This window comes from Saccostrea cucullata, unplaced genomic scaffold (genome assembly GCF_032062105.1).
Source record: "Saccostrea cucullata isolate Sc308-1 unplaced genomic scaffold, CSIRO_AGI_Scuc_v1 ctg1771, whole genome shotgun sequence".
Classification (NCBI taxonomy): Eukaryota; Metazoa; Mollusca; class Bivalvia; order Ostreida; family Ostreidae; genus Saccostrea; species Saccostrea cuccullata.
In genome coordinates, this window is record NW_026918360.1 from 5,879 (window position 1) to 77,967 (window position 72,089).

Genomic DNA, 72,089 nt, shown 5'->3' on the forward strand with positions numbered 1-72,089 from the left:
TAGTTTAAAGTTTTGTAGCGTGTTTAGTGAGCAATTCGCTAGGTCTACACGTATTCCCGAGTATCGGCGAATACAAGTTTTATGTGCATTTCTTGTCCTAAAAACCGTAAATGCTGAAAATTCATGCATATTATTAAGTTTAAACAGCATTGGCTGACCATTATATAAGTTTGAAATGTTGAAAAGGATAACAGGTAAATTGACCTAAACCACGTATGATAAAATGTAAACGTAGTAAACCACTGGCAGTATGTTTTGTTCTTCTTTCATCGGATTGGACAATGACTAAGTGCGAAATAATAACGGTTTATTCCCACTTAGCCAACATTTTGAAAAATCCTATTCCCACATAGCCAACGTTTTGATTTTTACACCTGAGTGATCGACAGGCTATAGTCTGTTTTTAGGTATAAGTATATATGGATTACATTACATTAGAATTACTACTGTTGAAAATAAAGTGTAAAAATACATAAACCAAAATTATAATTTTAATAAAAATAATTATACCAGTAAAATTAATCAAAAAAATTAAAAGTTTGTTTAAATGTACTTAAATATATAAACACACATTTGCATTTTATTTTTTTGGAAAAAATTAAATATTTATCAAAAAATATGAAATTTGATTTTATAAAAATAAAGTATTTATGATGATACAAAATATTGGAAACAATTTTAAATGCTCTTTTATGTAATTAACATTTGAGACTAAAATTATTTAATATGAGTAAGTAATATTTGATCATGGTAATGCATGAATACAGTAATAAAAGCTGATACAAAGTGATTAATTATCTGATGAAAAAATCAACTTACATATTCACTACATACTTGATATTCACATCACTACTTATTTAATTATAAAGTTTCATTAGTTAGGTCCTCAAATTTAAAACTTTTTTAAATTCCTGTCAATTTGTTTTATTTGTTACTCTACTATAGAAAATGACCCAAAATTATTTAAGAAATAAAAAAAGGAAAAACTATTAATAATCTAAACACATGTGTATATTCAATGAAAAATGCGTTTTTACATGTATTTTATTAAGAAATATATTTAAAACTACATATATATATATACGGCATTTCTGAAATATGAAAAGATATTGAGTGTAGATATACATGATAAATATTATTTTAAATCAAGTTTAAATTTTCACCAATTTTGAACGATAACCCTACGGTTTCTATAATTTAACTGACTTAACTTAAAAACTAGCATTTCTATAGTTTAACTAAGTTAAAGTTAAAATAAATCAATTAGAAATGCCTTTTTTAAACTTTGATTATCTGGTGTTCTTGCATGAACACTCTTGAAATCATGTGCCAAAATGATGTTGATTCTTTGAAACAATTATGTACATTTATTTCTAAAATTAATAGTATTGTCTGTTCTCCTTAATTATCACCTTCTGCTTGACCCACTGTATTATATGTATATATGTTTTACATGTTTTTGTACCTCATGTACCATTTACATGGTTTTGAGAGAATGAATTGAATTGAATTGAATTGAATACATACTCAAATTAATATACAGATTAAAATTAATAAATATTTTATTCACCTTAAAACAGACTATACCCTACCTGTAATTAATTTCTTTTGTTCTCCACCTACACCCCATTCCCACTTAGCCAACACAGATTTACCTGTGTTTTACCTGTATTTTTTCAAAATGTTGGCTAAGTGGGAAGACACCATAATAACAAAAGCCATATAAGGTCTTCTCGGACACGCATATCCCTCTATTATACTAAGACCCGCCCATTCTCTTGCCAAAAAAGAGAATATTCGCACAAACCTGACCGGATTTAGCTGTGATAGGGTCTAAAAAATCAAAGATAATGCAATATTCCTTATAATTAAAATGTGCCTGAACTATTGAAACTATTCAAAAGGTGTCGTTTTTATTCACTCATGTTTGAAAACTACCAACATCGTTGTAGATTAAATATAATTCATCGTGGAAAAAGGGGCCCAAGATAGCAATTATGTCACATCATCCTTTGTCAATATTTTGGTCACATGCCGATGAAAAAGTATACGAAGTAAAAATTATATAAATTTTCACATTACTTTTTAGAATACATAATTCTGTAGTTGGCAGAATATTAATTTTGTAGCTGTATGATATATTTAAAGTAAAAACGCATTGATAAAAGTTCATATAAGCTTATTTTGTGATGTCATACACTTCTTTCCATTGAATTAAAGTGTTTTATGGCCAAATGTTGTTCATTTTCTTTTCATTTTTTCCTTGTATACCTTAAACTATTCATAATAAATGCCATAAAAACACTAAAATTGTTTCAAATAAGCTCATCTTGTAAATATCAAGACTAAACAGTTTTTCCCGATTTGCTGGAATGGGGTTAAAATCGCGGCTTTTTCGATTCATTAATCAGACAATGCCATGCAACAAATGAAAGTAATAATTTATATAACCTAAGGATTATTACTTAGTTATTTCTTGTCTTAATGTTGTTATGGTCGCATTTATTCCAAAATCAATGTTATTTGAACTATGTGTGACAGAGGAATGGCGGACGTAAGGAACACATGGAATTTTCAAGAATGATGGATAAGTATAAGAAAAAAGCGAAACAAATGGTTGTAGCCATATTATCAATGAACCGCACTGAATGCATTTTTTAAAAGCATTTTTCATCTCGTGAATGCTGTAGCTGCGCAGTTCTAACATGATTAATTTTCTACTAATTAAAACAAAATGAACTTAATTATTTACTAATTTTGGTCTCTAACAGTAGGTAATGAGTGCATTAGCACTTTGAGTAACTTTGGGCTTGTTTGGTCGAGTATTAAGCGCATTCTTGGTATTTCTTATTTTTACACCAGACTAGATCCACTATGGCTTGTACATCCCCCTTAATTCAGAAAACCTGCACTGCAGCAGACTTGCAGCAAACGTTTGCATTCCGCGGAATCTCTTATTGTTCTCAATCCACTGGTAGAAAATTACGCGGATATCTCAAGACTCTATATATATGCATTATATTTGCAATAAGTTCGATTGTATAAATTTCTGCGGAAAATTTGTTACCGCGTACATGGCGTAAATTAATACTACATGGAAAAAAATACTTCTACAGTATTTTTAAGCATATCACTTTTATGTATCAAATCAACTTAAAGATATACTCCAAATGTAGGTGACTATAGGTGATTCTTTGGATATTGATACCTGAATATTGGATGCTGACAAAAAAAATGTTAAGGTCATTACGTTGATCATGATATTTTTGTTAGGTTACCATTTATGCCTACTTCCAGTAAAACAACGAACTATGAAACAGATTGGACAAATGTTGTAATATCTTGTATTTCAATTTCACTGGAACATATATTGAAGTTGACATTTAAGAAAATAGTTATCACTTTTTGAGTTTTATTTAGATGTAAAACGGGTTGGTCACGTGTTAAAATCCCATAAAGCCAAAAGGGATTTATCGAAGGTTTGATCATGTGCCAAACCGTTTTACAACATCCCAATAAAACTCAAAAAATTATATCATTACTTATATTTCATTTGTAATTGATTTATTACAAATAATAAGTTTTAAATCCATGAAGGATTTATTTTTTCAAATCTCAACGGTATAAATGTTATGTGTTGATCACTTAAGACGTCATTATGAAATTACGTAGATCGCTTTTGACTAAACAATCAATTTATGGTCACATGACGAACGTGTTTTACAAAGAAATAAAAACGCCTTGTTCAAATAGTGTTATAAAAGGCAAACATTAGCAAATGTAAATATATATATAGATATAACTAGCTATTGTTGATTGATATACCTCCAAGTCGATTTGAAGGCAACAAAAGGTGCTTTCTTCTTCTTGTGTACAAGTGTTTAAATAAATTATGCTTCATAAAGTTCATATGAATACAAAAATGTTTGTTAATAATGAGGTACATCTTACCAACTTCAGAACTCTACTTGTGAGTACAATCATCTGGAATTGTTTTGATGAAATTATGTTTTTAAAGTACCAGTGATTAGATTAATTGAAAAGTTCTATTTTTTAAGATCAAAAAGCAGATGTCGTTGGTGTCAAAGTGGTTGTATAAAGTTTTGTAAAGTAGTACGTTGTGATGTAATTGATTTTGGTAAATTATTTGCAATTTCAAAATATTCGAGGTTCCTTGGAATTGTTGAGTACCCATATCTTGTTAACACTACTTCTTTAAAATGTCGTTGCTTAGTACTGTTGAAGTTTCTGGTCGGTGAGGTAGGTAGCTGAACGAGCACAAGGCTGTTTATATTACCGAGTTAGTCTCAATGCATCGCAAATTGGCCGTTGTTTTGTTTGGCTGACAGTATGAAATACTCGGTACTCTAGTGAATATCTTCAGTACAGGACAGAATGGCAGCTACGTTACTTCTTAGAACTACTGACAGTAAACACCTGATTCCAAACAACAAGCCTAAAAACTTTACAGTTGCAATGCCGAAATGGTTAGCGTTTAAGGGACACTGGACACTAGAACAAAGCGAATTATATACCACGAGCATTGCCGGGACAACTGAAAAGGAGCTCTTTATCTACTTCGATGCATGTGACATGTCTTTGGTGGGTGAACAGTTTAGACCATTATTGAGGCATGTTGTTTTGGAATCTAAGAAGAATCACTCATATCTAAATATGAATTGTAAATATATACTCTGTTCATTGTATTGCAACCTTGACCTGTTATATAGAGAGGGTATTTATAGGCTTAAGCCTGTTGCCCAATCTATTCAGTTTACTGAATAAAAATATTGTTTAAATCAAGAAGAATCAAATCTTCCTGAGACCGTACGCAGTACCGCTACGAATCAATGATTTGAGAACATACGACTGGATTTAAGAGATAAAGATAATAAGCTTGCTACTTTCTTGAATGGTGAGTTGGTTCTGACTCTGATATGGCGACCCGTAGTATTGTCTATTCCAACATAACAACATACAAAAAGTGATATTTATCTGTGTCTCAAACATTCACATACTATAAGACGAAAAATTAATTTGGGATTCTTACAATGCAGCATACCGTAAACCACGAGAAAACGATTGGGGACAGAAGGAGATATTTTTTGTACATTCGAAAGACACTTAAGAGGAAGACTTTAACTCTACAGAAGTAAAGACTAGTTATAAAAGTGCGAGTGTTCTTGAAGATGAGGACAAAAGTACAATTTGAAGACCATGAACCTAACAAACAACACCATGTAAAATGGACTCATTGGCCGTCAAAAAATTTTGTTCTTTGAGTAAAGTCTATGATGTGAAAATTTGCAGTTATTGACTTCCTGACTTTTTAATATCTCATTTGTAAATCAAACGCTTGAAAACAAAAATAAAGGTTCGTTCGAGTTTTTCCCCCAAATGTCTGTAAAATTATATTTTGAAAATCTTGAATTAAGTAAATATCATGGTAACAGTGTTAATGAATAATTTGGTTACTTCCGGTCTATTATTTCATTTGATCAATTTTGGTCAACTGTGATCCCATTTTCCAAATGGTGATGTCATTTTCTATTCGTCTTTCCCTCGGATAAAGGCCTATAACTGAGTCAGTTTAGCCAAAGAGTAGAGTCAATACAGCGTATAGGTCTTGGGATCTCTCGGAATAAGGTGTATAGATGTGGTCGTTCAGCTACCAACATCAGCAGCATCAAAAACAACAATTATTAAATCTCTTAATCTTTCATTTCGTCTCCTTTATTGTATAATGGAATAAAGGATTACATTTGTCGTATTAGTGTTTTCTACACAGTAGTATTTACTTGACAAGTGTATATTAACTCCAGTCATTTCTGTGTCTGGTCAGCCATGGTCAATCTAGCGTGATCGGTCGAAGAGTGGAGACAATAGAGCGTAACGAAAAAGGAGTATAGTCTACGTCAGACCCTGGACAAAGTCTTTAGCCTACGTCAGACCTAGGCACGTAACATCGTTTTTCAAAGTGGTGGGGGGGGGGCAACCAGAGAAATATTTTTTACCTACCCGAAAAAGTTGACAAGAAAAAAAAAAAAAAGAAGGAAATTAAAAGTTTGCCCAAACTCGAAAATCCTATTTCGGTGGTGGTGGTGGTGGTAGGGGGGGGGGGGGGGGTAGTGGCCAACTTTTTCGGGCCAACTTACTATCACTTCCAATTTTTTCCCTACATTCCTTGATATTACAATACTATAGTAACTATAGTAATAAGTGGGGGGGGGGGCAACCATCCTTTCAATGAACATTTACTATAGTAAAGGTAATGTTGGGGAAAAAAGTGGGGGGGGGCAGCCCCCCCCCCCCCCCGGCCTCCCCCGGTTGCTACGTCCCTGAGACCCTAGAGTGTGGTCAATAGAGTGTAATACGTCAGACCCTGGAGTGTGGTCCATAGAGCGTAATGAAACGGGTCTCTTGCTTATAGCCTGAGGACCCACCAAACTGGCTCCAAATGTTACGCCTTATACTACTCTAAGTGAAACATTACATAAACAGGTTAATATGTGTCTCTAATGAGTCAAAAATAACTTTTTCCCTTGTCAAGGATAGACTATTTGACTCTGAATGGAATAAAAGGACTGACAAAGAGCTTGGTTCACTTTATGCATAAAATGGCCCTGAAGATATACATGTACCAATTGATTGATCATGATAAACAATTTATGTTCCATTTGAAGCATTGAATAAAATAGAGACTATTAAACATTATCTCCTACAAGTCCAGGTCATGTAAAAGGGCTTTATGAAAATACAATGTTCTTGAATTTAAAGGTAAACAGGTGTATTTGAATACTTTCTTTGAAGAAAAATAATATGAACACACTCTCTAATCTAAAAAAATAAAACATGTATTTTACTCCTAAGTAACAGTTCTATAATTTATTAATTGCATATTTTAGATAAGAGGTTGTGCTCCATATTAGATATCGATTTTAGCATTAAAATTGATTGACCGTTTTGTAGACTTTTTCAGAATATGAGGAAATTGACGTCATAATGTATTGACTAGCCAAAAAATTACGTCATTTTTTATAGATATGCAAACACAAAAGATCTAGATGATATTCAATGCATTGTTAACATAAATATGCAGTTTTAGTTTTTCAGAAATTCACAGGGCCAAAAAAGGCAAAAGTGAACCTTGTTCTTTATAAAGTGAAAGATCTGTTATTTATTCAATCATTAAATAACCTCTCCTCAGCTGTAAAGAAAAAATGTTTATGCAACCTTTTAGGCCTCTGAGGCTGCGCCCACAAAATGGTTAAAGTATCATAAGAAGAACTCTTTTTTTAAGAATAGCATAGAAATAAACACATTCAATTCGATGCAGTTTCATCCCAAGTACATGTATTAACAAGAGGCCTACGGGCCTTAAAGGTCACCTGAGTATCATGAAACAACTTTCCAAATATTGAATTTGGTTTGTGTTTTAAACCATATGCCATGAAATTCACAATATTGAAAGAAGCACCATTGCTTATCATAATTATACACTAAGAATGCTGACTCTAGTTACTTGATACCCAGAGTTAGATCAGAGTAAGAAAGAGAAAATGCATTTTCACTTTATAACCAGCTAGTGGTGCACCCCACCCCTCAGGAACCACTGACCCTAGGGCCACACATTTCAAAATTTATCAAATTTTATCCAATTTATCCAAACTCTTTTGCGTGAAAAGAAGAAAACACTTGCTGTTGCCTTCAACTCGACATTTAGATATATCGACGACGTATTGTCAATTAATAATGACAATTTTCATTCCTACGTCGACACGATATATCCTGGTGAACTTGAGATAAAAGATACCACAGAGTCCGACACTTCTGCTTCATACTTGGATATTTTACTTGAAAAAGACACTAATGGTAACCTAACAACCAAGCTATATGATAAACGTGATGACTTTAACCTTTCTATCGTCAACTTCCCTTACTTATGCAGCAATATTCCTTCATCACCTGCATACGGAGTATTTATATCTCAGTTGATTCGATACGCAAGAGCATGCTCTACGTATGAACAATTTCTTAAACGAGGTAAATTATTGACAAGCAAGTTGATGAAACAAGAATATCAACAGTCTCGTTTAAAGTCATCATTTCGTAAATTCTATGGTCGATACAATGACCTTGTCAGCAAATACAATTTATCATTGAATGAAATGCTGACTGATGTTTTTCATACCAATTGTTAGTCCATTATTTATACACTGAATTGACCACGGATTTTTTCCGTTATTTCCTGAATATGACAACGAGCACACGGCGGGTGTGACCGGTCGGCAGGGGATGCTCACTCCTCCATGGCACCTGATCCCACCTCTGATGTTTCGGAGGTCCGTGTTTGCTCTGCTCTTATTTTGTATATTTGTTTAATGGACGTTGAGATTGAATACTGTTCGTTATTTCCATATCCTTCTCATCATAAATTTTATTTTATTAAAAATGGTTGATTAATACCACAGAGCAGATTTCAAAGCATTTATTTATCTTCAGACTATGTACTGTATTTATTGTTAACCCCCCCCCCCCCCCCGCCCCGATATCTCTGACCCCAGAGAACATGAAAATTCATCATTTTGCTAGATGCTCCTTTCTTCATCATAAATACAGTAGACCTTCAAATATCCGGACGCCAGATATCCGGATGCTTCAGTATCCGGACGATTGTTCATCGGAACAGAATTTTTAAATGTTATATTTTCTTGTTTCACTGGTGATTCAGGTATCCGGACGCTTCACATATCCGGACAAATTGAAAGGGAACCAAAGCGTCCCGATAAATGAGGCTCCACTGTATATAAACTAAGAGCATTCGCATAACACCTAGGAGCAATGAAAAAGATTTTTAAAGAATTCGTGCATTTTCCCTATATAATCAAAAAGAGTTTCCTCCTTACACCAAAACCCCTGACCTTACACCATAACCCCTGACCAGGGGCCATGACATTCACAAATTTGGAAGAGGCATCTTTCCTCATCATAAGTTTGTAAATAGTTTATTGGATTAATACCCAGGAGCAGAGAAGAAGATTTTTGAAGAATTAATGTTTTTTTTAATGATTTTATACAATCAATAGAAAGCCCCGCCCTTACACCAGAACACCAGAACCCCTGACCCTAGGGCCATGAAATTCACAATTATTGAAGAGACACTTTGGTCATCATAACTATGTTCTTAGTTAGTTTATTTAGTACCCATTTTTTCTATATGGTCTATATAGCCCCGCCATAACTCCATGAATTTCACAATTTTGGTAGAGGGCCCAATGCTGATTACAATGATGTCAACAGTTTGACTGCTTGATCTCCAGGAGTAAAGAAGAAGATTTTTAAAGATTGCATTAATTTTAATGGTTTTGGCCCAACCTCTCAGGCCCCAGGGGGGCAGGAACCATGAAATTCACAATTTTTGTTCCCCATCACCTATAGATGCTGTATACCAAACTTGGTTGAAATTGGTTCCGTGAAGAAGGATATGGAAATAACGAACAGTATTCAATCTCAACGTCCATTAAACAAATATACAAAATAAGAGCAGAGCAAACACGGACCTCCGAAACATCAGAGGTGGGATCAGGTGCCATGGAGGAGTGAGCATCCCCTGCCGACCGGTCACACCCGCCGTGTGCTCGTTGTCATAATCAGGAAATAACGGAAAAAATCCGTGGTCAATTCAGTGTATAAATAATGGACTAACAATTGGTATGAAAAACGTCAGTCAGCATTTCATACAATGATAAATTGTATTTGCTGACAAGGTCATTGTATCGACCATAGAATTTACGAAATGATGACTTTAAACGAGACTGTTGATATTCTTGTTTCATCAACTTGCTTGTCAATAATTTACCTCGTTTAAGAAATTGTTCATACGTAGAGCATGCTCTTGCGTATCGAATCAATTGAGATATAAATACTCCGTATGCAGGTGATGAAGGTATATTGCTGCATAAGTAAGGGAAGTTGACGATAGAAAAGTTAAAGTCATCACGTTTATCATATAGCTTGGTTGTTAGATTCCCATTAGTGTCTTTTTCATGTAAAATATCCAAGTATGAAGCAGAAGAGTCGGATTCTGTGGTATCTTTTATCTCAAGCTCACCAGGATATATCGTGTCGACGTAAGAATGGAAACTATCATTATTAATTGACAATACGTCGTCGATATATCTAAATGTCGAGTTGAAGGCCACAGCAGGTGTTTTCTTCTTTTCACGTAAAAGATTTTGCATAAATTCTGCTTCATATGAATATAAAAATAAGTCTGCTAATAACGGAGCGCAATTTGTTCCCATGGGAATTCCAATAGATTGTTGGAATACCTGGTCTCCAAAAACCACATAGATATTGTCAATCAGAAACTCAAGCATCTTCTTGATGTCAACTTCAGAGTAATTATGTGTGCAATCAGAATCTGTTTTAACAAAATATTTTTTCAAATGACCAATGACGAGGTAAGTAAACTTACGAGTTCCATTTTTGTTGAAGAAGCAGCTGTCAATGATATCAAAAAGCCTGGATTTTAATTTTTCGTGGGGAATTGTTGTGTATAAAGTTGAAAAGTCGTAAGTTTTTATACTGTTGATTTTTGTAAAGTCCTGTGATTTCAAATTGTCCAAAAGTTCTTTAGAATTTTTAAGTATCCACTTCTGATTTACACCACTTCTTGAATATATAGTTGTACTCTTGAAGTTTTTCCTTCACTACTGTCAATATTTTAGTGAGAAGTAACGAAAGAGGCTTGGTTGAACATTTACTGGAACCTGCAATGTATCGTTGTTTGTAAGGATTCTTATGAAGTTTCGGAAGCCAATATATATAAGGTAGTTCAAATTCATTTTGGCTCTGTGGAATATTAAAAGTATTCAAAACTGACAGGTGATTTTGAAGAATTTCTTCCTTAGAAAGAGAAGTATATGTATAAGTAGGATTACCACTTGTAGAATTAAATCCAAGTTCTTCTAGAATGCAATTTATATAAAGAGCCTTACAAACGAAGACAATGTTGTTACCTGCTTTGTCGGCAGGAACCAGTACGTACTGATCGTGTAATCTATCTAATTCTTTTTTCACTTCTGGTTTATTGAACACAGAAGGATAGATGGTTTTCATTTTGCCCCTCAATCTTTTAATACGTGACTTTAACATGGATCTGATACATTTAATCCATTCTGACAAGGTGTCAATGTCTTCTTTTTCATATCTAGCCCATCGTCTGGCGTAATTTTCAACAGAATCCATAATATTTATGAAATTCCGACGCCAGTTGAAGGATCGGGGTTTCCTATATTTAGGACCTTTTTAAAATAAGTGATCTAAGGTCCTCATTATGAACTATTTTTACATCACCTGTAATAACGTGTCCAGCAGGACTATAGTTATAGGGCGAAGAAGAACATGAACACGAAAGAGGATTATTTTTCAGATAGTCGATATCCAGGCCATGTAAAGTGTTTTTGTACCTCCTGAGAAGAATGTTCAGAAGTTTACGAACAAGGTACGACGTCCGACGAACGACGACGGACGAAAACAGATAGAAATAGGTCCCCTGAGTTTGCTCAGGTGACCTAATAATGGTGTGTATTGATAATTATTATAAATAAACTAAAATTTAAGAAAAATAAGGGGGGTCATTAAAGTGAACCTATGTGCAGTGTGGTTTTATTATTGTTTTTAGTGGTTAAAATTAACTTCCGTTATCTTATTATTGTTCCACTGTTTATAATGCTAGATAAAAATATGGAGTAACGTATGAATATAGATAATCAATGTTCAACTACATTGAAAAGGTAAACGATATACGAGGTGCAATATGCCAACAACTTGTGTATCTTGTGAGATTATAATGTGCCGAAAATCATTTGATAAAAGTAAACGAAAATAAATCATCCTGTTCATACCTTACAATATGTATATTTATGTATTCATAAAGTTATCAGAAAAAAAGCTAATTTGAAATTACCCGGACGTTCGATGTCAAACTAAATTTGCAAGGCAATTTCCCTTGCATCGGTATTCCTATAGGATATAAATTGTGTATTAAAATAAAATACTTTTTTGAAAAAATCTTGCATTTCAAAACTGAAACCAAAAATTAATTTTAATTACTTTTTTTTTTAATTATTTAGTGCCACAAATGGGTTCGCCTATGTGCAGTGTGGTTGTATATATTTTTGTTCATTAGTTAAAATGAACTTCCGTTATCTTATCTTATTTTATTTATCTTATTGTTCAATTGTTTACAATTTTAGATAGTAATATTGCAAAGGGAAAAGGTATATGGTGTGCCATATGCCAACAACTTGTGTACCTTGTGATATTACAGTGGGTCGTAAAACATCATTTGATAAAAGTATACAAAGGTAAATCCTTCAGTTCAAACTTAAAATTATGTATATATACATACATTTATATGTTAGCCTATATTCTTTATTTCACAGTTTTGGTTATTCCTTTTCCAAGAATTTTAATTTTGGACTAGTTTGAGACATACCTGAATGTCCGATGTCAAAATACAAGGCAATTTCCATTGGAACTTTATTCCTATTGGGTAAGCAGTATATTTAAATAAAATGCTATAAAACTTCTTATTTGAATTTAAGATGAGAGATTAAAATTTGAAAGTAAAAATTAACTCTTTCTACTTATTAAAAAAATAGTTCATGTGCAAAGAATAGAAATACGTCTTGACCGAATAGTGGTTTATTTTAGACGTCGTTGTTCAACGTTCAATTCTGTGGTTTCTGGCTCACTCGTTCCTACAATGTTGGCAGTTGTTGATTTAGTGGGCTCGTCTCTTTCCTCGTTATTTTCATGTCGCATATACTTTTGTGGGGTTTCTTCTGACACTTTTTATGCGCCAGGATCGATAAATCCAGGGCTTATATTGTTTTTTCCTCTCTGTCTGTCTGTTTGTTTGTTTGTTCCGAACTTTTACCGTCACCATGACTTTAGAACCATAAAAGATAGAGATTCATATTCTGTATGCATACTCAACTAATTCAGTTCTTTCAAATGACACCATGGTCAATGACCTTATGACCTTGACTGTGGCCTATATGCTAAAAATAGCTTTTTTCTGCAAACTTTACCCTTCGCCATAAATTTTGAACAATTAAAAATAGAGACATCATATTTGGTATGCATACTCCACTTAATAAGCTCTTTCAAACGACATCAAGGTCAATGACCTTGTGACCTTGACTGTGGCCTATATGCTAAAATAGCTTTCTTCTGCAAACTTTAACCTTCTCCATAACTTTTGAACCATGAACGATAGAGACTTCATATTTGGTATGCATACTCTACATATTAAGCTTTTTTAATTGACATCAAGGTCAATGACCTTGTGACCTTGACTGTAGCCTATATGCTAAAAAAGTTTTTTCTGCAAACTTAAACCTTCGCCATAACTTTTGAACCATGAAAGAGACTTCGTATTTGGTATGCAAAATCCACTAATCAGGTTCTTCCAAGTGATACCAAGGTCAATGACACTGTGACCTTGACTGTGACATTAATGCCAAAAATAGCTTTTTCCCGAACTTTGTTGCCGTAACATCTTGTTACATCTGTTGCGGGATTTACAATCTGAGGAGCGGTGGTTTCCTATGCAGTTGAAACATAATTTCTTCCGTCTTAAGATGTCGAATCTTTCACTTACCTCTGGTACTTCTTACAATCCCCTGGAAAGTGATTTTCAGTGCAACAATACATGCATGGGCAGCTCTTCATCTCTATTGTTTCGACATAAGGAGTTGAAACTCTTTTGTTTTCTGGTTGTGTCTATTATGAACATTGCGTTGTTTCCTTGAGGCTCGAGTAAGAAACATGATAGCTGTTACGTGGAATACATCGCTGTTTTCAATCTGGCCTGATTTGAGGATTTTGACTTCTTTGCTGATAGCTTTACGAAGATCGTGTAGTGAAATGTTGTCACAATCGTACTCACGTGCAATGTTTTTCCTAATTTCGGCTGGTAGTTTGTTGATTACGACTGGAATAAGTAAAGCTCAGTTCATTTCTTGTCTTTGTCCAAGACACTCTTAACTCCTGATATGAGATTTCAAGAAGTCACCATAATTTCTTAAACTAATGGCGTCGTTTCTGGGAGTATGCAATTCCATTAGTGCTCTCATGTGGGCATTGATATTTTTTTTGGTTGACCAAACCGTTCTTTAAGCAGTCTATGATGGCTGTTTCATAATTAGCGTATATTAAAGTAAATCCTGCATGGTTTGTGCTGCTGCGTCGCGTAATTAAGACTTGAGATGCATGTAGGTAAACTTTTGAAATGGTGTCAAAGAATGGTTGCAATGAATCGCTGATTCGTAGGAATCCCAAAATGTATCCCATTTTAAAACATCCCCTTAAGATGCGGAAAATCTTACCTTGGTATTTGATGATCATTCTTGGCGTGTTGGGATGGTAATGACAAAGCATTTTCCTGGCTACGTTGTGCATCAAGATCAGAGACAGGGAGATTGTTCAGAATACTCTCACTTGAGTTAATTGTAGCTGACGTTATGATCATGAATTTCTATGTTGGGTGTAAAACACTCAGCAATGGCGTTTAATGTTTTACATGGAATTTTTTCTGAGAATTTTTCAGTTTGCCTAATTTTGGAATTTAATTCATACATATACTAATGATCATCTGTGTAAACGATTTCAGCCTCTTCAGATAAGGCCAGCCCTCTAATATACGTTCATTCATTTCTTGAAGTCTTTGCCTTTTCTGTGTTAGAGATTTTCTAATTATATCGATTTCCTCGGTAGCATAACTGGCTGACTTTTCTTACAAGTCCAAAACACGTTCGAAAAGTTTCGTTACTACGGATCTGTTTTCACCTCTAATAACATTCAGTCTTCCTTCCATTGTACGAATTATGTAGACATTCCTTCGGCCACGGCACCAAAATGTTGTTGAAAGAGTAGAAATACGTCTTGATCGTATTGTGGTTTATTTAAGACTTGTTGTTATATATAGAAACGTAACGTAAGGCATAACAATGACGTTAACATTGCATAAACTCGTGGATACATGGTAATCCATGACATTAGTTTTTAGTAAAATTACATGTGTTTGCATTATTCAATTGCCACTCATTAACCCCAGCTATGATAATAAGAAACTTTTCAATTAATCGAGCCAAATAAAGGCTCTAGGTAGCCAAGGGGGTTATTGTAGCAGTTTCGTAAGAATTTGGAAGGTATAGAAAATTCCATGAAATTACTTCTGATAGTATTTTCAACTTTTAAACTAATACAGAATGAAGGTTAGGCAAAATTATATTTCACCCTTTAACAAGTCAAGTCCATATGTTTGCTTGATTGATTTTAAGTTGTTTTACGCCCAATTTCCATAGTTTTAAGGTGCATGCATATTTTCCCGAAGATATTGACTTATATAGGCAGTACGGCGCCGCGTCATGCATAAGACGTAAACGAAGATAGTGATTGTTCCTTCGCCAAGCGCTCGGCACTAGAAGTGAAAGTCACGGGTCTTTCGGATATGACCTTAAAAACGTAGGTCCCGTGTCACGGTAGGCGCTGGCACGATAAAGAACCCTCACTGCTCAATGGCCCTGAGTGCCGAGCATAGGTCTAAATTTGAAGCCTTCACCGGCATGCGGTGACGTCTCCATGTGAGTGAAAAATTCTCAAGAGAGACGTTAAACAATATACAATCAATCAATATATCAATATATAGGCAGTATCTATTTTTTTTATGCTACGAGTGGCATTGATTAACACTGTATTGGAATTTGAATATAGTAGTTCATATAGTTATTCAAATTTTGTATATGTATTGCAAACTTGACTTCAAAATTAACTATACATGTGTATTTTCTTTTCTTTTTATTTTGACAAATCAAGCATTATCACTGACACAAGGATCAGAATATAAGTACATGTACGACAACAATGAAATCTGTATTGATGTCAAGACGGACATTCTGTTTACCCCGAGTGATGGAAATGAAACTGTAAAATTTGATGGAAATAATTTCATTGTAATGAGTGAGGATTGTGCAACGAAAGGAAAACATCAGGCAGTGTTGATACCAAAAAATTCCATTGAAGACCTTCTGTCCTTGACTTTCAATGGTGTCCCTAATTCTTTCCAAAATCATCCTTTGTAAATCCAAGTGTCAGAATTTTCACTATAGTAAATCCAAGTCTTAAAGTGTTTACTATAGTAAAAGTGTCAAAGTTAACACTAAAGTTAACATTGTAAACTAAACTTTTATTATTATGTAAATATCTATTTTGATACTTATTTCAGTTTTTGTGTGTAGTGCTGATCAGATGACAACTGTAGCACAAGAGACAACAAAAGCAACCTCTGAACCCACTAAACTAACAACAGAACCATCAGCATCTAATGTAACAACAGTGGGTCCATCCAATGTAACAACAGAGAAAACAACAGTCGGACTATCTAACGCCACAACTAGGGACATCATCATTGCACCAATAACAGTGGCCTCCAATACTTCACCTCCATTCCCTCCAGTTTCTAGATACGCAGTCGTAAAGAGAGTCTTCATTTTCAACAAAATAATCTGTGTCGTCATGGAAGGAAGCTTCCAGCTTAAAGTGACTTATAGAACAAAGGATAACAAAATGGTAAGATTTTGTTTGCATTTAATAATTATTCAGATTGGTTTTATACGTAAAATTAACTTTTAATAGACCCATCAGGGCAGGTCATTTTCTCTCCGTGAAATTTTTGCCCTTTTAAACTTAGGAAATATTTTGCTTCGTTTTAAATTAGTCCAGTTATTCTTTTTTAAATATAATACTGTGTTTTTTCAATTCGCTCTCCTGTGCATACATCTTTAAATTGAAGTAAGCATTTCTATATTCATTACAGGCCAGTAAGATTGTGAATGTTCCAGCTAGAAGTGATGTCACAGTCAATGGAACATGTGCCAGTGGCATTGACACTGAATCCAGTCTCATGATCAAACCAATAGATAGAGAAATTCAGTCCTTGACATTTATTTTTAAAATCATGGATGGCAAATCTTACCTTTATTCGTGGTCTGCTGAGGTGGATCTTACAAAGTTCCCTGATGCCATTGAGTGTAAGTATTAAAAATATATATTTTCTAAATAATAATAATTAGTAATATTGCAATGAACATAAAATCTACACAGTGCGGATGATTTAAGGAATCACTGTCTAGTTAGGAGACAATGCCAGGGCATCAACGATAGTGGGAAAGATTAGATTACTGGATTGCATAACGGCCCAGGAATAGTTTCCTTCATGTAACTAGACAGTGGTTTTCTTATATTTTCATTTTTACTTGAAATAACAATCTTAAAATGAATCAAAATACCGTCTAATTTAGTCGATTTAAGATGCATGAGGCATTTCATGATATTGACATTCGCTGTTTTTTTTTCTACAAAGCCAACTGTAAAATTAATTTGAAAGTCATTCTCGTATATACTCCCGAGTAGAAATATACAAGGAGAAAAGTGCGTTAACGTGACGTCACAATAAGGCTACAGCGAATGTAGTAAAAGTATAACGATATAGGGCAGCGAGAAATTCAAATACTGAGTATATTTTTGGTGTTTACAAACATGTAAAATGTAAATATAAGGAATATTTTTAAGTTAAAGCTGACGCGCTTCATAAAATATGCCTACGTGACAAATCTTTGTGCTTCACACACCAATAACTCACACAAAACTTAAAAACATTCCTTAATTATTTTCCATTGCTCCGCACCATGACGTCAACTGTTACTATTTAAAAAATAGTCCCATAAGAACACGAAATAAATTTAGTGATTGTTTTAGTTGCTATAGTCAAATATCAACACTTATGAATTAGACAACAAAAGAATTTTAAATTGTCATCAAAGCAATCTTGTTAACATTAATTATATATGTGGCCTAGATTTAGGTCGTTGGAAGCACAAACACGTACAAAAATAGGCCCTATATGTTACTTCACCGCAATATTGAATGCGATGTTGCTGATTATGAAACTGGATTTGGTCAGGAAACCGCTTTAGGTCCAAAGATAAATCATTAATTTTTTTTGTAAAAAGATATCTAATTACTTAGTGAACAATGAAACAAAAACATCTTTTTTTTTCTTCAGTGCATTTATACGCAGGTTGATCTTTGACCTTTTAGTAGTATTTCAATAGAAAAGTATACATACTACTGGTATTACAAAGAAATATTTTTAAAAATGGACTTTTGTAGTTTATCATTAACTTCCGTACTAACTAATAGAGTAACTTAATTCAGGATTCTTTATAACCTGTCAAATGTAGTAAATGTTACTGAACATTGTATCATGAAGTTTCATTGTTTTTATATGATCCAATTTCAGCTGAGTTAATCCACAGTGTAAATGGTACACCAGTGGAGCTGTCGAGTCCTGAATCACATTACAAGTGTATAAAAGGAGGGACCTTCTCAGATGATATCCTGACCCTTATGTTCAGGGAGTTAAAAGTACAGGCCTTTAATGTGGAGGACGGGAATTTTTCAGACTGTGGTATTTGTTTTTAGAAATGCATATCTGATTGTCTCTATATTGTGATATATGGAGATATCGCACAGTATTTGAGCTTAAAAGTTCATTAAACATTACAAAATTAGAGCGGAGCAAACACGGACCTCCAAAACATCAGAGTTTCTGATTGACAATATCTAATTATCTATGTGTGTTTTGGAGACCATGTCTTCCAACAATCTTTTGAAATTTCCATGGGTACCAATTGTTCCCCGTTATTGGCAGACCTATTTTTTTGTTCATATGAAAAAGAGCGAGTGAAAAATCTGGTGGATGAACAGAAAATAACGATAACTATGGCCGTCGACATTTAGATATATATCGACGACATATTGTCAATTAAGGTAGAATTCTTCTCTGATTTCTGACTAGATGGAATATTCAAAGTACATTTGTTGATATGTCTTGTATATTTAGATGTAAGAGATTTAAAAGACCATATTTTTCTTTCCTCATCACAATTACTAGTATACAACTTTAAATAAAAAAGGTAAACTGCGTTTGAAAACTAGCAGGGACTATATTTTTGGCGGAATAGTGTCGTATGAAAATATCTTCTTTTCTGCCTCTCAAAATTATTATAGACTATTCAATTTAGTTATAACTTTTTGCTATCAAAGACTAGACGAAAATTTCAAATGTAAGTTAAATTAATAATAAGGGACTAAAGTTTCAAAATATCTCAAATGAATAAGATTTTTCCTCACAAACTAAAACTATGTTGGATTTTAAATGCTCAAATCTAAATATAAATTTGAGCAAAAAATCAATAAATTTTCTGTATACTTTCCTAGTAAACGATTAAAACTTTTAGTTTTTGTATCATTTTGTACCTTTATGGGACAACTTTACTATATGCGAAAATTGGAAAAAGTTAAATATAGGAAGCATATGAAAATAACTAATAAATCTTACAAATTTAAGAAAACTAGAGGGAGGAAATTTGGATTAGCGAATATCCATTTTATTTAAATTATCCATGTCAATTTGGTAATATCATCTTTAAAATCCTATACGGTTAGTATCTTTTTATGCAAAAAGAATAACATTTAATCCTTTGAATTACAAGAAGGGATCGCATGATTGGAAACAGTAACTTTTTAGGTCACCTGAGTAAACTCAGGTGACCTATTGCAATCTGTTTTCGTCCGTCGTCGTGCGTCGTGTGTTGTGCGTTGTGCGTTAACATTTGAACATTTTCAGCTTCTTCTCTGCAGCCTCTGAACCGATTTCAACCAAATTTGGCATAAAGCATCTATGGGTGAGGGGGAACAAAAATTGTGAATTTCATGATCCCTGCCCCCCCCCCCCCCCCGCCTGGGGCCTGTGGGGTGGGGCCAAAACCACTAAAATTAGTGCAATCTTTAAAAATCTTCTTCTTTACTCCTGGACATCAAGCAGTCAAACTGTTTGCATGATTGTAATCAGCAATGAGTCCTGTACCAAATTTGTGAAATTCATGGCCCTGGGGTCAGGGGTTCTAGTGCTAAGGCAGGGCTAAATAAGTAGGTAGTGAAAATGCATTATTTCTTTGAAAATCTACTTCTCTGCTCCTGGGTATTAAATAAACCATCTAAGTACATAGTTAAGATGAGCAAGAGTGCCTCTACAAGAATTTTATGGCCCCAGGGTCAGGGGTTCTGGTGTAAGGGCGGGGCTCTATAGATTATATAGCGAAAATACATGAATTCTTTGAAAATCTTCTTCTCTGCTCCTGGGTATTAAATAAACTAACTAAGTACAGAGTTATAATGAGCAAGAGTGCCTCCACCAAAATTGTGAATTTTATGGCCCCAGGGTCAGGGGTTCTGGTGTTAGGGCGGGGCTCTATTGATTATATAGTGAAAATACATGAATGTTTTGAAAATCTTCTTCTCTGCTCCTGGGTATTAAATAAACTAAGTTCCTAGTTATGATGAGCAAGAGTGCCTCTACCAAAATTGAGAATTTTATGGCCCCAGGGTCAGGGGTTCTGGTGTTAGGGTGGGGCTCTATTGATTACATAGTGAAAATACATGAATTCTCTGAAAATCTTCTTCTCTGCTCCTAGGTATTAAATAAACTTACTAAGTGCATAGTTATGATGAGCAAGAGTGCCTCTACCAAAATTGTGAATTTTATAGCCCCAGGGTCAGGGGTTCTGGTGTTAGGGCGGGGCTCTATAAATTACATAGTGAAAATACATTAAATCTTTGAAAATTTTCTTCTCTGCTCCAGGGTATTAAGCAGATGAACTACCAATATAGTTATGATGGACAAGGGCCCATATCTTCCACAATTGTGCATTTCAATGCCCCAGGGTCAGGGGTACCATAGAGGTGGGGGGTTGTACTTATATACTGAAAATGAATGAATGGTTTGAAATCTGCTCCTTGCTATTAATCAAATATCAAGGACTAAGGGTCAGGGGTTTATGTATGGTAGGGGCACTACTGATTATTGCTGAATATTTCTGTTAGTTGAAATGCATTTTGTGTTCCCTTACCCTACATATGGGTATTAAGTAAACAAACTAAGCAACTGTTAAGTGTATTGTTTTGATGATCAATGGTGCCTCTTTCAAAATTGTGAATGCCAAAGCATCTGGCTTAAAACATGAATCAAATTCAGTCCCTGGAAAGTTGTTGCATAAATGCTCAGGTGACCTATAAGGCCCATGGGCCTCTTGTTATACTTAATGTCAAGGAAAAAAAGCAATGACCTTGACCTGACTTTGCCTCTAATATTAAACGGCCAAATTTAATCTCACTGATATCATCACATAGTGATATTGTCCTCTTAATTCTGTGAAATTTTATTAATTTTTAAATACAAAAAGTTGAGAAGAATCCTATCTTAACAATGGCAATTTCCTTTCTTATGTCCATACAATAAATCCCGGTGAGCTTGAGGAAAAAGAAACCGCAGATTCTTACACATCTGTTTCATGATTTATTTGAATATTTTACTTGAAAAGGACATGAATAGTGATCTAAAAACCAAGCTGTATGATGAACGTGATGGCTTTAACTTTACTATTGTCAATTTCCATTACTTATGCAGCAAATTATTGACAAGAGAGTTGATGAAACAAGAATATCAACAGTCTCGTTTAAAGTTATCATTTCGTAAGTTCTATGGTCGATACAATGACCTTGTCAGCAAATACAATTATCATTGAGTCAAATGCTGACTGACTTTTTTCATACCAAATGTTAGTCCATTATTTATGCACTGAATTGACGACGGATTTTCCCGTTATTTCACGATCATGACAATGAGCACACGTCGGGTGTGAACGGTCAGCAGGAGATGTTCACTCCTCCATGGCACCTGATCCCACCTCTGATGTTTCGGAGGTCCGTGTTCGCTCTCCTCCTATTTTGTATTGTTTTATGGACTTTGATATAGAATACTGTTCGTTATCTCTATATCCTTCCTTATCGTTAATTGTCTGGGTTTTTTTTTATCAATTTTAATACTTGATTGCAAATTAACTGGCTCAATCAAGAATTTTACATCCATGGGATCCATCCATCCTTTTCCGGCGACCGAAATTCCTCAAACTTTTAACATCGATCTTCGGACGTGTCTCTTGTGTCTTTTCAGTATTATTTATCAATTTTTACAAATAAGAATATTCCAAGACAACAATCTGTTCACTATTACTGATTGCAAGTTGCCTTTCACAAAATATACCATTAGAAATTAAAGGTACTTGGACACAGATTTGAAGTTATTTTTTCTCTATAATGTAACCAACCGGAGATGGAAAACGCAGGTTCAGTTTAATATATTTATTTGGAAAAGCAATGGCAGATTTACAAATACTCAAACATATATACAATATCATAATACACATAGACACTGAGACAAAATACTTTCATTTCCTATTAACTTCAAAAATAAGAAATTTTAAGTTTACGAAGCCCAAAACGTCAATTTCATAGTTTAAAATACATTTCTTTCAAAAATATGAAAACTACGCGAGTTTATAACTTGGACTTAATAAATAAAATACAAAAATTTAATAGACTAAGAAAATTACCTTTCAAGTGGTGACAACGGGCAGCTGGTAATAAGTAAGTTAAATTTCCCGCACTGACAGGGATGGGCCTATGCCTCAGTATATATAGCAGGAAAACCGGTTAAACAAGGGGGTACAAATTTACTAGCCAAACAACAATTATTAGAATAATAATTGTATTTATGTATTTCATGCGATAATTTGTTTGGAGGTTTTCGGAAACATTTACGTTGGTAAATTGTGAAAATTCTCAGATCCACACCTTGCCTAATTGTAATGGAATGTGTAAGGTCACGTGGTCAGCTCAGCGAGTCATTCACACTCGCGCGCTCACCACCGCTAACATGAAGCACGTCTATTTTGAAGATTTTACGTAACTGATAAGCAAAGCTTGTGAATCTGATCCCCCTTCTTGTTTGTTAAATTGTTCACATTTATACCGTCATTTTAATAAATGACATTTTTCATCAACATCAAAGTGTTTTATTTGACTTTTACAAAATTAGCAAAAACAAGCTGCGGTGATCTTGCCTATAAGCATTAGAAGACATAAATGAGATTTTGTGAGTAGAATTCATGAATGGAAACTACTACCAAATATGACATAAAGTAAATTATTGCTCAAGTAATTCAAAAAAAAGATAAAAAAAAATATTTTAAATAAATATGACTCTGCCACATACTCCCCAGCTTTAAATTTAGCGTCTCGATAAATGAAAATTATATATTTCATCAAAATACATTTTTCAATAATGGAAACATACTCTCCAGAAAAAAATGCATATGAACATCAAAAGTAATAAAAAGATTTAGCATAAGTAATAGCGTTATTTAAGAAACACATCTCGTCACATCACAGTGGTTTAAGGTTTTCTGGCAGTCATCGTCTGACACAACACATTTCCTGAAATATTCACAACACGATACACAGTAGAGTCCCATGAATCTTCGATTCTGTTTGTGCCGCGGATTTGACGGTTTCGAACATACACTTTGTCATCAGTATTCCATTCCGGATCAAAGGCTTTTCTGTCTTTGGTCGACTTCCTGTTTTTGGCCATCAGAAACGTATGATCACTGGCTTTGTCGGAAGCGTATTTCAGTAGGTCCTGGTGAGATTTGATCCATTCATCAGTCGTCATCTGATCATCATCGTCACTGTCCAAAGCTCCAAGTAGAAAATCGATGGGTATCTTTGGATGACGTCCAAATATAAGATAAAATGGGCTGTATCCGGTTGTTGAATTCTGTGTTGCGTTGTAGGAAAATAGTAATTCGGGCAGATATTTTGGCCAATGTCGCTTTCGGTCAGGTGTAAGACTCTTCAATAAGTTGTGTAAGGTTCTATTAAATCTTTCGCACTGGGCGTTTCCTTCTGGGTGGTAAGGTGTGGTTCGAGATCATGTAATTCCATACAACCTACACAGTTGAGCAATGATATTTGCTTCAAAATTTCGGCCTTGATCCGAATGAATACGATCGGGAACACCATACTTGAAGAACCATTCTTTTAAAAGAACAGTTACAACGGTATCTGCCTTCTGGTCCTTTGTTGGAACAGCTTGCGTAAATTTTGTAAAGACATCAGTCATCACAAGAACGTTTTCTTTTCCATGCGCTGGTTCCAAAATAGTAAAATCGATTGCTAGAATTTGCAGAGGTCTACATGCGATGAGGTGGCTCGAGCTCATTGTAGTGCGTATAGCTGGTTGAGGCATCTTGGAAATTACACAACGTTCACAACGTTTACAATGATCCTTCACAGAATTGAAAATTCCAGACCAATAACATCTTGAACGAACAACAGAAAATATGCGATCTATCCCTTGATGGCCCAAGTTGTCATGAAAACTGAATGACACTTTTTCACGTAATGATCTGGGAAGAATTAGTTGTTTTAAATCACCTAGTATAGGATCTGTTACCACTCTGTAAAGCATTCCTTTAACGATTACAATTTTATTTCCACTGTCTTACTAATGTAATCACAGATCTTGGCAATTTTCTTATTTCTGTTTTTGTTGGTTTATATCCTTTATTGAAAATCTCAGAAATGTTGCCAAGTTTGAATCAGCTGACTGAAGAGACTGCATTTCATCTGGTTTAAGAGATGGAAAAGTGTCGTAAACTTTATTCACGATTACACTTGAAATACTTTGTTTCTGTAGATCCGAGGGTAGTTTCGTAGAATCGGAGAACTTCTCTAGTAGAATCTCTAAATCACTTTGCCGCGATGAATCACCAGGATCACTGATACGTGAAAGAGCATCTGCGGTTTCGTTATGGCGGCCTGGTGGGAATTTCACATCAAAGTGAAACATAGCCAACTTTGAAGTCCAGCGTTGTTCAATTGCACCGAGTTTTGATGTGTTAAGATGACACAACGGGTTATTATCAGTGAACACTGAATTTTGATCCCATTGAGTAATCTTTGAATTTTTCTGTTATTGCCCAGGTTAATGATAGTAATTCCAGTTTTCGTGAACTATAATTTTGCATGTTCCTTTCACTTGGTCTCAAGGATCTGCTAGCATAGGCGATGACATGTTGTTTTTCGTCTTTGACTTGCGATAGAGTGGCTCCTAAACCTAACATACTAGCGTATGTTTCAAGAATAAACGTTTTTTTTTTGGAAATCTGCATATCCTTAGATAGGAGAACTCACAAGAAGCTTTTTCAATATAGTAAACGCATCGTCACACTGAGAATTCCATTTATTTCCAAACGATTTCCTTGGACAAGGTGTAAACTGCTGGGACATCTTGTGTAGCGGTGATGCTACATTACTTAATCCTTTCACAAAAGTCAAAAGTATCCCGCTAATCCAAGAAATCACTTGAGTTTTTACACAGTTGTCGGTTTTTCAAAATTTTGCACAGCACTTTTTTGGGGGGGTCAGTTTTGATTCCCTCGTCGGATATGACATGTCCGAGATAACGAACTTCACTTTTAAAAAAATTGCACTTTGACATTTTCAACTTTAATACATGTTTCCGGGTGATTCTAAACACTGTCTCTAATCGCTTCAAATCTTCTTGAAAATCTTCTGAATACACGATAATATCATCCAAAAACACAAGTAAAATGTTGAATATTTCATTCCTGAAGCAGTGTTGCATTAACCTCTGAAACGTCGCAGGGGCGTTGCACAAACCAAACAGCATACGAAGATATTCATACAGACCCATTGGAGTTGTGAATGCCGTTTTTTTCGATATCATCTTCATGAACATCTACTTGGTTATAGCCACAGGTAAGATCCATTGTCGAGAAAAATTTTGCACTGCATAGAGCATCAAATGATCCTTCTACTCTGGGTAGTGGATAGGCATCTTTGTGAGTTTTGCTGTTAAGTTTACGGTAGTTCACACATAAGCGGAGCAAATTATCTTTCTTTCTGACTAACACAATTGGTGATGCGTACGGACTAGTACTCTTCCCTATAATATTGTTGTTCAACAATTTACGAATATGTGATTTCACTTCCTCATATTGTGATGGGGGTATTCGTCTGTAAGGTTGCAATATAGGCTGATCGTCTGTTGTCCGAATAGTATGTTTTATGGCTGTAGTATATCCTATGTCATCATCATTTTGACAGAATACATCTTGATTTCGGTAGAAAAGAGTGCGAATTTCTTTCATCTGTGCAGGATCGAAATTCAACTTTTCTATTTCCGGTGGAATTTTGAAATCACATATGTCACTTCCTCTGAATTTGTGGTTTCACTCACATAAATTCTTGTTGAACAAAAATCTCTTCAGTATTTCCTTTTCTAGTGAATTCGATGTTAGATGAATTTTCAAGTACATCACCATTGACAAGGACGGCAACTCTTGTTCTTGGTGCTAACCACACATCGTCAGTACAAATATTTGCGATACGAAAGCACATAAATCCACGGTTCACTTTACTAAGAGTCCGGACAACGATAATGTTTGATGACAAATGCTGAGTAGCTGTTAAAGGTTCTACCATGGCTTCATACAGTCTTGGCATCTTTGCTGCTGTACCATTAATAACAGTCACAGATTTTCCCGGAATGCGTACTGGAGACTTTGCACAGACTTGAACATATCCTATGACATCACGTTTAATATTTCTGTCACATGCTTTGAATTGTTCTTTTAATTTGTAATTTGCTGAAATTTCTTCAACTTTTTATGTGTACTCTGCTCCGTGTCGCGTTTCTAATAGATTCTTACACAGTGAAATCGTGTTCATTCCCAGAATGGCTGGAATGTTTTCTTTACGCTGACGTGTTTCAAAATCAACAGAATTTTTCACAACTAACACACCCACTTGATCTAACTGTTCACCCATGATCTCAATGTTGACCTCAATGTATCCAATAAACGGTATAGAAAGTCCGTTAGATGCTTTCAAAGAAAACACAATGTCTGTAATTAATTTGGTTGCTGACTTCAGATGTTTCTCATAAAATGATTCTGTCACTGTAGAAACTGATGATCCAGTATCACTAAACAATTAACACTAACACCATTCATTGTCACAAATACTGAAGGACAATTACCAACTAAACGTGTGTTCATTTTCCATGAGTCCGTTTCACTCCAATCTATAAGGGGACTCGGCATTACGAAGAGCTTTTGTTTTCCTGTTCAGAATTTGTAGAATCCGGTTTTGTTGGGCATTCATTAGCTTTGTGTCCCTGCTTCTTACATTGTTAACATGTAAGCATGGTAAGTGGTCGATCATAAAAATACCAGTTGTTGTCATAGTATTTTTGTTTGGAATTGACAGCTTTTGTTAAATTTTTCTATCTGACACGATTGTTTCTTCAATGCGTCGGTAAGTTCTTTGATTTTCTTTTCACTTTCACATTCCGTTTGCTTCGGTATTTTTTCTGTCGATACTGATACTTCAGTTTTCTTTTTACTCTCAGTCTCCCTGTTCGCGGGTATGTTAAGGCAGCACATGGATCAGAATTTGGCGAATTAACACTTTTTTTATAATTATGTAACACTAATTAATCGGAAAAGTCAAGGATAAAACTTTTGCTATAATTATGCATTCTATAGACTTCAATGAGACTTATACTACAGGAAGCACTTCACCACAACGTCACCACGTGACGTCTATAATTAGAAAATATGCCTTAATGAAAAAGTGAAAAGTTTAACACTACCCCGGGGATAGTTTCAATTTGTAATAATTATTATGTAAAAACATCTCTGTACCATGAAAAGTGCTGCTAGAATCGTACTGTCCTATTGTAGAAATAATTATTCAACAATTTCGGACGAAACCTTCCCCATAATTTTTATATTTTGTTCATAACATTGATAAAAAGCATCAATTCCCGTAAACCATACGATTCTAGCAGCGCTTTCCAAAAAGAAAAGAATAAGAACTTTAGATTGAAACAAAAATTAAGTTTCAAGGTATGCGGCGTAGTGTTGAACTTTTGCATCTTTTTTGTTACGAACGACAGAGGAAAGGCTGATCGGCAAGTAAACACCCTCCCTGCTTTAATTTTACGAACAAAATTGCTAAATTATATTACCATACCTTATTCATACGCTTTATTCCCACAAGAATCACACATGATATTCATTCTAATGCTTTTAAACTCCGATTTCTTGTGTTTGTTTACATCATTTCTCGTTACATTTCACTTTCACTCTGCTACTGCATGATCAACAGTTATGACGTCACGGGTTTGGTATGTAACCCCTGTGATAACTACAGAGGCCCAGGAACGACAAAATTCCGTTTATATTATGCGTCTGCATATTTTGATTCATTTTTATGACCTCAAATCAATCTTAGATATCGATTTTAAGAAATTATTATCTCTAAACTTCACGTCATATAGCTTACTGTGACGTCATAACATATAGGCAAGTAGAATATTTGGTTGTAACCTTAACCTACCTGTGTTTTGGTAAATTGATTTCTTATCCAGTGATTCTTGAAACGAGACTTCGCCATGTTCATCTTCTTCTGACCAGAGTATAGCCTCTTCTCTAAGCTAAATATGATATCCGGTTGCGTGCGCAGAGTACGTTATAGATGTTTCCGTAGATACTGGTCTCTGTTATTTTCTGAAAAAATGTTCACACAATGTTTTATCTTGGTTTCCGAAAACTTACCTGTCTTTCCGAGTAATTCTTCTTATGATATCCATCAGACCGTAAGAATATTGACGCAGTGTTTCAGTTTCATTCTGTTTTCTGTCAAGAAATTTTTTCAGTAATTTAATAGCACTATCTCTATCACCAAATACATCCCGCAAAATTTTGACCATATGTAGAGGATCTTTTTGTACATCACCTGAAAAATACTTGATTTCCCTTCGCACATTTCCAGATAGATTTTCGTAATTAGATCCGCCCTTCTTCCTTTGTCATACCACGTGCTGCATATTGAACATTTTCTATCCATTCCTCTATATCCATGTCATTGCCGGTGAATTACGGAACAGTGCGATCTCGCTTCACATAAACAGTTTTTGGTTCTTTTGGTTCGTAATTTGATTTCCAACCCATTTCGCTAAGTTGCTTCAGTAGACCCTTGATTTCTTTCTGTAACGACTTTACAGTTGGATGACTCGCCATTGTAACAGCTGAGAATTGTATTCACTATCAGTACGGGTAGTTTACGCTCGAGTAAACATTCTTTTCCCACGATGTTTCATTGATGTAATGGAATTTGAAGTTCTACTCACGTCGTTGGAATTTTACATGTAATTCTCCGTTGTCACCACTAGCCATTGCTTTAGTTTCCGGCGACGCCAAAGGTAACCAAGCGGAGATGGAAAACGCAGGTTCAGTTTAATAAATTTATTTGGAAATGAGAAAGCAATGGCAGATCTACAAATACTCAAACATATATACAATATCATAATACACATAGGCACTGAGACAAAATACTTTATTTCCTAATCACTTCAAAAATAAGAAAATTTAAGTTTACGAAGCCCAAAACGTCAATTTCATAGTTTAAAGTACATTTCTTTCAAAAATATGAAAAATACGTGAGCTTATAACTTGGACTTAATAAATAAAGTACAAAAATTTAATAGACTAAGAAAATTACCTTTCAAGTGGTGACAACGGGCAACTGGTAATAAGTTAAATTTGGGCCCAATGGGCCCATGCCTCAGTATATATAGCAGAAAAACCGGTTAAACAAGGGGAATCAAATTTACTAGCCAATGAGATTTTGTGAGTAGAATTCATGAATGGAGACTACTACCAAATATGACATAAAGTAAATTATGGCTCAGTAAGTTATTCAAAAAAAGGTAAAAAAATATATATATATATTTTAAATAAATATGACTCTGCCACAATGATATTATGACTTATATATTTTAATAGCATTTTACAAAAAAAAAAAAATAATTAAAATTCTTATTTCATTTTCAATTAATTAAAATTTTAATTTTTTTGGCGGGTTTGATTGACACGTCCTTGCACTTTCACAAATTTTAACTTTATTCTTAATCCCTAGGAAAAAATGGCAATCTTGTTGTGTATTACTGAAAAAATTAATACTATAATCCAGAAAAATCAGAGTAGTGATGTTCGAAAGCAAAACAAATACACAATATATTGTCAGTCCGTGCAGTTGTGGTAAAAAGACTTTGGCGATTAAACGCACCCGGTGAATCGTAAACATCAAACAATTAGAGGTTCTTGCCTTGTATACAATAACTGTGTACATAACACGAATGTGCTCGATTTGCTAACTCTGTACACAACGGAATGACGATACTTGTGAAGGAGTTTTGCTTTCTAACATTTCTACTCTGAATAAAATTATTCTTCTGGATTTAAGTTTTAATATTTCTCAACAATACAAGATTGCCTCCTTTCCTAAGGATTAAGAATAAAGTTAAAATATGTGAAAGTGCAAGGATATGTCAATCCAACGGGCCAAAAAATTTAAAGTTTTAATATCTTTTTAATGAATTAAGAATTTTAATTAATTTTTGTGTGAAATCCTATCAAAATATATAATTCGTGATAGTATTATACAGAAAAAAATTACTTCAAATCTTTGTCCAAGTACCTTTAAATCCACAGCCTGATGAATTCGAAGCGTAACCGCCACTCAAGCCGATTTACACCTTGCGTCATTATTCAAAATCTACGATGGACGGTTAGTGCAAAAAAAATATTTTAAAATATTCAATTGTCTGTCTCAAATATATATATATGATTAATTAATAGAAAGTTTATAAACTTAAGTGGGAATTGAAGTACGTGATCAAATCTTTTGAGAAGGCCTTCCCATTGGAGATTATAAACTTCTTATTTATTTCTTAATAAAACATCTTTAGACTGTACAACATGTAATGAACAATTTAGCATATGAATATCGTAACTACCGATACTAGCGTAAACAAATGTAGTCACGATAAAGCTTACTAATTATAAAGTTAAAGCTTACAATAAAGAACAACTTGTAGGCTCATAATACACAACAATTCAAAAGTAAAATACAGATTACATTACTAGGAAACACATATAGGTCACCAAACCGGAAAAGACGACCCTAACAAAGTATGATGGCTTCCAAAACATGAAATGTAACATCTATACACAATTTTAACGTCCTTGTACTTTAGAGTGATTTGTACGGTACTCCAATCCCTTCTAACTGAGGTAATAGTGGTAGGCATCCTCGTTTCAGTAGAATGTGTGCCATTTTTGACATATTTGCATTGGTCTTTGCACTGGTATCTCTCTTGGATGCTTGTTCAAATAAAAATTCTTCTGGGCTGGTGCATGGAGAACAGGGGCTGGGCTTAGCCATAACTTCTTAGCTGGAGGACTGTTCTCTTCCTCTAGGAAGGAGAAGATCTGGTCAAGATGTGTACAAACAATACTTACAAATTTAATCAATCTGTTCTGTTGTTGGTGAGGCAATCATTTTCTTTGGATTGACCTGGGGGCTTCATTCCTCCTCTGAACTGACATTTTTCTTGACAGGCTAGCAATACCCTTAGCATCTGACAGGATGGCTTCAAAATTATCTTGTCTGCCCTTGTCCACAAACACACACATGTTTCCCAATTTCAGGGAGACATACAAAATCTCAAACCTCTCTACCTCATGGGCGATGGAGGTGTAGCAAGTTGTTAATATTTCCTAATCGTAGTCAGGCTGAAATAGGGCTTCTGGGGTTGGCACCTTTGCATACGAATTCTTCTTGAGCTGGTACCACCCTCTCTGCCAGTCGTCCTCTTTTTCTCGTCATCCTTCTCACTGTTGACAGCCATTCCAAAACCAAGACTCTGACATGGGTGGCAGAAGTACTTCCCCATTCCGTCCTATTCACCAAGCGACTGTACCCTTCTGGATCCAGACTAAACCACACTCCGTCGTTTTCGGAAACAAAATCGGAAGGATATTTAGCAAGTTGGTTAGGATGGATACTTTTGATATGGCTCCTGATGTAGGTCTCTCTCTTGCATGTCCTTTTGTCAGTGCACCAGGGGCAATTTACAGTCATGGTGCCGTGGGATGGCATCAAGTGGTTCTTTGGGTCTCTGCTGGAGGGAAAATTCAGGTGGCACACCCAACACTCTATATCCATAGTCGAAAATCTCATGAAACTGTTGTTAAATGAGGTTTATGCGTCATCTTACACCTTCTTAAAGAGTTTCCTCTTTGTTTAATCTACACACGAAATCATAATATCTGTCATCTCATACTTCTACTTCCGAAGTTAGCTACTACATGTACTAACATCTACATCTTAATCTCTAAGGGACTGGTCAGAACAAGACAGCATACATCTTCCAGATTCAATGCGTGATGTGTACCAGGTAGTAGGTCCACGTCTATAATTCTGCCTTATAAACGACGTGTTAACCATCTCTATCAACATTTCTGGGAGTTCTGGGTGATCAGATCAGCTGTATCCCAACTTTAGTGGTTCACCAATCTTACATCTATCAGCTACATAAACATCTAAGTATTGCTTCTTAAAACTAATGTGAAACATAGAATACAAAACAACATCTGACGAAACTTATATGATTTATTCAACATTTTCTTAAACCAGTTGGGGAGGGTTTTTCCTTTGTAAGGCATCAATCTGTTGACATGATAAACTTTTGCGGGTTTTCGAAATGTCCATCGCACAAGGTAGTTCAAATCACCTTTTTGCTTAGTGATGAGGTGAGGACCTTTCCATTTAGAAGTTGGTTTTCAACAAGGATGGCCTCATATCTGTCGATTATGTCAGCAGTTTCTGAAATACTGTGATAGTCTTTGTCAATACATTTAAACTTCATTTCGACTCTTATTAGCTTGTTAAGGTTGTAAGATAAAAACTTCTTGAGCTTGCTCATCTAAATTGCAGTAAGCTATGTTAACCATTTGTCGGATATCATCACCTAGAGCAGCATCACCCTTTTGTCGTCTGCGTGATTCAAGCTTAGCTTACCATTTGTTCTGGTGTCTCAAATTTTTCGTCTTAGATAATTAAGCAGTAATGATTTTAATGTTAAATCTATTTAATCTTATCTTCTAAGACTGTAATGTTTTTTTTTCTCTTTTATTAAAACATGGTACATAAATAATTCATTGTACAAAAGCATACTACATACATCACATAGCTACTTGAGCATCAAAATCAAAATCACAAGTAATTGCCTATTTCTAGACATAGATTATCCTTAATAACATGTGCCTTCCGTAGAATTGCGTTTTGTAGACAAAGAGAATTTTTTAACTTATTTCGAAAACTTTCTGAAGACATATTTTCTTTTTCAAATCTACATTTCACTTTATATTTATAGATGTTAAAACATATAAAAGACAATAAATTATTCAATCTCGTTGTTTTTGAATTGATTTCATTGTAAAAATCTAGAACAAGTATTTTCCATGTGACTTCAAAACCCAAAAATAAACTAATTTTTTTCCATATATTTTCACAGATTTTGCATTTGTACAACAGATGTTCATTGTCTTCAACAACCATACAATATTCACAATAAGGTTCTACATCTTTGTTCCATTTACTTACATTTAGATTATTATTCAATATGCAATTCAGTAATTTATAATTGAATTCAGCAACATTTTTTTCATACATATACTTAATTTTAGCTAAATATACATTTTTCCAGATATATTTGTAACCAAGATCGAAAGTTTTTTGCCACATATAATCATAAACTGGCCTTTGAAATTTAATGTTTACCAAAACTGAATAATAAAAATCACATTTAAGATTTTCTGGAGTTCTTATGCTATTATCTCTAAATAAAAATGACATTTTGTTTTTAATATTAACAAATTTAGCATATGTACAATCAAAATTGTTTTTGTATTCTCTAAGTACTTTTTTTATCATAATATATTCACAAAAAATATTGTTTTTCTTTTCCAGTATGTTGTAAAAATGTTCAATACTAAGAAAGTTTCCATCATTATCGAAAAGATCTTTGATATATAGAATATTACTTTTTATCCAGTTTTCAAAACAAAGAGGTTTAGAATCATACTGAAACAAATTATTGTTCCAAATGAATTCCGATAAAAATTGGTCTCTCTTTAAAGTACAAATTTGATTAACGTTTTTACATTTATTGAAAGCAGAAAGGACCTCACCATAAAAAAGTGGTATTCTTATCATCTTAAAAAAGGCAGTATTTTCAACGTTAACTACACTTGTTTTGATAATATCATTTACTGATAGGTTTTTAAGATTAAGAATATTGTTCAACATCTTACATATTATATTTTCTTTATCTAATAATCGTTTTATCCAGGATGCTTTTGCTGCAGTAAATTTACTCTCTATATCAACAATACCTATTCCACCTTGGTCAACTTTACCGATTAGCGTATTTCTTTTTATCCTGTCTTTTTTCTTCCATATATACAAGTTTTGATACTTTTTTAAAGAATTCTTTTTTTGGATTTGACAAAATAAAAGCATTATATACCAGTTTAGATAATGCTAGTGTATTAATTATCATGGTACATTTTCCAAAGATTGTTAAGTTTCGCCTTCTTCAAACGCTCAGTATTCTTTCAAGTTTCTCCAATTTATTTGTCCAGTTCATATCATAACAAAAATCCTTATCATGACCGAGATATATACCTAATGATTTTACATGGCTTTTAGCAATTTTTTACACCAAATATATGATTTTCGTTTAAATATCTTTCAATAAATTTTCCTGTTAATAAGCATTCTGTTTTGTCCAAATTCAATTTCGGGCCTGCGACTTTGCTAAATTCATTTATTGTTTCTAAAGCTTTTTTCATTGAATTAGTGTCTTTCAATAGATTAGTGCAATCATCTGCATGTTGAACGATTTTTAAATTTAAATTTCCATTATCACCTGGCGATAAGCCGATTATTTCTTCATTATTTTTAAGCTGAACTGCTAGTATTTCTAGCACAAAGATAAATAAAAGCGCTGATACAGGACAGCCTTGTCTAATCCCTCTTTGCATTTCACATGATTTTGACATCCATCCATTATTTTTAACTTTGAAGGTTGGTTTGAAGTATAATGTCTTTATCATCTTGATGAAGTTTTCTCCGAAATTGAATTTTTCTAGAGTTTTGTACTGTAATGTTGATGTTTAACTTCCACACTGGACGGCTCGTGGACTAGTATCAGGACACAATAATATTTAGTATCCTACTTCTGACACCAGTTTGTAAGCTACCCCAGGGTTGGTTAGTATTTCTGAATCCTCAACATCTATGTAGGACTAGTTTATTATCTAAATAATTCATCTTTTGTCAGGATGTACCACTAATTAAATTTATTCTTATATAAATTCAACAACCAGGCACCACTCTATGTAGATTCTTTGTTGAATGACACTCAAGCTGATTGATCAGTCATACTCATCATTTAGTGTATGTGCATCATCTCATTATCATAACAATGTACAAATATCAATATAAAACATGGCTGATTCTTCAGAAACACAAGTTTAAGTCGTACAGTGTGGTAGGAGATTTCAAAATAGGCTATATATACGTAAATGACATTATAAGTTTCTCACCGTCTTTGTTTTCTATCTTTCAGTTTTCGAATGTTGCCGTCATACAACTAACTGAAATCTGTCGTATCGTAGTGCGCGCTTGCTTATATTACCTCCTATTCCCTGTCACATGACTCAAATTACCCAATGAATCGAAGCTGTACAAACTATGAACCAATCAACAGCTTGAGTTCCCACACAAGTTCCCACAAAGAACTACTTTTGCCACACAAGCTACCGTGTAACATCGTAACAAATAAAATTATTAAAAAATAAAAAGTGGAAATATAATATATAATTAGCCTGACTAGACGAATTAATAAATACCTACAATGTTATTGATGTTATTAAAAAATCTCTAGACTGTACAACATACACTGAAAAATGTAGCGTATGAATATCCTAACTACCGACAATAGCGTAAACAAATGTAGTCACGATAAAGCTTACTGATTATAAAGTTAATGCTTACAATAAAGAACATTTTATAGGCTCAAAATAAACAACAGTTCAAATTAAAATATAGATTACGATCCACAATTCTTATCGCAAATCTCGATTGAAAGTATTCGCATCGACTTTATTACCATTGCGTTGAGTGACGACACTGATGAATCTGACTGAAATACAATTGCTAAATCTAACAAAGAATCTGATTGGTGCTTTTCTATAGACCCGTCCACTTTCTCATGGAAACAGCTGTAAACAAGTGGTAGGCCTCTCCTTACTGAGCGAAGTATATAGTGGACCTTTGTAATACCTTATTATTAAATTATTGTGGATGTTGGTAACCTGTATAATGATCTTCAAATTAATAAAATCCGACCCAGGACTAGAAGTTGACTTAAAATGATGCACGTCACCCGGGGCATATTTTTGCGATTGAAAAACAGGGACGTTTTAATTCCCGTTTTTCTACAGTATATCAAATAAATTAAACATACTTAAATTTGGAAAATGTATCAGTGATATTAATCATTTTATAGTGAATATATGGATAATATTGGCCATTACAGTAAAAAGTGCACTGCATGAATAAAAAAGAACAAAACATACACAAAAGGATTAAGACTTTTTTCTGATCGCATGTTTTAATATTGCCATGAAAGTAGTAGCACACACACATTTGAAACATGGTATTTTTGACAGTAGTTAACTTTTGAATAAATCCGATGTTTAACCACATATGAATATTTTTTTCATCAGATCAGATGCTCCGTATTAGCTGGATATGCTGTTTACGTAAGTACGCGGTGCCATGCAACACCGAAAATGGAAAATACCGTGAATAGAAAATCGGCAGAATTACATGTACAATAAAATGAAAATAGGTGTGTCATCGAACGCTAAAAACATGTACCGTCTGTGAAAGGAATATATCACTTTCTAAAAAGTGATTTTATAGTTTGTTTGTTCGTGTATTTTGTTCAAAAAGTCAACATAGCCATAGGTTTTCGACAATCTCATCACAAGGCCGTTGGACGCTTTCCAATTTAAATAGGTAAAGGATACTGCACGAGAGTGGGCGGGTCCTTATCAACCAATTAAATCGCTTGTTTTATAGAATGAAATCTGTGATTCAAATTGTTCAATTGTCAAATCCAATAGTGTCAATACTCAGGGCAACGCTATTTCAACCGCAGTGTAATACTTTCGAGCGAGATTTGCGATAACATGAATAGAAAACAACACTACTAGGAAACACATATAGGTCGCCAAACTGAAAATGACGACCCTTACAAAGTATGATGGCTTCCAAAACATGAAATGTTAAATCCACCCTCTATTCCCCGATATAATAACTCCTCGATCTTTCATGAAGCGACAACAGGTAAAATATGATGATAATAGCTAATACTTAAATCGTATCTAGATAAGCGGACATTTATTTTCAATTAAATTATAAACGAACAACTTTTCTGGCAGGCACATGAAGAACATAGATTTAACAAGAAAGAGAGCTGCTGGACGACAGTATAATATTAAGTTTAAAAATCAAGTGATACCGGTATATCAAAATATACTGAATTGACACCGGATTTTTTGTTATTTCCCGATCATGGCAAGGAGCACATTGTGGAGGTGACCGGTTAGCAGGGATTGCTTACTCCTCCATGGCACCTAATACGGACCTTACAATGACTTTTTTCTTGATTTTTATATTTATTGAATTGACAAAAATTTGAAAAGATACTGATGAAAAAATTGAAATTTTGTTTATACTTTATATCACTTGAATTATTTCAAGCCCAATTTCTTATGTTGATTTTCTTAATCAAAAGTACCAGACGAATGGAAAATATTAAGTTTGTACAAAAATATCTTCATAATATCGACCAGTCTATTTGACCATTCTACAGGATATGACTGTCCTGAAGATACTGGACCCATTCCAGACCCTGGGAACCCTCCTGTACATAGTTTTTCAGTGACAGATGGAAACATCACTTGCATTGTTTTCAGAGCTGGAATTAAGTTTAACATTTCTTACACGTCACAAAATGGGGTAAGTGAAAGACTATCTACGAAGATATATGCAGTTGAGAATAAAATAGTACTGGTAATATTAAAAAGTTTACTTTTCCCTCACACAAAGATGCTAAGTTTTCCAGTGAAGCTGAGCACTGCTGAGGTTGCAAAAATCTATACTCATATATTTTTATGCACCAGGATCGATAGATCCGGGGGCGTATATTGTTTACGTCCTGTCTGTCTGTTTGTTTGTTTATCTGTTTGTTCGTTTATCTGTCTGTTGTTAACTTTAACCTTCGCCATAATTTTTGAACCATTAGAGATAGAGACTTCATATTTGGTATGCATAATGCGCTTATTACGTTCTTTCAAAAGTCACAAAGATCAATGACTGTGTGACCTTGACTATGACCTAAATGCTGTAAATAGCCTTTTCGAACTTTTTTGCTGCCGGGTGCATAGTGTTTCACAAACACATTTTGTTTTCAATATTATCGTTTGGGGATACTAAAAGTATATTTTTAAGCATATGTCCTCATTTTTTAACTAAAATTATATGAACAAACATATGGAGATAACGAACAGTATTCAAGTTCAAAAGACCATAAAATCAATACAAAATAGGAGAAGGGAAAACACAGATCTCCAAAACATAAGAAGTTAGATCAAGTGCCATGGAGGAGTCAGCATCCCCTGCCGACTGGTCACATCCGCCGCGTGCTCATTGATTAGGAAATAATGGAAAATCCATCGTCAATTCAGTGTATAATTATAATGGACTAACAATCAGTATGTAAAACGTCAGTCAGCATTTGACTCAATGAAAAAATATATTTGCTGGCAAGTTCATTGTATCGACCATAAAACTTACGAAATGATGACTTTTAGAAAACGATAAAGTTGATATTTTTGTGTCATCAACGTGTTTGTCAATAATTTACCTCGTTTTAGAAATTTTTCATAGTAGAGCATGTTCTTATGTTTCGAATAAACTATGCAGTTGATGAAGGTACAGTGTTTATTGCTACAGAAATAAGGGGAGTTGAATGTCCTTATATTCAAGAAGTATTGATGTTATAATTTTTGCAAGTATTGCGTATATTCTTGTAATACACTTAAAATTCGGTTTTTACTTTTGAAAAATAAAACTCATGTAAATTCATATTTTATTTTTTTCATGTCTTCTCTTCATTTTTGTAGGATACAACAGAAGTTATTTCTCTACCAGTTAATTACAATGGAACTGGTGATTGCAACACAACATTGAATGGATTTTACTCACAGAAAATGGTTGTTTCATTTTACAATTCCTGGGAGTTAACAATTTACTTTTCCTCTGATGTACAACAAAGTGAATATTTAATAACTACGGAGAGAGTTACAAAGTACCACATCTCACAGATTGAGCTCGTTTACGATTTTAACAACAACCTTTTTACCAATGTAACAGACAGCAGTGAGTAATATTAGTTACTTTTTCAAATAAATAGCATTTGAAAAATTGTTTTTATTACATATAAATTTCAAATACAATGAAGCGCATTGAAGTGGTAAAATTTTCGGTTTGAATGGAACGTTCTGAGCTCTCTTAAAGCCGCTTGGTCCGATTCTAATCGCTAAAAATATATATTAGTTTTTCTTCTTGAAAAATTATTGTTCATAAATTGTTTCAACTTTTGTCAACTTATATCCCCAAAGTCTTTTTTTTAAAAAGATATCAAAATTCAAAAGTTAAAAAAAATAATTTTTGTTGGGTCACACAAAAAATAATCCTTTGTTTACATTGCGTGAAATCACCTCTGAAAAATTTAATTTATCGCTTTCATGTATAACGCATGAAGAACAAACCCGAGCATTTTTTCCACAACAAAGTGTACACGGCAATATTCTAGCCCTCGTTACTAAACTCCCTTTTAAAAAAAATCTTTTAAAATATCTGATTTTCCTTTATTCTGAAAATATGCATATTAACATAAAAATTACTATGGATTATATTCAGTTTATTTCTTAATTTTTAAAAGATATATCATGACTAATGGAAAAAACACTTGGGTTTGAATTCTCTTCATAATTAGATATAACCGATAAAAGTATTTTTTTCAAAGGTGACTTCAAAACAGATCTTAACTTCTCGCCAGGAACTGCTGTCTGTCAACAAGTTTTTTGGTCTCTGTTTTCCATGTAAGGATTGTTGTAATAAACTAATAAAACAATCTTATAATTAATTTTTATATATTATCTATGTAATGACGTACTTTTATTGTGTAAGATAATATGTGCCTGTTTTGGGTTAAGCGGCTTTAACTGTTTAAGACAGACCCATTTCTTTAGAAAAGAAAAATCAGTCAAATGATTCAATCGAATACCTGTAGAACAGGTATTCCAAAAATATAATAGCCAATCAAATTTACGGTCCACATAAACAGCGAGTAAGCACGTGTTCGACTGATACATGTGTTATGCTTACTCCAATAAACATGATAAAATCATAATTATGTACAAATTCGTTGCAATGCGTGTTTTACAAAAGCGGAGACTATATACATATTTTTTTTTTATTTAAAAATCTTCAATTTAGTGTAACTCATGTTGCTTGTCGCGGAAAGTGGGGTGTCCTGAAACATTACGACGAATACTTCTTTCTCGTTTTTAAAGAAATGGGCGTGTTGTTATGTTATAATTGACGGTCAAAACATGATTCAGAATGTTTTATCCAAATGGAAAATTTTACCACTTCAATGCGATTCATTGTAGCTTCTTCCGAGCCGGACTTATTTGTGTTTTTCGTTTTTTGTATTGGGTTTATGGCGATGGATACCTTTAATTATGCTTAATACTTCGTAAAGTTAAATTTGGATCTCCCTAGTAGTTAAGGTAGTTTATTTGTAATTAGTTTTTTTCGTCATTGATAAATGACAATATCCATCAAACAATGTATTATAGAGTTTTAAGGAAGTAAAAATTAACAAAGCTGCAGGACCAACTGGGAACTGGTTTTCACGCATTCTTTACAATACAGGCATTTGTCTAGCATAAGATAAATGGAGGGCATAAATGTTCTTTTGAAAGATTAAATCAAGTGGGTTTCTCCAAAGTTTTTGAACTATAAAAAATGTGCCTCTTGAAAATTAAAGTTTTTTTATGGTTGTTGTATTTCTAATTATAGAACATTGTTGGACCATTGATACATGCATACGTACACAGGGTTGATGTCTTACAATTCACCAGGTCGATTTTATTTCTTTTGTAGTTGTCTGTAAAAGTGAAATATCTTTTGCTACCAATCTCAGTTTACTATCAACAGAAATAGATAAAAGCTATAAGTGTGAAAAAGAGTCTACCATCAACATTCAAAATGGTTTATCTATTATTACCAAAGAACTTCAATTTCAGGCTTTCAAGAATGAAAACAGTAGGTAACATTATTATTATTATCATATCATTATCATTATTATTTTTAAATCTACAATTTTTAAAAAAGCACATTTGTCTATGTTAAGGTTTTCTTCTTTATCTGTGTAGATGTGTCATAGGATGCATGTACATCAGAGTATGCTATGTTTTTTTTTTTTTGCAAAGACAAAAGGATCATTATGTTAAAAATTGTTTCACACAAACAAACAAATTATTTACAAAAATAACAAAAACACTTGTCTAGATAGGAATGGAGGCCCTTGCTTGCCAGGATTTGATAAACGTAAACATTAATCAACAAAACACAATTCTTCAATGGTACCGATTTTTTACCTTCCTTCTACAATGTATCAGAAAAGTAGTTAATCAAATATCGCAATACACAATGCATTTGAACACAGTGTTTATTTGTCCTCCTTTCACTGATTACAAATATAATGCAAAACCTGTATGAACACAATTATGCTTCCCTCGTCGCCCTTGAAATACCATAGATAAAAAAACAACAATGATGTTGAAAAAACTATGGAATCCTGTAAGTCCTCAGCAGTTACGAGGTAAACAAAATGAATGGCGGACTCATTCTCACATACTTACATAAGTGTAATAAATTATAATGTACAATTAATTGACTTGTTTGAATAAATCATATATAAAATAAATGTATATAAGAACTATCTTTTTAATAAACTTTCTCTTATTAAACAAAGTACAAAAAGAGGGTGGGTTGATGGGTATGAATGTGACAAAGAAAAAATTTCGAGTGAGTTTTAAAAGCATGATTGAATGTTTACCTGTTCACCTGTTAATACAGGTATCGACCTTTAAATACGGAACAATAGCTACGACAGCTTTTATTAGCAGATATTAAACGAAAGCAAGCGTTCCTAGTACATATGATAAATTAATTTAAAGTCCTCGTGTTTCATTCACAGGTTAATAGGTAACATTGATTTTTATTATGACAAAAAGATCAAAGAAGAAGTTAGCACATGTATATATAAAAACTCAAAGTCATGATGAAAGCTGGCATACTAAGAGTTTTTTTCAATTCTCTTTATATAGCGGCAGTCAAGTGTAAAGAAGATGACTATAATTACATCCTGTTAATTTCCATAGGAGCAACATTAGGAGGACTTCTACTTTTAGTCATAGTGGCTGTTATTGTACACAAGAAACGTAAAAGTTATGAACAATTAACATATTGATTTCCAATTTTATCAATAAAACAGTAAATTTGTGATGAACATGTATACATATCACGGTATGTCGAAGCTATTTTGTTTTTGAAGACATGCAACGCATTCAGATAGTGCAATATACCAAAATACTTAAGTAATTATATTTTTCTGAAAATAATTGAAAAGTTCTTGACAGTTGCTGATGTTATAATGCACATGTTTTTTGTATTTATTGAACAATTGAAAATAAACTTAAAATACTGTTATATTAGATATAGTTAATTCAAACTTATAAAATGTTTAGTTCCATCGTTAATGAAATATTATAGCATTAATTCATATACAAATAAAATAGTATTTTAAACCCTAAAAATAATTTAAAAGGACTTTTGTCGGTAATAAGCAATATTTGCCACAGGCACTTGTTTCTGTAATAAATTTTAACCCATAGTATAATAATAACACAAGGTATCGCACTCTGATTTTCACTGAGTACCCTTCCCCCTTAGAATCGCGCTTATTTACACTTTCAGAGGAAATGCACGGGTCATCTGTTTATACATATGTCTTCTACGATAATTAATTTAAACAACCATATATGACATGCTCATCTTTATTTTCTTTTATCTCCGCAATCAGGTTCAAAACCATATATGACATGCTCATCTTTATTTTCTTTTATCTCCGCAATCAGGTTCAAAACTCTGCTAGCCGAGTGGAAAGTGAAACTACACCATAGAATGGTATGTTCTAGTCTCGGGCAAAGAATTAGACCTCGAATTTGATTGGCCAAAAATCTGTTTCTAAAATTAAATCGGAAGACACTATGAAATTTTATTTATTCAATGCAATATCAAAATCTGGAGTTGAGCTTTTAAACCTACGCATTCTTTAATTTTTCTCTTTGCCCGAGATTAGCACATACCGCATTATGGTTTCTACTGGGCGAGTAGAGTTTTGACGCTGTGGAGGGAGGGAGGGAGGAAGGAGGGAGGAAGGGAGAGAGAGAGGGAGGGAGCGCGCGCGCGCGCGCGCGCGCGCGCGCGCGCGCGCGCGCGCGCGCGTTACGGAGATGAAAGAAAACAGAGACAAGTAAGTCATATATGGTTCTGTATATAAACAAGCTAATTCAGAGAATTCGTTTCCCCCGCTTAGGGAAAAAGTCGGATCCCCCTGACTGAATTTGTAGAGTTATTAAATTAAATACATGTATACTGAAGCAAGTAAAATACATGTATGTCAATATGCGTATAATAATTTGGTTACTTATTCTTTATTATGTGTATAGAAGATTCTTTTTATATGGAATGTTTATCACACTGTAATGATTATTTTATAACCTCAAAAATTATTCTTTTCATATGCTGAATACTATCATTAAAAAAAAGCTAAAAATAGCGACATGTAATAATATAAATACTAATAAAACTAACGGGGCGGGGCACTTTGAGAGGGGCGAGAGAGCACCTAGGGAGTTTTTGTATAAAATTACATTGCATAAGCTCAAAATCTTCTTAAAAATCGCACGGAAATGATAGTGTTACACACAGACAGAATGTATAGATTTACGACCTTGAACTTTGACCTTTTGATCTCAAAATCAATAAGGATCTTTCTTAGGCCACAGGGAGTTGTTATGTAAAAATTTCATTGCAATTGCTCAAATGGTTCTAGAGATATCTTGTGGATTATCGTAGATGACATAGGAATAAAACAGTTTTCCACTGTCTTTTCTCTGAAAGTGTAAATGAGCGCAATTCTAAGGCAAGGGGGTACTCCGTGTAATTTGGAGTTAGATACGAGGGTTCATCCAAAAGTAATGTCAGTGTGTCAATATCTTTAATATTTGGCGTCATATTATCAAATGTCAAAAAATGAAAATAAAATGACGTCATTGCTGTTTGATCATAAACATTGCTGTTTTAATCTGCTGTATTGAATAAAGGAAATGTCGAAATGGAGGATAGGTAACCGCTGAAACGAGCTGTGGTGCATTTTTGCTACAAAATCGGAAAATCGCCCGTAGAAACAGTTACGATGATTAATCAGACATACAGAGGAGAGATTTGTTTATAGATGGTTTCAGCAATTTTAGCGAGTCATGGGTCACTAACTGAATGATCAGCAAAGGACAGAAAGACCAAAAAAGGGAGGTCGGGCGGAAACGTTCAATGGTGTCTTACGTTGTCCAAAGAGAGACGGTTAGACAGTTACAGAGATATATTTACATCCACTGAATAATTTCCCCTTTATTTCTTAAGAAAACCCATTGCGTTCATCACTGCATGAACTACATTGGCATGTCGCAAGTACAGATTTCTTGATCAGTGGTTGTTCCATCAATGAAACGTATAAAGACGTTTGCATTATTAATACAATAATTAACCTTTTTATTCAAACTTTAAATGAATATTTAAACAGATATAGATATAAACAATAAAATGCTTTCTTTGTTTGTTATTACTGGAATGAACGGTCGCAGCTATTGCAGAAAAAATTTACATAACCCGCTTACACGGGTTATGTATTTTATCTGCAACAGCTGCTTCCATTCATTCCAGTAATAATATTCAAAGAAAGCATTTTATTGTTTAAATAAAGAAAATTGTTTGTTTATTGGTACTAATCAAAGAATTTTGACAAAGGACTAAATAATATGTAAAGTGAGTGTATAATGGGTGCCAATCATTCTTATAAAAATAGAAATATATGTGACTGTGTTCGTAAATCTCAAATATTTTTAATGAAACGAAGGGGAAGCGTTCAAGTGTATGACGGTGCGTATCCGTTATACGACGTTATTTAAGTGCGGCGACTACCTTAATTGCATTTTGTATATAATTCCATATTTCAAAAAGTATGAATCATTTTAATTTTAATTTTTTTTATGACTGATAAATATAGCTTCAGGCATGTATAATTTCGTTGATTTACGTCGAATAGTAGCAATTTTATCGAAGTATTGACATTACTTTTGGATCAACCCTCGTACCTTGTGTTATTTTATACTATGGGTCAAAAATTTATTACAGAAACAAGTGCCTGTGATATTTGCCCCCAAAATCAAACTTTGACGGAGAAATATTTGATTATGTTCTAAAACAGGGGGATAGATGCTGACTTCATAGCAACGAATATTTTCATAAGCAGTGACGTCGTATGCTTGAAATGACGTCAGGAAAGTTACGTAAATTTTAAATTAAAAATTTCTACAGAAAAATGCATTTAAAACGTCGATATTTTGAGTAAAAGTAACAGAGCGCAGGTCTGCTCAGGCTCAATATGGCGATAACTTGTAGGATGATAATATCAATAAATTATGTTAATATTGTTCCTGATCAGACCTGATCTATAAATTCGATAACTAAAACTGTTGAATTTTTGTCCATTTTGTCCTTTTTCTCAAAATCATGCAACATCCGACTAGTTTGTGACGCCATAAAAACAAAAATTGTCAATGACCTACTTTGAAACTACTATATGCTTTTATTAATTTATATTTAATTTATATTTCTCATATGCATACACTTTATACAATTCAGCACATTTCAGATTTTTTTTTCTAAATTTTTGTGTGGAGAATGATATATAATATACCGAATATAGAAAATTGAAATTTGCTTTGATCCAATACATGTATATTCAATCTATTAAGATTTTTTGAATTCATGTACATCTCCAATGTAGATAAATTATATTTGATAGATACGACGGAAATAAAACTTTTAAAAGAATACCAGATTGTATCTGTGTAAATATCTTAATTTTGATAAATTATCAAAAATGAAATTAACTAAATTTAGTGACTTTTTAAGGATTACTGGATGGGATCAGCTACAGAAGATGGAAATTTCCTTTATCAAGATATAGGCTATGTGTAAAAAATGGACACAGGCGCTTAGGGTTTACATTAGCTTTAACAAGAAAATATAAGATACTTATAATTATGAATTGTACAATGTACTTCTGTGAGTTGTGCTAAACTAAGCAAAATAACACACTTGTCTTGATTGGGGCCTGATGTCACATTAATCTGAGAACTTTACACGCTAACTCTCGATTCCCGCCTACATTTTACAACCATTTAAAATGGCAATGTGGCCATACAAGCTTTGTTTAATACAAAAAAATTGCATTAAAATTTTTTTTATATCAAAATACTGTTCAATGTCAAAATCAGCAAGACAATGGTGTCCTTTAGCTTGATAGTTTTTACAGCAAAGTGTCAATGACATTATGTACCTTAAAAATGAAAATTCACATAAAATAACCTCTAGGACGAAAGACCACCACTCGCTCTAATTACACCATCTTCTCGTGGATCCATCTACCCCTGAATAGGACGTTTAACTACTGCACTAATCATTCTAAACAGTTGATGTTGTGTGGAAGGGGGGGGGGGGAGAGCTTAGACATTATTTCTAAAAGTCTCAAGTGTGTTCAAGTAGATTCAGATCCGGGGACTGATAGGTCTGTGCATCACACAGAAGCCTTTTGGTCAACGCTTAGACCCTCCTTGGGCATCTTACACTTAGGTGTACCTCTTTAAGGATGATTCAGACTGTTTGAGATGATACATATTCTGGACTGCCAAAAAACAATGTGTTTGTTTTCATTTTCTAACCATTGAAGTTGCTGATTTCAACGTTTCTAAAGTGCCTAAATTTTTAAACCTGGTTGTAACGTGAAACCTTGGTCTCAGACAAAGGTCAAAATCACTTCCGGTTAAATTTTGAGTAAAGCTTTCCGATTGCGAAAAGTTGGTGATGAAAATAATGCACAACCTTTATATAAAAATGTGTTTATGGTTGTAAATTTTTCAAAGTAATATCACGAACAAATAAATACTGAAATAAAAGTGAGTGAAACGTGTCGTAAATATCAGGATGATCCAGATAGCAACATTCCAATGGCTCTCCCTTCTTTCTAAAAGGTTTTGTGTTTTCTTCTAGAAACTAGAACATTATACAAAGTACTAATTTATTGTTTTTAAGCTACGTCACAGAACTTTGGTTCTCATCTTTGATAATTAATATTCTTCGACAATTGTCGAGAAAGCTCAATGGCATGGTTGTGATAATTGAAAATATCATACCATTCTATCATGTAGTTTTTAAATGAACACATTTATTAGAATGGACACTTGAAGTTTTGTTATACGTGTATGTATTTATATTTATTAATCGGTGGTTCCATTCATATTACTTTTTCTTATATTTGCCTTCTTCGTCGCATATTAGAATCCACAAAATTAACAGTTTATAATTTAGAAATATTAAAAAAACATACACATATTAGTTCACACATTGCTGTTGTACTAATATTATTTTTTTTTTTTCAGTAGAAAAAAAATCTATATTTCTGTTATTTTATTACTGTTCCATTTGTTTATAATTTTGATAAAAATATGGAGTAATCTATAGATAATCAATGTTCATCAACATATCAAGGGGAAAAGGTATAAAATGTGCGATATGTCAACAACTTGTGCATCTTGTGAAATAACAGTGTGCATTAAAATCGTTTGATAAAAGTCTACGAAAGTAAATCCTCCAGTTCATACTTTATTATATGTAAACATTTTAGCTTAAAATTTTTCTTGAACGATTTTGGTTATGCCCTTTCCTAGTAAGTATAATTTATAAGGAATTTGAGTTACCCGTACGCTCGATGTCAAATTACATTTGCACAATTTGCGTTAGAACGCTATTCCTATGGGGTAAGTACTCAAACAAAATGCTATCAAAATCTTTTTTTGGATTAAAAATGAGAAATTAAAAAATTGAAAGTAAAAAATAATTTTGATAACTTTTTTATTTTAAAGTTTTTATTAAATTAGAAATTAATTAAATAAATGTAGTTGATTATCTGATTGCCACACTTTCACCACAGCTAGGATTATTGGAATTTTGTACGTCATCAAGCAATCCAAGGATCTATGTAGCCATTGAGTCATTGTGGCAATATTCTTAGGAATTCGGATTGTAAAGAAAATTCCTTGAAATGATTTCTGATGGAATTATCTATTTTTTTAAATAATACAGAATGAAGGTTAGGCATGATAACCAGTATATTTCACCCTTTTATAACAAGAGAAAAAGATATGTTTGATTGATAGATTGTATGTTTTTACGTCCAATTTCCATATCAACATGTTTGAAGGTACATGAATATTTTGAGAAGATTATGATTTATATAGGCAGCATCTATTTCTCTTTATTTCCATAGGTGACATTGATTTACACTTTTCTTGAATATATACGAGTATATATGTTTATGCATTTATTCAAATTTTGCATTACTTTATATTCCAGACTTGTCTTTGATACTAACTATTATTCAGTTTCATTTTACTTTGACAAATTAAGCATTATCCCTGACAAAAGGATCAGAATATAAGTACCTGTACGACAACAATGAAACCTGTATTGATGTCAAGATGGATGTTCTGTTTACTCTGAGTAATGGAAATGAAACTGTAAAATTTGATGGAAGTAATTTCACTGTGAAGAGTGGGGATTGTGCAATTGAAGGAGAATATCAGGCAGTGTTAAACCTGGGAAATTCCTTTGAAGATCTTCTGGCCTTGACTTTCAATATTAACCCTGATTTATCAGTGAACATGAGCTTGATGTTCCTGTTTGCTCCATTTGAGTTCTTTTCAGGAACACCCATAGCAGGTAAGTTTTAATATTGACAGCAATTACACTGTTACCAGTCTTCATTCGCAAGCAAGAAATGTTCCCAAAATGCGTGATCTACTTTAACTCACTGAGATTAATCGCCGCAAACCATTTCTTTTGCCTTTTGCTGAGAATTGATCGACTGACAAAAAAGTTGACGAGTTTCAAACTTTGTTTACAACAATCAATTAATCTACAAAGAGAAAAGACGAGGAATTCTTTCGCCTTTTTATCCCTTTTTATTGCAAAAATATTACATGATAAAAATTACAGCTACAAAAAATTTGTTGGACACTGGAGACTTGAAACTTGGATACATCGATCAGCTTTACCAGTGTGAATCCACTCAGAGAATGACATTGACTGGAGTGCTAGAAGGCACCACTTATACAATGGACATGGATATGTCTAATGTACAGATTCAGGCTTTTAATATAACAAATGGAAAACTCAGCACTTCAAAAATCCAGAATTTTACACATGAGATTTCTGGTATTCTTTTTTTTATGGAACATCTAAAATACGTTATAAAATTTTCACAATTAATTAGACCACACATTATTTTATTAGGTTTTTTTTCAATTACCGCAAACTAATATTGATATAAAATTTAATACAAATAGACACCAGTAGAGCTAAAGTCGTGTTTGTTATTGGTTGAATCTTATTTAAACAACAATACTTATTAGTATTTCATATATTATTTAGAAGAACGACCTGTTTAAAGGTGAACACTTCTCGTAAATAGGCATAGTCCGCCATATTTCCCGTTCTTCAACGCTCTCCCTACAACTCGTATATAAGGAACAGATCGCTAGTCAGTTCAATGTATTTCACTGTAGAGATCCGACGAGTGTAGACGTACATCTTACAAAGCGTGCTACTAAATCTCGATGAAATTATCAAATTTTACGCATTTTTTCCGAAACAGGACAAAAGTATCATTAAAAATGCAGGTCAATACATTATTTACAAACAGAAAATGCACATAAAAACAAGAAATAAACGCAAAAACTCTAACACCACGATAGGAGTACTGCATGTCGGCCACGAGTTTCGAGTGTGCAATCGGGTGTAACGAAAGCGAACGGTTTGTATACCCGGCTGACAGTGCCTATTTACGAGAAGTGTTCAGCTTTAATAAGAATCTTATTCTACACGGCGGGTGTGACCGGTCGGCAGGGGATACTCACTCCTCCATGGCACCTGATCCAACCTCTGATGATTTTGGAGGCCCTTGTTTGCTCTGATCATATTTTGTATTGTTTTCTGTATTTTTGATCTTTAATACTGTCCTTTATCTCCAAATCCTTCTCTACAATACATAAACAAAAATGATGTTTCGGTGAATTTTTAATTAAGGAACTTTTTTATTGCTGAGAGCATGCAACGACAAAAAAAAATGACCCCCAGACCTGAAAGCAAAAAATTGCCTTTTGCAAAAGGTGTATTTTCCTCTCAAATCAGCTTAAAAGCTTAAAATATCATACTTTCCCGGCTGACCAATTACAATCATAAAAAAATAACTAAATTTATATGTGTTTGTGCAAATGATAAATAGACAAATTCTATTAATTTATGCCTAAAAAGTTGTAATATTTAAGTTCTAATCCATGCTGTTGATCTTAGACAAAATGAAGTAAATATTATTTAAAATCTATCTTGCACAACTATTTAACGCTGTATTTCAGTGTTTGTGTGTGGTGCTGATCAGATGACAACTGTAGCACAAGAGACAACAAAAGCAACCTCTGAACCCACTCAACCCACAACTGAACCATCAGCATCCGATGTAACAACCGTGGATCCATCTCATGTAACAACAATGGTTCCATCCAATGTAACAACAGAGAAAACAACAGTTCCATCTAGGAGCCCTACCACTTCACTTCCAAATCCTCCATTTCCCCCCAAAGTCCAGATATGAAGTCATTGAGAACTCCAAAGTCTGTCCCATCTTGGAGGGACGCTTCCAGCTAAAAGTGACTTATATGACAAAGGAGAATAAAACTGTAAGATTTTTTTTGTTATTTTTAAACAAAATTTTGAACACAATCAAATTTTGGTGGACCCTGCAATATATAGTGGGCGTTTCAACGAACGTCCAAACTCTGACATTAAATTAAAATTTAATATGAAAAAATATAAAAAAAACAATATCTATAAAGTAACAAATATTAATACATGTGTAACTGTGTGCATGTATTTGTATAAATTTAGGTTTTTCGCAAAATTCTTCTTTCATAGGCTTTTTTGGACACTGCAAAGTTGGAACATGTTGCTATAACACCCTGTACAAAATATTGTTTAAATAATTTCAGCTTTGTTATGAAGGATTGTTCCACATTTGTACAAACCATGATAATTCCCCTTCTTCAAGGGAAGGATAGTTTTGATCAGGTAATGGTCATCCGAAAGACCTTGGCGGAGCGACAGAAATAGAAAATTGAAAAAGAACAACTTCATCATTAAAACAGCCGAACTCGGGGGATCATGCAGAGATCTTTCAGAAGAATACTCAAAAGATGTCTCAGACAAATCTCCCTAAATCTAGAGTGAAATGTTGTGGGCCAGTATTATGACCCTTACTTGTTCAGTAAGCAACACTTAACACATGTATGTATAATCTATAACAGGCAAGTGCAACTGTGGATGTTCCAGTGAGCAGTGATGTCACTGTAACAGGAACATGTGGAAATGAAAACACCTCTCGTCTAACTTTCACACCAAAAGATGCCGATATTCAATCCTTGAGATTTAATTTCGAAATAATGAACGGGAAATCTAACCTTATATCTTGGTTTGCTGAAGTGAATATCTCAGATGCCATGGAACGTAGGTATCAACAATGTAGTCAATAATTTAACAGCATATCCAATAAGTTTTTTTCCAACTCTCTTTCTCTCGCTCTTCTATCCCTAATTTTGTTAAAATGTTTCCTATATAAAGTTCAGAACGTAAACTAACTATTTTTCACAGTCACAAAATTTCCCCGCTTAGAAAGCTATACCCCCGGGGTATAGTTTTTTGCTATCCACCCGTCGGAAAATTTTCATGCAATTTTTGACGCAAATTTTAATTTCCAGCGTTAAATCAATAGTCTGATGATGTCATTATGACTTCAGTCGCATTGTGACGTCATCAGAATTCAGCTTATTCTTGCAGTATTGTCTAACTCTAACTCTAAAGAGAATTCAAACCTTAAAAATTATAATATACATCAGTATAATAAAACACTTATCCACTGTTTGTGATTAGGATAGCTCTTTTATCAAACCCTTGACAGGAACTATTCCCCTCGGGCAAGCCCTCGGGGAATAGTTCCCTGTCGCGGGTTTGATAAAAGAGCTATCCCACTCACAACCATTGGATAAGTGTATACTATTCACCGGAGAAGCCGTAAAGCTCCGAAATTGAAAGACTACATTCCCAAGACATTGTTCCATGCTCACATTTCATATTTGATATGTTTTATATGATTAATAGTTTCTTCAAAAGTTCGAATAAAGTGCAAACGCTTTAATGTTTGCATGTACAATAAACATCTCTGGCTTTATACGTTTTAAAGTATAACTCTGCCACAAAAATATCTCGTCAAAATAAGATATTTGTTTCCAAAATAATATTCAAAGGTCGTGAACTGTAAACATACTTTTGTTAGGACATTGAAATGTTTTATATAGTTTCAATCTGAATATGCGTTATTGCGAGAATTTATAGCCATTTTATGTTTATTTGTTTATGTTAACATAAATTTGTTAATCAGAAGTGTACTGCTGTAGTATTGATGTCATTTGATAATGTATATATTTATCTCAATTTATTCAGCTGATTTCAATCACTCAGTGACTGCTAAAGTGAATTTATCAAGTCCTAATTTATATTACAAATGTGAAAATGAGGGAAACTTTTCGGACAATAAACTGACCTTCGTGAACAGAGAGTTAAAAGTGCAGGCCTTTAACATTGAAGACGGAAAGTTTTCAGAAAATGGTAAATATTTTGCAAACATACATGTACGAGGGTTGTCCCAAAAAGTCGTAGACAATGTTTATAACTTTTTAAACATGCAACCAATTATAACCAAATTTTGCATAAACATAATTTATTCAAAGTTCTTTAAAATTGAGAATTTTTAAAATCATATCTTTCATATTAACATTATTAAGACGATTTATATTAAGACAGATAAGGTCTGTCGGCGCACGAACAAAATTCGGAATTATTTACGCATATAACTATCACATTTCCTTTATTTATTTTAGTACTATGTAAAACAATGAATTCAAATTTAAATTAGTAAAACCAGAAGCAAAACTTTAATAACATTTCCAAATTTCATATAAATAGCGTTAGAAACATACGATTGGTGTTATGATTTACAAAGTGTTGTTGGAATTAAGTTTGATGAAAATGACGTCATCGAATCTTGTAACCGGCGCACGGAGATCTAATAGATAGTGTTGGATAAGGTTTATATACACCAAATACTGGAAAGAAGAGTACAGAAGTGACATTATATACTAGATTTTAAAAGAGAAGTTATTTTTAAATGGCATGAAATTCAATGAGAGTTTTTCCTCTATACCGAAAATAGTACATCATGTAAGAAGTAGAGTACGTTTGTTAAACGCAGGCAATGAGGGAAAATCGGGACCATGGACGACGTAAAACAATGTGTTTTCTCTGCTGCCTAAAATGTAAGGCGATCGATCTTTCGACTGATTTTCGACTGAAATTCGAACCTGCTTTTTAGAAAAAAGAAAAAGAAAAGCGGACAGTAGTGATTTTTTTTAGTCCCTTAATCAGAAGTGGTCTTTCATTTTTAAAAAATTATTGAATGTTAACAGATACGTGTTTAGCAGAAAAAGAGACCAGGACGTAATAATAAGAAACGTAATTTACGTTTGCTTTGGTGCGCCGATATACACTTACATGCTTTCTTTATTTTTTCATAATTTTCTTATTAAATATGATATCATTATGAAACTTGAGTTGCATGACCCTAAAATGTTACTTCTTGCTAGGACAAGGAAAGAAATTAAATATAGCAAAGAGAAACCTAACATGTTTTCCCTGTCTACGACTTTTTGGGACAACCCTCACATAAGCATTAAGTTAAGAAAAGATGAATGTCCATCTCGTAGTGACATGTTTGTGTGTTAAATGCTCTCTAGAACAGTTACCAATCTCGGTGCTCGATTTTTTTGTACCCTTTATCGACAAACATCTTCGTTTGTAAAAGTTTTTTTAAATCTAAATATTTCTATTATCTTTCAGGAGTGAATTGTGAGGCAGATTTTGGTCCCATTCCAGCTCCAGGCCGCTCTCCTGTCAATATATATTCTTCTGTAATGAATCGAAATAACACATGTGTTGTATTCAAGGGAAGCATTCAGCTCTATATTCCTTAAAAATTTCAAAAAACTGGTGTAATTTGAGATCACAATAATAAGTTTACTTATTCACTTAGAATTTTGAATTTTAAAAGATAATAGATGTACACCTTATGTGCAGATTTTCTGTTCTATTTTATAATTTAATTCTCAATCATTTCATTTCACAATGAGTATCTAGAATTTCTAAAATGTATTAGAAAAATGAATTTGCAAATACATGTACATAAAAAATTCCTTGCTTATTTTCGTGTTTCTTTTCCCTTCTTTTTTCTTTTTCCTTCTTTGTGTTTTTTGCTTTGCTTGTATGAGTTTTTTGTTCCCCCTTGAAAAGTGGGGGATATTAATTTGGGTCTGTCCTATGGACAAAACAAGAACCCTATTTATATTGAGACCAAAAGGTCAAAGGTCAAGGTCATAAATTATCAAATTCTGTCTGTAATAACACTTTCGTTTCCGCGTGATATCTCAAGAACCCTTTGAGCTTTTGCAATGAAATTTTACATATCAACTCCCTGTGGCCCAAGGAAGCCCCCTTTTGATTATGAGGTCAAAGTTCAAGGTCGTAAATTTATATATTCTGTCTGTATGAAACACTGTCCTTTCCGGGAGATATTTCAAGAAGATTTGAGCTTTTGCAATGTAATTTTATACCAAAATTCCGTAAGACCTCTTCTCATCCCTCTCAAAGCGTTCCACCCCGTTTGTTTATGTGTATTTATTGTATTACATGCCGCTATTTTCAGCACAAGTGATAGTATTCAGCAACTTGATTAGGTGAAATGCAAAATTTATGAGATCTGGCTTGTACAAACACATAAAATCATCATTACAGTGTGATAAATATTCCATATAAAAAGAATCTTCTATACACATAATAAAGAATAAGCATTCAAATCTTTATATCCATATTAGCATATTTTAGCATATTTTATTTGCTTCAGTATACATGTATACATTTAATATATCTTCAAATCAGTCAAGGGGATCCGACCCCCTCCCCCCACACTGCGCATGGTTTACTTTTTCCCTAAGCAGGGGACACAAATTCTCTGAATTAGCTTGTTTCTATTGCTGTAAATATAACCTAATACAACATATATTCATAAATGTTAAAAATATTGTATAGATAAAATTAATCACTGCAATTTCAAGCAGATTCTTAAAGCATTTGAATTATGGTTCCAATGCTTTGATGTTTTTTGCCTCCTGAATTTGAGTTTAACATTAATACGACCAGCTAGGGTCTTAACAAAACTTTTATTGTGTTTATAGAGAAAGTATCAAAGCCCTATATTCCAAATATATTGAAAACTTACTGAAGAATTTGTCTGTGCAATATTGTTATTTAATCAAATATTCTCACAAAAAATTGAAATACCTTACTAGGCGTTTGTACACAATATCAGAAGATAATGTTTCTTAAATAAACATTTTGAAAATCATTGATATTGTTATCCTAAAAATTTTAGTGCATCATCCACTTTTACATGTTAAAAATAATTTGGTTATGAAGAGATGATAATTGGGAATATTTCTATACTAGAATTCAGCCTTTAAGTTATCAAATTTAAATTTATCATTTACTGAAGTGTTGAAAGTTGAGGTTATTTATTTTTTGCCCCCGTAATCGAAGATCCGAGGTACCGTATATACTCGCCTATAAGTTGTTCCACCTATAAGTCGGTTGTATCGTTTGAGGTTATTTGACAAGGATTTACCATTGACCCTCTTATAAGTCGGTACAACTGTTTGCCAAAATCAGATGACAATATCTAACAAATGCTCTGATGATTTACGCTGATTTCAATTCATATTTTACGAAAAACTTTAATTTCATATCATAAAAAAAATAAATAATGCCCTCTTAAGATTAAAAAAAAATAAATTATTAAAACTTGCATATAAAATACACGTAATTTATGTATAATCTTAAAATACATAAATGATATAATATATCCATACCTTGTTTAACGATAGCTGTCGAAAATGTTTATAGAATACTTCGATTTCTCATCCAGAAAAATACCAGTCTTTTTATGACTCGCCTATAAGTCGGACATAGACTTTTGGACTAAAATTTAACTCCAAAAATACCGACTTATAGGCGAGTATATACGGTACATGTATTTATGTGATGGATTTTATTTTCATAATGTTAATTAACCACAGAAGTGGTTTCCCTGCCAGAAGTGTACAATGTGTCCGGTGAATGCAACACAACTCTGAATGGACTCTACTCTCAACAAATGGTGATTCGCTTTTACGACACCTGGATCTTGACTATTTACTTTTCAACTGACAAGAATCAAAAGACAGATCTATTATCAGCTACGACTGCTGTTGAAAACTACTACATCTCACAAATAGAACTGAAGTATGAATACAACAACATCCTCTTTAAGGATGCAGTCGATAGCAGTGAGTTTCGAACACGTTTGTTAAGAATTTATGTTGGCACTTTTAAAAAACTTTGAATTCTGGCAACTACGAAAAATTTAAGGCAGAAAAATGAAAAATAAGTCATATAGCTATGTAAAATTGATAATTGTGAGATCAGGTATTAAAAAAATAAACAATTTATAATAATTTGCAGTTCTTGGAAAAGAAATGTCAATTGTTGCTGGCAATCTCAGAAAACTCACAACGAATAATAACAAGAGCTACAAGTGTCAGAAAGAAACTACCTTTCATCTGCAAAATGGATTATCTATGATTATTAAAGACCTTCAACTGGGGACACGGCAGACTTCAGTGGTAAGCTGTACTATTTTAAAAAAATATTTAAAAGAATAGAAACATAATATGTATGAATTAAGAAGTTCCTACTTATGCATCTTATAGAGTTTCTTACAATTAGAAAAAACAATTTCTAGAAGATAATCTGTGACACGATTCAAGCATTTTTGGACACTATAAATTTGTTACCTTTGAAATGACTCTTCCATCTTGACGATGTGTTTGTTACAGAAAGTCTCCTTTTAAGATCTATTAACTCGTTATTAAAAAAACGTGGTGGACACGATATGAGGCATATCTCCTTTTTTTTTTTAAAGATCATGATAATTCTAAATTTCATTTAAAATTTCTATATTGATTTTTTCCTAAACAAAAGTCTTCTGAAAGATACAGAGATGTAGACTATTGTCTTTCTTGCCAAAAATAATATTAATAAAGAGAACACACGGACACGTTATGAGTATTTATATCAACTTCATATAAATTGAAGGAATAAAAATTGCTGACTGCATTATAAAAACTAGATCAAGATACACAGGGTGAAATTACATTTAGTTTTACCATTGAAACTAAAACTTCATTATTATACGATAATTAAGTATCTAACTAATTTATGAAATGACCAACCTTGAATAGAAAAATAAATCTCTAATTACATGTTAGAATTTATCTATTACTAGTATTTTCAGCATATTTTTCAAAGCCAGTAAAATCACCAAATAAAAGAAAATAACTAGTATATACCCAGAAAGCATGACTATTATGGGCCAACATTTGTTTAAGGTTGTATGGTTGCGTTGAGGGAACAACGTTGGGCCAACGTTGGACCAATGTTATCAAGTCAACCTTCTCGACCATGATAGAATTCCTATGTTGGACCAACGTTGGTCCAACGTAAGCAACTTCCATTCACTTTAGATTCCAAGGAAGGAAGGATGCTGGTGTTGGCCCAACGTTGGACCAATGTTGGTAAAACACCCTTAAAAGTGTATTTACAAGTTGGTAGTAGTATGTTGGCTCAAACGTGGGCCCGATGTTTGTTTTACACCTTTAAATAATGTGTCTTATCAAGTTGGTAGTAGTATGTTGGCCCAACGTTTTTCCCATTGTTTGTAATACATCCTTAAAGAAATTGCCTTATCAAGTTGGTAGTATTATATTGGCCCAACGTAGGTCCATTGTTTGTAATACACCCTTAAAGAACATGTCTTATCAAGTTGGTAGTAGTATGTTGGCCCAACGTTGGCACAATGTTTGTAATACACACAAGTGTTATTTTGTTCAGATGTTTCAAAGACGGGATACTTATATTGGGCCAACGTTTGCCCAATTATTATACTGTCAACTAATTGATGATGTCAATCTTATATACTAGCTGCTAAGCTTTACGTTGGGACAACGTTGGCACATTCTGAAATAATTAAGAGGATATTTTATGTCCATGCTTATCAATGGATGAATGCTTTTGTTAAAATATGATATTTTCAACATTTTAACTTTGCACTTAATTGATTACAACACCAAAAAGCGTTTTATTCTATTTTTTGAATTGTGTTTATGCTTATTTATTTGTAATAACCCAGATAGCAGAACATTGTAATCTTACATTATGGTTCTATTATCTATGTTGGGTTACTTTGATTGGGCCAACAATGGCCAACATAGAAAATTCATAGCTGGTCATGTATAATGGTGCGCTAATGTTGAGCTGCTGTTGGCATTATATCATAAAACTATTATCATGAGGGAAAATATTTGTTTGGGGATTGGCATCGGCCCTACGTTGGCCCAATATACCATGAATCTGACTGAGAATCATGGGTAGAAAACAACCGGGCTACTTGTAATATCCGCGCCATTTTTAATCTGACACAAGCGAGCGTAATGGGACTGATACCTTGCATATCTGCATCCACTTTGTAAGTATTTATAATATGTTTGCCTCGGCACAGTTGAATTAACGCTTAGTTTTTAAACGATATCATGTACAAATCTGTGTAAATCAGACACGGGGAAGTGCAGAGGCCAGGTGCTGTTGGGTCAACACTGTACCCCAGATAGCATGCTAACATTGGGCCAATGTAATCGGTTACATCGGGCCAATGTTGGCAAATGACATTGACCCAATTTCAGTTTGCTTATCGGCCCAATGTTGGCCTGATATGTTGGGCCAACATTAGCCCAATGTAGAGTGTTATTTCTACAGATACTGTGAAATCACTAATTTTGTGGGGGTTTAATTTTCGTTGTTTTCGTGGTATGAAGAGACCCACAAATTTATGTCCACCACGAAATGTAAATTTTCATGTTCACAACTACTAAAAAGTTCTTCATCCACGAAATCAAATCCCCATGAACCAACATTTTTTCCCCAAACCACGAAAATTTGACCCCACGAAAATATGTGATTTTACAGTATTGACCCAACGTTGCGCCAACATTTGCCCAATAAATGCGACATTGTTGGCAAAACGTAAACAAGAGCATTTGGCCGATGTTGGCAAATGACGTTGGCCCAGTGTAATTTTGCTACTTGTTGGCCAGATATAATGAACCAACATTGGGCCAATGTGTATAAACATTTAATTGTTACAAATCTGTATATTAACAAATCTGATCGTCTCTATAATCAGAAATAAATCTACAACCAATCCTACTTGAAAATACAAGCTAGCTAAAATAAATTTAAAATCCTTATAATTTATCAAAACAAAATAAATTATCAGTGATTAAATTTTTTTGTTTCTATACAAGAAAAATAAATGAAAGTATAAAATAACAAATGGGTTTTGATACAGTTAAAACAATAAATAATTTGCCCCTTATTTAGATTGAAATTTGTGTCTAGTAGAATTCATTTCCGAAGTCTACCACTTAATTTACTTATATACACTTAAAGTCGAGTACAAGATCAAACATTTTAAAAATGTTGAACTTGTTGAAGTTAAAACAAAATTTATTCAGTACTAAACATACGAGGGTTGTCCCAAAAAATCGTAGACAGGTAAAACAGTTTTGTTTCTCTTTGCCTTATTAAATTTCTTTCCTTGTCATAGCAAAGAGTAACATTTAATGATCATGCACTTCAAGTTTCATGATGATATCACATCTTATAAGAAAATTATGAAAAAATAAAGAAAGAATATAAGTGCACACCGGCGCACGAAAGCAAGCGTAAATTACGTCTCTTATAACGTCATGATCTCTTTGCCTGCTTCACTAGCGGTTAATAACATTCAATATTTTTTTAAGTGATAGACCACTCTTGATTAATAGACATAAATTCAAATTCATTATTGTCCGTTAGTTTTTTACTTTTTTTTTAAAGCAGATTAAAATTTCAGTCGAAATCAATCGAAAGATCGCCTGACATTGTAGGCAGTAGAGAATACAATTTGTTTGACGTCGTTCGCTGTCTAATTTTTCCAAATTGTCTGCATATATCGAACAATACTCTACTTCTTACATGCCGTAATTAACTATTTTCGGTACAGAAGAAAAACTCTCAGTGAATATCGTGCAATTTAAAAGTAACTTCTTTATTAAAATCTGGTGTGTAATGTCACTTCTGTACTCTTTTTTTCCGTCTCCGACGTATATTAACCATATCCAACACAATTTATTACATCTCGGTGCGCCGACTACGCGTTTGACGACGTCATTTTCATCAAACTCAATTTCAACGATACTATGAAAATCATGACACCAATCGTCTGTTTCTAATGATATTTATGTGAAATTTTGACATAATATAAATATTTTTATTCTGGTTTCAGTGATTAAAATTGGAGTGCAATGTATCATATAGAACTAAAGAAATAAATGTGAATGTAATGGGTTATATGCATAAATTATTCCAAATTTTGTCCGTGCGCCGACAGGCCTTATCGGCCTTCATATAAATCGTCCTAATATTATTAATATGAAAGATATGCATTTAAAAATTCACAATTTTAAAGAACATTGACTATATTATGTCTTTGCAAAATTTGGCAAGTATTGGTTGCATGATTAAAAAATTATAAACATTGTCTACGACTTTTTGGGACAACCCTCGTAGATTGGGTTAGTTCAGTGGAACGACAAATTTTCAATACATTTATTTTACGAGGGTTGTCCCATAAAATCGTGGACAAAGCGTTTTTCTCGAAAAGTAATGGGCGTATTAAACTGAAATTTTCAGTAAATGTTTATTCATCATATTTTAAGTGAATCATTATGTTTTTGATAATATATATTCAAAATTAAAGATTTCACTCTGCTTGAATGTGCACAAGGTACGGTCCTACGGCGCACGGTAAAAATAGCAAGGTTATATTAGACAAGACATATGAATTAATTTGTAATAAAAGTTTTCAATGCAGAAGATTAGGATGAAAATTATCCTAATTCTATTCCTTAATCAATTCTGTCGTCTTTTTAAAAAATTTCAAGGCATTTGGTTGATTTTTTGTAGTTTCACGAGCATTTGAAATGGGAAAGTAATAAATACAATACACGAAAAATGGCGACTTTTTATGACGTTACGGCGCAAGGGAGAGCAGTTCAGATAGATTAGGATGTTGTAATGACGCCTTAAGAGACTTTAAATGAATACAGAAGAAAGAAAATATGAAAACTATCACCACATCTTTAGTATAGAATTAAATAAAAGTTTTCTTAGTGAAGTCTTCGTGGTCGAGTCCCCAGATAGTACAAAACATATGGACAGACTGCCATTTGTAATAGCAAAGGAAGCTGTCACTGTCGACCGTCGATGTGAGATTCTCTTTTAGTTGAATGATGGTGAGAATACTGTATCGCATGAGTGTGCCACATTGGTTTCTTAACTGGTTATAGATACTCACATATGTAAATCAATAAAATTTCTAAATTTAAGTGGGGTTTATCCAACTTTAAGTTTAGCAAAGATGAAACCTGACGCTGTTTTAGACACTTTGACGTTATCATCCGTGCGCCGTAGGTCAATACAGTACATAACATAAAATATCACAATTTGTTTACCTATGCATATATCTATTTGAAATTTGCTATGCATAATCATAATTTATCTACTAAAAAGTGGTGAAAATTTCAGAACGCAGTGATTATTATTTTTCAAACTAGACAACTTGTCCACGATTTTACGGGACAACCCTCGTATGTGGAGCAACATTGAGTCAAAATCGTTGTGATAATGGTAATCAAGCTTAGAAATGCTATGCATAAATGCCTTCATCATGCAAGCTAATCACTTAATCACACCATGAAACAAAAAAAAAAACGGTTATTCCTTAATTGACAGCTTAAACATGTAGTGATATACATGTACTTGTAAATTTAATCGTATGTTTACTCTTTATTGAGAAAAGTAACAAATGTATTAAGTACCAAATACTACAATTTTAGTGCTACTGGAGATTCTAAAACAGAAACATTTTTTTGTGTAAGTAAACAAAATGGCGGGATTCATTTTAGTATTATTTAAGAACAGGAGGGCTTTGTTTATTTGGTAGACGTGCTTATTGATACCTGTAATTTACTGAACTTGTGCATAAATTTACTTAGGAGGAGTATACAGTCATGTAACCCTACATGTATCGCTTGAAGTGAGTATCAACTTTTAGTTCTTTATAAATGTTTTTTCATGCACGGAGCAATGAAATTATAGTATGTTATAATTTGATTTTATATTTTGATTTCTTTTTCCTCAATTTTTTAATGAATGTAGAGCTACTTACAATGCAATATTTGTTGATGGCAATTCTATGAGATAATGAGAATATATGTATTAAACTATTAATCTAGCATATATAGCATATTTAAATAGTAATAAAGGGTTCCATTAAACTGTACATCATAGGTAGTATAACCTTATTGTATATATTTGTCAATTTTGAGGAGAAATGGCCAAGCAGTGAAGAGCTAATGAGTTGTCACGATGGAGAGCCAATAAGATACAAACCAACGTTGGCCCATAAATGATGCTATCCTAATATTGAAAGAATAAGTGGCCCAACAATGGCTCAATAATATCCGTTTGTTGGTCCAACAATAAGCAAACAAGTTGGTCTGATAAAGGGCCGATGAGCAAATTACCGTTGGCCCAACATAAATTGTTTACAATGGCCAAACTGTACAAAAAAGACGTTTGCCCAACATTGAAAAAATACATTGGCCAAACATTGGCCCAATATCAACTGTTAAATTGGCCCAACAATAAGCCAACAAGTTGGTTTGATTAAGATGGAAGGGGCAAATTACCGATGGCCCAATGTTGAATGCAAACGGTGGCCCAACATAAGGAGCATTGTTGGCCCAACAAAGGTCCAATAACATCCTGCTATCTGGGTAATGAGTTCAAGAATATCGCAAATGTAGCCGAGCTATATATATGTGAAGTTAATGTACCACCAATATCCTTATCTGACCATTACCCTATTTGTGCAACCCGGAAATCTAATTGCATGCAGCGTAGAAACAAGCACATAGAAATTAAATACCGTGATTTCAAGAATTTTAACGAAGCAAATTTTGATAGCCTCACATAATTACACGATCCTAATGACATTCTTGATAAATTCTATATAATGTTTAATAACGTCCTTGACAAGCATGCTAAAATAAAATGTAAGAGAGTTAAAACTGAAACTAGGCCAAAATGGCTAACTAACCCAGATAGCAAGACATAGTTGGGCCAACGTTGGCCCAATTTTTTTCCAACGTTGGCCCACTGTTGGTAACATTACGTTGGCCCACGGTAATTTTGCTCATCGGCCCAACGTTGGTCCAACATGTTGGCATATTGTTGGGCCAACGTAGGTATAACTGTATGCCAACTAACAGCCAACCTTAATAACTGGTTGGTTAGGTTGGCCCAACGTTGGCCCTATGTTGAAATTTCAGATGGCATATTGTTGGGCCAACGTAGTTATAAGTGTATGCCAACTAACAGCCAACCTTAACAACTGTTTGGTTAGGTTGGCCCAACGTTGGCCCTATGTTGAAATGTCAGATGGCATATTGTTGGGCCAATGTAGTTTTTAGTGTATGCCAACTAACAGCCAACCTTAACAACTGGTTGGTTAGGTTGGCCTAATGTTGACCCTTTTTTACAATGTCAGATGGCAAATTGTTGGGCCAATGTAGTTATTACATAGAAACATTTGCAATTGGTTAAGTGATTCTTTACATAAACCTATTTTATGACTGTTTAAAATAATTAATACACAATTCAATCTGCATTCATAATGCATTCATGGACATGTTCAATGAAAACATTACTAATGATTCACTGTGATAATTTTTTATATACATCAATTCAATCATAATTTACAAAAAAATTTTAAAATAGACAATAGAGATAAATTATGAAAAATTATAAATTAAAAGTTCTTAATCAGGGCTCACTTCCTTTATTATAGTCCTTTTGTTGTATTCCCGTTATTTTTCCGTCCCTTCGTCCCCTCCCGTTTTCTTTATCTTGATAATCTTTGTCATACGGACTCATACTTTAAACATTTCCTTATGTATGGTCTTCGATTCATTGTTATTTACATGTACCGCCACAACATTTGCTGTCCTTGCAGTCACTGACTGAATTTCTTTGTTACAATCGTGTCTGTAATAGACAATTAACAATTAGATAGAAACAACTTAAAAGATGTTATTTAACCTTAACTTACAGTGCTTGTGTGCAAAACATGAAAAGAATGAATTAATTCCGAATCAATTTTAACAGTTAATCTGAATAAATAAGAATAAATATACTTACATCACTTCTAAATCCAGCTGTATAGCAAGTGTATAATCCACAAATTTAAATTTCACTTCTTCTTGCTTGCCATGCATTATCACCACCTGTGAGCAATTGAATCTGACAGCTCAATCCACAGTTTGGTCACGTGATAGCGAACGCCTAACTTTTGTTTAAATTTAATTATAAAACTGTGTCATTTTGATTTATGTATATGTAGGCTTCATTCACATCCTGTTCCTGAGAACGTATTCAGTCTTCCCTAAATTCTCATGAATACAACGCCAATGAAAAAATTCATAATTTCAAGGGTTTTATTTCAAATAAAGAATCATGCATGTGCACAATTCAAAAAATATAATAAAACACTCGTTGGTGCTGTGAACACTTAAGTTAAATTTAAAATGTTGAATATATCAGATCTAAACAAAAACAGTCATCCAATTAAAGCATGGACATAGAATGTCAGCTCAGCAGCTAAAATTGACACCATCTTCAGTTGGCAGTATAATAATTGGGCCAGCGTTGGCCCAATATTTATATCCCATCTTTGAAACATCTAAACAAAAGAACACTCGTGCTAACATCGGGCCAACATACTAAAATGTACTACCAAATTGATAAGACATTTCTTGAGGGTGTATTACAAACATTGGGCCAATGTTGGGCCAACATACTACTATCAATTTTAAAAGAAACTTTCTTAAAGGGTGTATTACAAACATCGGGCCAACTTTGGGCCAACACACTACTACCAACTTTAAAAGACACGTTCTTTCAGGGTTTATTACAAACATCGGGCCGACGTTGGGCCAACATACTACTACCAACTTTAAAAGACACTTTCTTTAAGGGTGTATTACAAACATCGGGCCAACGTTGGGCCAACATACTACTACCAACTTTAAAAGACATTTCTTCAAGGGTGTATTACAAACATCGCGCCAACGTTGGGCCAACATACTACTACCAACTTTAAAAGACACTTTCTTTAACGGTGTATTACAAATATCGGGCCAACATTGGGCCAACATACTACTACCAACTTTAAAAGACACTTTCTTTAAGGGTGTATTACAAACAGTAGGCCAACGTTGGGCCAACATCAACGTCCCTCCTTCCTTGGGAAGTAAATTGAATGGAAGTTGCTAACGTTGGACCAACGTTGGGCCAACATAGGAATTCTGTCGTGGTCGAGAAGGTTGGCATGGTGACATTGGTCCAACGTTGGCCCAACGTTGTTCCCCCAACGCCAACCATACAACCTTTTGCCAATGTTGGCCCAACATAGTCTTGCTATCTGGGTAAAGAAATAAATGAAGCTAGACATTTTCGAGATTTTTATCACCATAAAGGGGATTATGAAAATTTCCGAATATGGAGAAATAAAGTTGTACTCCTGATTGACAATGCAAAAGCTTTGTATTACAAATCAGCCATTGAAGACAGTTCAAATCCAAGAGAGATGTGGGGATATTTAAATCAATTGGCGTCTAATACTAAAACTTTTACTCCTTCCCATATCATTCATAATGACTCAGAAACTAACAGTTCACAAGAAATTGCTAATATTTTTAATCAACACTTTACAGGAATCTCAAATAAACTTTTAAATAATTTACCAAAATGCAAATTCAATCCAGAATGGTTAAGACAATTCACGAAATCTAAACTTGGTGATAACGTTTTTAGCCTTACACCAATCAGTGAAACAGAGGTATTTGATTCGTTGAATCGAACGGACTTGATGTCAATAAATCTGCAGGCATTGACTTCATAGGACCTCGTCTTCTAAAACTAGCAGCAAATATCATTAATAAATCAGTCACTCATTTAATCAATGCTAGTATCAGTAGTGGTAGTTTTCCATCAAAGTTGAAACAAGCAAAAGTCACCCCTGTATATAAAAAGGGCAACAAAGCAGACCCCAGCAACCACTGTCCCATTTCTATATTTCCAACACTATTCAAACTAATTGAAAAGCACATAGCTAACCAAATGCGAGATTTTACCTCCACTTTTGATCTTATAACAAAATTTCAATCTGGGTTCAGAGAATTTCACTCTTGTCAAACAGCACTTACTAAATTAACAGATGCTTGGTTGCATGCTATGGACGAAGGTAACCTCATAGGTATAACATTTTTGGATTTCAGCAAAGCTTTTGATTTAGTGAGTCATGATATTCTTATAGAAAAATTAAAAAACTACAACTTTGATGAATTGTCAATTAAATGGTTTCACTCATATCTAAATAACAGGACACAATGTGTAAAAATTGGTACAACTTCTTCTGATGTCTTATCTGTCACAGCAGGAGTGCCACAAGGATCAATATTAGGCCCCCTTCTGTTTTTGTTGTATATTAATGACCTTCCCTTACATTTAAGTCATGCAAATATCGATATGTTTGCTGATGACGCAACTCTGCATATTTATGAAAATAATATATTTAGTATTGAAACGGCCCTAAATTCTGATTTAGAAAATATTGAAAAATGGTGCTTAGAAAATCAAATGGCTCTTAATATTGACAAAACACAATGTATGTTGATGGGTACTAAACAAAGGAAATCGAAATTAAATAATCCAAATCTCAGTTTACATGTCTCTGGCAAACACCTTAATAATGTTGACGCAGAAAAACTACTTGGGGTTCATATAGATCAAACGCTTAATTTTCATGACCATGTAGACTCGGTCTGCAAATCTTTAACATACAAATTATTTACTTTGCGGAAAATCAAGAAATTTCTTCCTTTGAAAACTAGAAAACTGTTTTACAATGCCTTTATCCTACCTTCTATTAATTATTGTCTGACTATCTGGGGTAATGCACCACATAGTTACATGGAGAGAATCCATAAGCTTCAAAAACGGGCCGCTAGAATTATACTTGATGCTGCCCCTGATGCTCCTTCTAAGGCATTATTTGAAAAATTAGGGTGGCTATCTGTTTTTGACTTAGTAACTTTGCATAAATGTATCTTGTTGTACAAAATATTTAACAATCAGAGCCCTTCTTAACTACAAGATTTATTTATTTGTCAAACTTCAAATGCGTATACTTTACGTTCAGAATCTAATTTTGACCTTCGCCTACCAAAACACCGAACAAATTTGTTTAAAAATTAACTCCAATATTCTGGAGTTCATATTTGGAACAGTTTACCTTTAAATATAAGATGTGCACCAAGTCTGCCAGTTTTTAAACGAAATGTTGAAAAATATATCTTTATCAACAGAACTTGATTACCTCTGATTTATATCTTTTGCAAATGTATATAATTTATATGTATTGTAAAATCTTACTGATATTACATTTTCATAACATTTTATGTCATCTTAATTTATATTTTTATCATTGCTATTTAATTATGATTATCATTATCATCATATGACATCAAACATGTACTTGTATTTAAATTGACTTGATAAGTTGTCTGTATATCTTTGCTAATTTGATGTAATATTGTTGTTGAAATTAGAAGGTCCTGAGGAAGAATAGTGTGTCACATTAATCAGGCCACCTTCTCTATATAAAGTATTATTATTATTATTATTATTATTATTATTAAACATGTGCAAGAAAAATTCTGATTTACAAATTTACTGTACATATCTTTTTATAGATGCAGTCAATTGTGAAAAAGAAGAAGACAGACATTATATATTGTACATCGCTATAGGAGCAGCAGCCGGGGGATGTCTTCTTGTTGTCGTACTGGTGGTCATTGTACAAGTCATCAACAAACACCGGAAATATGAACAGTTAACTCTGTAAATAGGAATGAAGTTAAAAAAAACAATTAATGAGTCTATCAAAATATTTATTAAGGTGACTGATTTGGAAAGTTTTGATTAAAGCAGTGGCAATTCAATAATTGATTGTTGCAAGTTAGCAGCACTGATTGCAGCAATTTTCAGTAATGTTTGTCGCAAGTGAAAAATCTAATGTTTGCTGCAGACCTGCAACAAACTTCATGTGCACAGTGTTTGCTGCAAGCGTCCCGCATGCTTTCAACAAACCTGCTGCAAACACAAAAGCTTTGTATATGAGGCTATCGTGATATTTTAGCTTAATTGCAATATGTGCAGCAGACATTTTTGTAATGTGGAAATTTGGTCTTTTCTTTTCTTTTTTTTTAAAGAAATATTTGTAATTATATCTCTGATGCGTATCAGATCAACTTATAGACATAAACTCCAGATGTTGGTGACTACAGGTGATGCTTAGGACATTGCTACCTAAATATGGGAAGGTTATGGTCATTACGTTGATCATATTTTTTTCTTAGGCTACCATTTACGCCTACTTCCAGTAAAACAACCAACTATGATACAGATTAGACAACTGTTGTAATATCTTGTATATCAATTTCACTGGGACATATATTTAAGTCGACATATAACGAGTTGAAGGCAACAAAAGGTGTTTTCTTCGTCTTGTACGAGGACTGTTCGAAAAGTTCGTGGACTTCTGTCATATCTTTTTTATATGACGTCATATGTTATTCAAATTTGGTAGAAATATTTTAACAATAAATTAAAATAATTTTTATTATTTTTTTAAGTATCTCGATTTATTCAAAATCTATCCAGATTTAAAAAATGCAAAAATAGGTCAAATTTTTTTAAGTTACAAACAATACACTAAATAATGTCTTTAGTCATATTCTCTTTAAAATGGAGCAAATATGAAAAACAACCTAGATTTAAATTAAGAATAGTCACATCGATTCGTATTCCAAATAATGGCTTGATTCCTTGCTTCGTTAAAAAGAAATCAACTTGAGAAGATAGGTAGTCCGTATTGAAAACGACAAAAAACGAAGACGTTTTAGAACGCCACGGAGCAGCATATAGCGATGCAATTTTGTGTTTTACCCAGGAGAAATCCTGAATAAACTGTTAAAATGCTGGAGGAATAAAAACAATGTCACAAACGAGTTGTGCATGTGTGGACAAATATTATATGCAGTATTTGAATGACAGAAACTCGGATCGGATGAGGACAATCTGTAAAGAAACATTGAAGTGTAAAATCTGAGCAAAAACTTTTTTAAAACATGGAACGTCAAGGAAATACTAGTGCGCTTCAGAGTGAAAACACAGTTAAGTAATAAAAGAAATTAAAACCTTAACAAAGGAAATTATACATCGAGAACAATTGTTAAAAATAAATGTCAAATCAAAAGGTTTTTAATGAGTGGGTATTTGATAACACTGTATGATCTATATAGGAATAGTATTTTTTTTTATTTTTAGAAATTTTTGACGCTATGTCTTGACGTTAATTGAATGAAATAAATTGACTACTAACAGTGGGACGGACAACTTCGGAATGGACATTTTTCCGAACTTGCGCACCCTTTTCCTTTAAAGCTAGCCTCTTGGAATTTTTTTTAAATGGTGGGGTTTTTCTACCTAAATGAATTTCTGAAATAAAAAAAGCAACATTTTCTGCTAGTTTTTGAGATATTTAGTGTCAAAAATAAAAATTCCATGGGGAAACATGTACTTAAAATTACTCCATGAAAAACCCCACAGAAACCCCATGGGGTTTAAAATTTACCCCATGGGGAAAATAAACCCATAGAACTTTTTGTGGGGTTTTTAACCCCATATATGACTAAAAATTATATGCGGGGTTTTTTTCCCCACATTTTTCCTACATGGGTATAAAATCCTATAGAATGTTCTTTATTTATCTTTATTTTTATGAAATCTGGATAATGGATGCATTATATTATTGTCAATTGCCTTTTTTTTTTCAAAGTTACTGATCGAGACAAGTCTGTTTTATTGTTAAAAAAATTCTGTGTTTTTTTCCCCACACCCTAGCACTTGTATAATTCCCAAAAGTACTTATATAAAATATACATAATATAATTAACATGTTTAATGTTACAATATATATCTTTAACTTCTCTGAATGATTATTATTATAATGGCAGCTACTAAAATAATTAATTAATTAATCCAAGATATTAACTTCATAATTCTGACAGTGTTTTTACATGTCTTTCAATTAAAGTTGTATCAAAGTCACATTTATAAGATTTGTACTTCTGTTATTGTGTTTGATACAGTAATATTTCATTATTTGTTTACATGTAACATAGCATGGCATGCTTTAAAGCCTTCCTAACACTTGTTTCTGCACAGCACACGATGATACTAAGAATAAAATGTATTTCTTTTTATTTACACCTGTAAGGTGTCTGTTGCAAGGTGAATTTACCCAAGGCTCATACAGCTATACATGCACTAGCTGTACCTGTTGATATAGGCTTAACTTTGACCATTTACTCACTTGCTAGTTGCTTCACTTTGTGTTGAGATGATAATGGACTAATTCAAGCATGTTAAACCAATACCTCAATGAAATGAATATAAATGAGACTAAATTGATTTAAATGTACGTGAATTAATCCTTAAAGTTTAGTCTTTAGATCAATATTATTGACTCAAATCTGATCAAATCACCAAATTCTTCTGTTGAGCACAGGTGCTTGAGGACAGGACCCCCCCCCCCCCCCAATATAGACCCCCGGGCCTGTTCGACTTTTTTCACATAAATTATGTATGGATGACACATTTGTGATAGAATCTATCCTATCAAGTCAGAAAATTTGCTTAAACTTACATTTTATAAAAATATCTACCCTCCCTATATATAAATTAACAAGGTTGCCAACTTCGTCTGCAAACCGAGAGGCACTGCCGAGAATTTTGGTTGAATCGTCTCATAAATCTAAACAAAGCCCTAAAATCAACAACTCATATTGTAGGTTGAATATTCTTTTCATTAACCACCAACTCTCATGAAGGTTAAGGCACTTTAACAGTCGTTATGACCAACTTTTCGAAAGGATGTCAGGCTACAGTCAGCGTTTTAGCTTAGT

General features: G+C 33.4%; 2 protein-coding genes across 2 annotated transcripts; both read left to right on the plus strand.

The window, feature by feature from the left end:
* Positions 1 to 4,395: 4,395 nt before the first annotated feature.
* On the plus strand, positions 4,396 to 39,497 carry LOC134263924 (lysosome-associated membrane glycoprotein 1-like). The gene is made up of 6 exons (XM_062746280.1): positions 4,396 to 4,588; positions 16,298 to 16,641; positions 16,889 to 17,102; positions 18,374 to 18,541; positions 37,922 to 38,067; positions 39,234 to 39,497. The coding sequence occupies exons 1-6, from the start codon at positions 4,396 to 4,398 to the stop codon at positions 39,495 to 39,497; spliced, it is 1,329 nt and encodes a 442-aa protein (XP_062602264.1).
* A 9,283-nt stretch (positions 39,498 to 48,780) lies between these two features.
* On the plus strand, positions 48,781 to 57,692 carry LOC134263934 (uncharacterized). Its single transcript, XM_062746290.1, has 11 exons — positions 48,781 to 48,790; positions 48,997 to 49,308; positions 49,585 to 49,803; positions 51,003 to 51,103; positions 51,162 to 51,323; positions 51,948 to 52,146; positions 53,140 to 53,304; positions 54,592 to 54,702; positions 56,880 to 57,128; positions 57,304 to 57,464; positions 57,678 to 57,692. Exons 1-11 carry the CDS (start codon positions 48,781 to 48,783, stop codon positions 57,690 to 57,692), a joined length of 1,704 nt encoding a protein of 567 aa, XP_062602274.1.
* Positions 57,693 to 72,089: the final 14,397 nt, after the last annotated feature.

What these genes read in the sequence shown, in the direction of transcription:
- LOC134263924 (XM_062746280.1), top strand. Translation starts at nt 4,396, where the DNA reads ATGGCAGCTACGTTACTTCTTAGAACTACTGACAGTAAACACCTGATT. An exon ending in CTTTATCTACTTCGATGCAT is followed by an intron (nt 4,589 to 16,297) that starts GTGACATGTCTT and finishes TACTTATTTCAG; the next exon opens with TTTTTGTGTGTAGTGCTGAT. An exon ending in CTTACACGTCACAAAATGGG is followed by an intron (nt 38,068 to 39,233) that starts GTAAGTGAAAGA and finishes TCATTTTTGTAG; the next exon opens with GATACAACAGAAGTTATTTC.
- LOC134263934 (XM_062746290.1), top strand. An exon ending in TTCAGGAACACCCATAGCAG is followed by an intron (nt 49,309 to 49,584) that starts GTAAGTTTTAAT and finishes TAAAAATTACAG; the next exon opens with CTACAAAAAATTTGTTGGAC. An exon ending in ATGTGTTGTATTCAAGGGAA is followed by an intron (nt 54,703 to 56,879) that starts GCATTCAGCTCT and finishes AATTAACCACAG; the next exon opens with AAGTGGTTTCCCTGCCAGAA.